The 72,089-nt window shown below is 39.8% G+C and overlaps 2 long non-coding RNA genes across 2 annotated transcripts; one reads left to right on the plus strand and one right to left on the minus strand.

The window, feature by feature from the left end:
* Positions 1 to 17,128: 17,128 nt before the first annotated feature.
* LOC110743552 lies at positions 17,129 to 54,698 on the minus strand. Its single transcript, XR_002522822.2, has 4 exons — positions 49,215 to 54,698; positions 38,094 to 38,280; positions 27,927 to 28,111; positions 17,129 to 27,535 (listed from the first exon to the last, which is right to left on the minus strand). It is a non-coding gene; the product is annotated as an uncharacterized LOC110743552 (long non-coding RNA).
* An 8,672-nt stretch (positions 54,699 to 63,370) lies between these two features.
* Positions 63,371 to 65,060, plus strand: LOC103885515. Its single transcript, XR_648634.4, has 2 exons — positions 63,371 to 63,812; positions 64,581 to 65,060. It is a non-coding gene; the product is annotated as an uncharacterized LOC103885515 (long non-coding RNA).
* The last annotated feature ends 7,029 nt before the right edge of the window (positions 65,061 to 72,089 follow it).

The raw sequence follows: 72,089 nt of genomic DNA on the forward strand, positions 1-72,089 counted from the left end.
TTTCTGTGTCTGGCTTATTTCACTTAACATAATGTCCTCTAGATTCATCCATATTGTTCCAAATGACAAGATTTTATTTTGTGGCTGAATATATATCATGTTTTATTTATCCATTCGTCCATTGTGGACAATTTGGTCCATTCCATATCTTGGCTATTGTAAATAGCACTGCAATAAGCATGGCAGTGCAGATATATCTTCTACATACTTCCATTTTCTCTGGATATATATTCAACAGTGGGATTGCTGGATAATAGGGTGGTTTCGTTTTTGTTTATTGATGAACCTCTGTATGGTTGTCCATAATGGCTGTACTAGTTTACAATCCAGCAACAGTGTGTAAGTGTTCCCTTTTCTTCACATCCTAGCCAACACTTGTTGTCTTTTGTCTTTCTAATAACAGCCACTCTAACTGGAGTAAGGTGGTATCTCACTGTGGTTTTGATTTTCATTTCCCTGATGATTAGTGATGTTGAATATTTTTTCATGTTTGCTGGCCATTTGTATGTCCTCTTTTGAGAAATGTCTGTTAAGGTCTTTTGCCCATTTTTTATGAAAGAGAATCATTTTTTTATTTTTTAGCTTTTATTTTAAGTTCAGGGGTATATTTGCAGGTTTGTTACATAGGTAAACTTGTGTCATGGGTATTTGTCGCACACATTATTTCGTCAACCACATATTAAGCCTAGTACCCTTTAGTTATTTTTCTTGATCCTCTGTTTCTTCCCACCCTCCACCATCCAACAGGCCCCAGTGTTTGTTGTTCCCCTCTATGTCTCCATGTGTTCTCATCATTTAGCGCCCACCCCCTTTTTTTTTTTTTTTTTTTATACTTTGAGTTCTAGGGTACATGTGCATAACATGCAGATTTGTTACATATGTATACTTGTGCCATGTTGGTGTGCTGCAACCATCAACTCGTCAGCACCCATCAACTCGTCATTTACATCAGGTATAACTCCCAATGCAATCCCTCCCCACTCCCCCCTCCCCATGATAGGCCCCGGTGTGTGATGTTCCCCTTCCCGAGTCCAAGTGATCTCATTGTTCAGTTCCCACCTATGAGAGAGAACATGTGGTGTTTGGATTTGTGTTCTTGTGTTAGTTTGCTAAGAATGATGGTTTCCAGCTGCATCCATGTCCCTACAAAGGACACAAACTCATCCTTTTTTATGGCTGCATAGTATTCCATGGTGTATATGTGCCACATTTTCTTAATCCAGTCTGTCACTGATGGACATTTGGGTTGATTCCAAGTCTTTGCTATTGTGAATAGTGCCGCAATAAACATACGTGTGCATGTGTCTTTATAGCAGCATGATTTATAATCCTTTGGGTATATACCCAGTAATGGGATGGCTGGGTCATATGGTACATCTAGTTCTAGATCTTTGAGGAATCGCCATACTGTTTTCCATAATGGTTGAACTAGTTTACAATCCCACCAACAGTGTAAAAGTGTTCCTATTTCTCCACATCCTCTCCAGCACCTGTTGTTTCCTGACTTTTTAATGATCGCCATTCTAACTGGTGTGAGATGGTATCTCATTGTGGTTTTGATTTGCATTTCTCTGATGGCCAGTGATGATGAGCATTTTTTCATGTGTCTGTTGGCTGTATGAATGTCTTCTTTTGAGAAATGTCTGTTCATATCCTTTGCCCACTTTTTGATGGGGTTGTTTGTTTTTTTCTTGTAAATTTGTTTTAGTTCTTTATAGGTTCTGGATATTAGCCCTTTGTCAGATGAGTAGATTGCAAAAATGTTCTCCCATTCTGTAGGTTGCCTGTTCACTCTGATGGTAGTTTCTTTTGCTGTACAGAAGCTCTTTAGTTTAATGAGATCCCATTTGTCAATTTTGGCTTTTGCTGCCGTTGCTCTTGGTGTTTTAGACATGAAGTCTTTGCCCATGCCTATGTCCTGAATGGTACTACCTAGGTTTTCCTCTAGGATTTTTATGGTATTAGGTCTAACATTTAAGTCTCTAATCCATCTTGAATTAATTTTCGTATAAGGAGTAAGGAAAGGATCCAGTTTCAGCTTTCTACTGATGGCTAGCCAATTTTCCCAGCACCATTTATTAAATAGGGAATCCTTTCCCCATTTCTTGTTTCTCTCAGGTTTGTCAAAGATCAGATGGCTGTAGATGTGTGGTATTATTTCTGAGGACTCTGTTCTGTTCCATTGGTCTATATCTCTGTTTTGGTACCAGTACCATGCTGTTTTGGTTACTGTAGCCTTGTAGTATAGTTTGAAGTCAGGTAGCATGATGCCTCCAGCTTTGTTCTTTTGACTTAGGATTGTCTTGGAGATGCGGGCTCTTTTTTGGTTCCATATGAACTTTAAAGCAGTTTTTTCCAATTCTGTGAAGAAACTCATTGGTAGCTTGATGGGGATGGCATTGAATCTATAAATAACCTTGGGCAGTATGGCCATTTTCACGATATTGATTCTTCCTATCCATGAGCATGGTATGTTCTTCCATTTGTTTGTGTCCTCTTTGATTTCACTGAGCAGTGGTTTGTAGTTCTCCTTGAAGAGGTCCTTTACATCCCTTGTCAGTTGGATTCCTAGGTATTTTATTCTCTTTCAAGCAATTGTGAATGGAAGTTCATTCATGATTTCGCTCTCTGTCTGTTACTGGTGTATAAGAATACTTGTGATTTTTGCACATTAATTTTGTATCCTGAGACTTTGCTGAAGTTTCTTATCAGCTTAAGGAGATTTTGGGCTGAGACAATGGGGTTTTCTAAATATACAATCATGTCATCTGCAAACAGGGACAATTTGACTTCTTCTTTTCCTAACTGAATACCCCTGATTTCTTTCTCTTGCCTAATTGCCCTAGCCAGAACTTCCAACACTATGTTGAATAGGAGTGGTGAGAGAGGGCATCCCTGTCTTGTGCCAGTTTTCAAAGGGAATTTTTCCAGTTTTTTGCCCATTCAGTATGATATTGGCTGTGGGTTTGTCATAAATAGCTCTTATTATTTTGAGGTACGTTCCATCAATACCGAATTTATTGAGCATTTTTAGCATGAAGGGCTGTTGAATTTTGTCAAAAGTCTTTTCTGCATCTATTGAGAAAATCATGTGGTTCTTGTCTTTGGTTCTGTTTATATGCTGGATTATGTTTATTGATTTGCGAATGTTGAACCAGCCTTGCATCCCTGGGATGAAGCCCACTTGATCATGGTGGATAAGCTTTTTGATGTGTTGCTGAATCCGGTTTGCCAGTATTTTATTGAGGATTTTTGCATCGATGTTCATCAGGGATATTGGTCTAAAATTCTCTTTTATTGTTGTGTCTCTGCCAGGCTTTGGTATCAGGATGATGTTGGCCTCCTAAAATGAGTTAGGGAGGATTCCCTCTTTTTCTATTGATTGGAATAGTTTCAGAAGGAATGGTACCAGCTCCTCCTTGTACCTCTGGTAGAATTCAGCTGTGAATCCATCTGGTCCTGGACTTTTTTTGGTTGGTAGGCTATTAATTTTTGCCTCAATTTCAGAGCCTGCTATTGGTCTATTCAGGGATTCAACTTCTTCCTGGTTTAGTCTTGGGAGAGTGTAAGTGTCCAGGAAATTATCCATTTCTTCTAGATTTTCCAGTTTATTTGCATAGAGGTGTTTGTAGTATTCTCTGATGGTAGTTTGTATTTCTGTGGGGTCGGTGGTGATATCCCCTTTATCATTTTTTATTGCATCTGTTTGATTCTTCTCTCTTTTCTTCTTTATTAGTCTTGCTAGTGGTCTGTCAATTTTGTTGATCTTTTCAAAAAATCAACTCCTGGATTCATTGATTTTTTGGAGGGTTTTTTGTGTCTATCTCCTTCAGTTCTGCTCTGATCTTAGTTATTTCTTGCCTGCTGCTAGCTTTCGAATGTGTTTGCTCTTGCTTCTCTAGTTCTTTTAATTGCGATGTTAGAGTGTCAATTTTAGATCTTTCCTGCTTTCTCTTGTGGGCATTTAGTGCTATAAATTTCCCTCTACACACTGCTTTAAATGTGTCCCAGAGATTCTGGTATGTTGTATCTTTGTTCTCATTGGTTTCAAAGAACATCTTTATTTCTGCCTTCATTTCGTGATGTACCCAGTAGTCATTCAGGAGCAGGTTGTTCAGTTTCCGTGTAGTTGAGTGGTTTTGATTGAGTTTCTTAGTCCTGAGTTCTAGTTTGATTGCACTGTGGTCTGAGAGACAGTTTGTTATAATTTCTGTTCTTGTACATTTGCTGAGGAGTGTTTTACTTCCAATTATGTGGTCAATTTTGGAGTAAGTGCGATGTGGTGCTGAGAAGAATGTATATTCTGTTGATTTGGGGTGGAGAGTTCTATAGATGTCTATTGGGTCTGCTTGCTGCAGAGATGAGTTCAATTCCTGGATATCCTTGTTAACTTTCTGTCTCGTTGATCTGTCTAATGTTGACAGTGGAGTGTTGAAGTCTCCCATTATTATTGTATGGGAGTCTAAGTCTCTTTGTAAGTCTCTAAGGACTTGCTTTATGAATCTGGGTGCTCCTGTATTGGGTGCATATATATTTAGGATAGTTAGCTCTTCCTGTTGAATTGATCCCTTTACCATTATGTAATGGCCTTCTTTGTCTCTCTTGATCTTTGATGGTTTAAAGTCTGTTTTATTAGAGACTAGTATTGCAACCCCTGCTTTTTTTTGTTCTCCATTTGCTTGGTAAATCTTCCTCCATCCCTTTATTTTGAGCCTATGTATGTCTCTGCCTGTGAGATGGGTCTCCTGAATACAGCAGACTGATGGGTCTTGACTCTTTATCCAGTTTGCCAGTCTGTGTCTTTTAATTGGAGCATTTAGTCCATTTACATTTAAGGTTAATATTGTTATGTGTGAACTTGATCCTTCCATTATGATATTAACTGGTTATTTTGCTCGTTAGTTGATGCAGTTTCTTCCTAGCCTCGATGGTCTTTACATTTTGGCATGTTTTTGCAATGGCTGGTACCGGTTGTTCCTTTCCATGTTGAGTGCTTCCTTCAGGGTCTCTTGTAAGGCAGGCCTAGTGGTGACAAAATCTCTAAGCATTTGCTTATCTGTAAAGGATTTTATTTCTCCTTCACTTATGAAACTTAGTTTGGCTGGATATGAAATTCTGGGTTTAAAATTCTTTTCTTTAAGAATGTTGAATATTGGCCCCCACTCTCTTCTGGCTTGGAGAGTTTCTGCCGAGAGATCTGCTGTGAGTCTGATGGGCTTCCCTTTGTGGGTAACCCGACCTTTCTCTCTGGCTGCCCTTAAGATTTTTTCCTTCATTTCAACTTTGGTGAATCTGGCAATTATGTGTCTTGGAGTTGCTCTTCTCGAGGAGTATCTTTGTGGCGTTCTCTGTATTTCCTGGATTTGAATGTTGGCCTGCCCTACTAGGTTGGGGAAGTTCTACTGGATGATATCCTGAAGAGTGTTTTCCAACTTGGTTCCATTTTCCCCCTCACTTTCAGGCACCCCAATCAGACGTAGATTTGGTCTTTTTACATAATCCCATACTTCTTGCAGGCTTTGTTCATTTCTTTTTATTCTTTGTTCTTTTGGTTTCTCTTCTCGCTTCATTTCATTCATTTGATCCTCAATCGCTGATACTCTTTCTTCCAGTTGATCGAGTCGGTTACTGAAGCTTGTGCATTTGTCACGTATTTCTCGTGTCATGGTCTTCATCTCTTTCATTTCGTTTATGACCTTCTCTGCATTAATTACTCTAGCCATCAATTCCTCCACTTTTTTTTCAAGATTTTTAGTTGCTTTGCGCTGGGTACGTAATTCCTCCTTTAGCTCTAAGAAATTTGATGGACTGAAGCCTTCTTCTCTCATCTCGTCAAAGTCATTTTCCGTCCAGCTTTGATCCGTTGCTGGCGATGAGCTGCGCTCCTTTGCCGGGGGAGATGTGCTCTTATTTTTTGAATTTCCAGCTTTTCTGCCCTGCTTTTTCCCCATCTTTGTGGTTTTATCTGCCTCTGGTCTTTGATGATGGTGACGTACTGATGGGGTTTTGGTGTAGGTGTCCTTCCTGTTTGATAGTTTTCCTTCTAACAATCAGGACCCTCAGCTGTAGGTCTGTTGGAGATTGCTTGAGGTCCACTCCAGACCCTGTTTGCCTGGGTATCAGCAGCAGAGGCTGCAGAAGATAGAATATTGCTGAACAGCGAGTGTACCTGTCTGATTCTTGCTTTGGAAGCTTCCTCTCAGGGGGGTACTCCACCCTGTGAGGTGTGGGGTGTCAGACTGCCCCTAGTGGGAGATGTCTCCCAGTTAGGCTACTCAGGGGTCAGGGACCCACTTGAGCAGGCAGTCTGTCCCTTCTCAGATCTCAACCTCTGTGTTGGGAGATCCACTGTTCTCTTCAAAGCTGTCAGACAGAGTCGTTTGCATCTGCAGAGGTTTCTGCTGCATTTGTTATTGTTTACTGTGCCCTGTCCCCAGAGGTGGAGTCTACAGAGACAGGCAGGTTTCCTTGAGCTGCTGTGAGCTCCACCCAGTTCGAGCTTCCCAGCAGCTTTGTTTACCTACTTAAGCCTCAGCAATGGCGGGCACCCCTCCCCCAGCCTCACTGCTGCCTTGCCAGTAGATCACAGACTGCTGTGCTAGCAATGAGGGAGGCTCCGTGGGCGTGGGACCCTCCCGGCCAGGTGTGGGATATAATCTCCTGGTGTGCCCGTTTGCTTAAAGCGCAGTATTGGGGTGGGAGTTACCCGATTTTCCAGGTGCTGTGTGTCTCAGTTCCCCTGGCTAGGAAAAGGGATTCCCTTCCCCCTTGCGCTTCCCAGGTGAGTTGATGCCTTGCCCCGCTTCAGCTCTCACTGGTCGGGCTGCAGCAGCTGAGCAGCACCAATTGTCCGGCACTCCCTAGTCAGATGAACCCAGTACCTCAGTTGAAAATGCAGAAATCACCGGTCTTCTGTGTCGCTCGCGCTGGGAGTTGGAGACTGGAGCTGTTCCTATTCAGCCATCTTGCTCCGCTCCCCCACTTTTTTTTTTTTTTTTTTTTTGAGACGGAGTCTTGCTCTGTTGCCCAGGCTGGAGTGCAGTGGTGCGATGTCGGCTCACTGCAAGCCCTGCTTCCCGGGTTCTCGCCATTCTCCTGCCTCAGCCTCCCCAGTAACTGGCACTACAGGTGCCTGCCACCACGCCCGGCTAATTTTTTGTGTAACTGAAGCATGTAGTATTTGGTTTTCTGTTACTGCATTAGTTTGCTAAGGATAATGGCCTCCAGCTACATCTATATTCCTGCAAAGGATATGATCTCATTCTTTTTCATGGCTGCATAGTGTCTCGTGATGTATATGTACCACATTTTCTTTATCCAGTCTATTGATGGGTATTTAGGTTGATTCCACGTGTTCACTATTGTGAATGGCACTACAACAAACTTATATGTGCATGTGTCTTTAAACTAGAATGATTTATATTCCTTTAGGTTTATGTCCAGTATTGGGATTGCTGGGTCAAATAGTATTTCTGTCTTTAGTCTTTGAGAAATCACCACACTGTCTTCCACAATGATTGAACTAATTTATGCTCCCACCAACAGTGTGTAAGTATTCCTTTTGCTCTGCAGCCTTGCCAGCATCTGCTATTTTTTGACTTTTTAATAACAGCCATTCTGACTAGTGTGAAACGGTATCTCATTGTGGTTTTGATTTGCATTTCTCTAACAATCAGTCATGTTGAGGTTTTTTTCATATGATTGTTGGCTGCATGTATGTCTTCTTTTGAAAAGTGTCTGTTCATGTCATTTGGTTGCTTTTTAACAACTAAATGGGGTTATTAATGGGGTTGTTGTTTTTTTTCTTGTAAATTTAGTTAAGTTCCTTATAGGTGCTGGCTATTTGTCAGATGCATAGTTTGCAAAAATTTTCTCCCATTCTGTAGGTTGTCTGCTCAATCTGTTGATAGTTTCCTTTGCTGTGCAGACTCTTTAGTTTAATTAGATCCCATTTGTCAATTTTTGTTTTTTTACAATTGCTTTTGACATCTTCATCATGAAATCTTAGCCTGTTCGTATGTCCTGAATGGTATCGCCTAGGTTGTCTTACAAGGTTTTTATAGTTTGGAGGTTTACATTTAAGTCTTTAATCCATCTTGAGTTAATTTTTGTATATGGTATAAGGAAGGGGTCCAGTTTCAATCTTCTGCATATAGCTAGTCAGCTATCCCAGCATCATATATTAAGTAGAGAATTATTTCCCCATTGCTTGTTTTTCTCAGCTTTGCAGAAGATCAGATAGTCGTAGGTTTGTGGCCTTATTTCTGGGTTCTCTATTCTGTTCCATTGGTCTATGTGTCTGTTTTTGTGCCAATACCATGCTGTTTCAGTTACTGTAGCTCTACAGTAAGTTTGAAGTTAGGTAGCATGATGCCTCCAGTTTCTTTCTTTTTGCTTAGGATTTCTTTGGCTATTTGGGCTCTTTGGGGTGCCATATGAATTTTAAAATGCTTTGTTTTTTAGTTCTGTGAAGAATCTCAGTGGAAGTTTAATAGGAATATCATTGAATCTATAAATTGCTTAAGGTAATGTGGCAATTTTAATTATATTGATTATTCCTATCCATAAGCATGAAATGTTTTTCCATTTGCTTGTGTCATCTATGGTTTCTTTGAGTAGTGTTTTGTAGTTCTCCCTATAGAGATCTTTCACCTATCGAGTTAGCTATATTCCTAGGCATTTTACTCTTTTTGTGGCAATTGTGAATAGGATTGCATTACTTATTTGGCTCTTGGCTTGACTATTATTGGTGTATAGGAATGCTAGTGATTTTTTAACACTCATTTTGTATCCTGAGACTTTGCTGAAGTTGTTTATCAGTTTAAGAAGCTTTCAGGCTGACACTGTGGGGGTTTCTAGATTTAGGATTATGTCATCTGCAAACAGGGTTAATTTAACTCCCTCTCTTCCTATTTGGATGTCCTTCATTTCTTTCTCTTGCCTGATTGTCTGGGCCAGGGCTTCCAATACTATGTTTAACAGAAGTGGTGAGAGAGGGCATCCTTGTCTTGTGCCAGTTTTAAAAAGGAATGCGTCCAGCTTTTGCCCATTCAGTATGATGTTGACTGTGGGTTTGTAATAGATGACTCATTATTTTGAGGTATGTTCCTTCAATATCTAGTTTATTGAGAGTTTTTAACGTGAAGGGGTGTTGAATTTTTCAAAAGCCTTTTCTGCATCTATTGTGATAATCGCGTGGTTTTTGTCATAAGTTCTGTTTATGTGATGACTCACATTTATTGATTTGCATATGTTGAATCAACCTTGTGTCCTGAGGATAAAACCCATTTGATCAGAGTGGGTAAGCTTTTTGATGTGCTGCTGGATTCGGTTTGCCAGTATTTTGTAGAGGAGTTTTGCAATGATGTTTATCAAGGTTATTGACTTGAAGTTTTCTTTTTTTGTTGTATCTCTGCCAGATTTTGGTATTAGGATGATGCTGACCTCATAGACTGAGTTAGAGAGGAGTCCCTCCTCCTCAAATCTTTGGAATAGTTTTAGCAGGAATGGTACCAGCTCTTCTATGTACATCTGGCAGAATATAGCTGTGAATCTGTCTGGTCCCAGACTTTTTTTAGTAGGTAAGCTATTTATCACCGACTTGATTTCAGAGCTTGTTATTGGTCTACTCAGTGATTCAATTTCTTCCTGGTTCAGTCTTACGAGGGTGTATGAGTTCGGGAATTTATCCATTTCTTCTAGATTTTCTAGTTGATGTGCATAGAGGTGTTCCTAATATTCTCTGATGGTTGTTTTTATTTCTGTGAGGTCAGTGGTAATATCCCCATTACAATTTCTTATTGTGTTTATTTGAATTTCCTTTTTTTTCTTTATTAGTCTAGCTAGCAGTCTACCTATTTCATTAATTTTTTCAAAAACCCAGCTCCCAAATTCATTGATTTCTTGAATGGTTTTTGTGTCTCAATGTCCTGTAGCTCAGCTCTGATTTTGGTGATTTCTTGTCTTCTGCTAGCCTTTGGGTTTGTTTGCTCTTTGTTCTCTGGTTCTTTAATTATGATGTTAGATTGTTAGCTTGAGATGTTTCTAACTTTTTGATTTGGGCATTTGGTGCTATAAATTTCCCTCTTAACACTGCCTTAGATGTGTCCCAGAGCTTCTGGTATACCGTATCTTTGCTCTCATTAGTTTCAGAGAACTTCTTGATTTTGCCTATATTAGTCAGGGTTCTTTAGGGTGACAAAACTAATAGGACAGATTTCTACATGAAGGGGAGTTTATTAAGGAGTATGAATTCACATGATTACAAGATGAAGTCCCACAATAGGCCATCTGCAATCTGAGGAGCAAGGAAGCCAGCCAGAGTTGCAAAACCTCAAAAGTAGGCAAGCCAACAGTGCAGCCTTCAGTCTGTGGCCAAAGGCCAGAAAGCCCATGGCAAATCACTGGTGTAAGTTGAAGAATCCAAAAGCTGAAGAACTTGGAGTCTGATGTTTGAGGGCAGGAAGCATCCAGTATGGGAGAAAGATGGAAGCTGAAGACTTAGCAAGTCGAGTCCTTCCATTTTCTTCTGCCTGCTTTATTCTAGCCATGCTGCCAGCTTATTAGATTGTGCCCACCCAGATTGAGGGTGGCTCTGCCTCCCCTAGTCCTCTGCCTCAAATGTTAATCTCCTTTGGCAATACCCTCACAGACAGACCCAGGAACAATACTTTGCATCTTTCAATCTAGTCAAGTTGACACTCAAGGTCAAATTTCTTAGTCTTGATTTCTAATTTGATAGTGCTGTGATCCAAGACACTGTTATGATTTCAGTTCTTTTGCATTTGCTGAGGAGTGTTTTACTTCTGATTACGTGATTGATTTTATAGAGTACATGCCATGTGGCAATGAGAAGAATGTATATTCTGTTGCTTTTGTCTCGATGATCTGTCTAATATTGTCAGTGGGGTGTTAAAGTCTCCCACTATTATTGTGTGGGAATCTAAGTCTCTTTGAAGGTCCAACTAAGATCCAGTGGCTTGAAATTGTCACTGCCAGCACAGCAGCAGTCTGAAAGCGACCTGGGACGCTGGAGTTTGGTAGAGGGGAGGAGCATCCGCCATTGCTGAGGCTTGAGTAGGTGGTTTTCCCCTCACAGTATAAACAAAGACACCAGGAAGTTTGAACTGGGCAGGGTCCACAGCAGCTCAGCAAGGCCACTATGGCCAGATTTCTCCTCCCTGGGCAGGGCATCTCTGAAAAAAGGCAGCAGCCCCAGTCATGGAATTATAGATAAATCCCCCATCTCCCTGGGATGAGCTCCTGGGGGAAGGGGTGGCTGTGGGTGCAGCTTCGGCAGATTTAAACATCCCTGCCTGATGGCTCCGAAGAGAGTAGCAGACCTCCCAGCGCAACATTCAAGCTCTGCTAAGGGTCCGACTGCCTCCTCAAGTGGGTCCCTGACCCCTCCCCCATGTATCCTGACTGGGAGACACCTCCCAGTAGGAGCCATCAGACACCTTGTACAGGAGAGCTCTGGCTGGCATCTGGCGGGTGCCCCTCTGGGACGAAGCTTCCAGAGGAAAGAACAGGCAGCAATCTTTGCTATTCTGCAGCCTCTGCTAGTGATACCCAGGCAAATAGGATCTGGAGTGGACCTCCAGCAAACTCCAGCAGACCTGCAGCAGAGGGGGAGGGGCCTGACTGTTAGAAGGAAAACTAACAGAAAGAAAGAGCACATCCACTCAGAGACCCCATCCGAAGGTCACCAACATCAAAGACCAAAGGTAGATAAATTCACAAAGATGGGAAGAAACCAGCTCAAAAAGGCTGAAAATACCAAAAGCTGGAATATCATTTTTTTATTTTTTTCTTCAACTTTTAGGTTCCAGGGTACATGTTCAGTATGTGCAGGTTTATTACATAGGTAAACATATGCCATGGTGGTTTGCTACACAGATCAACCCATCACGTAGGTAATAAGCCTGGTATCCATTAACTATTCTTCTTGATGCTTCCTTTCCCCATCCCACCCCGGACAGGCCCCAGTGTGTGTTGTTCCCCACTGTGTGTCCATGTGTTCTTATCATTCAGCTCCCACCTGTAAGTGAGAACCTGTGGTGTTTGGTTTTCTGTTCCTGCATTAATTTGCTGAGGATATGGCTTCCAGCTCCATCATGTCCTTGCAAAGGACACATTTTATTTATCCAGTCTATCATTGATGGGCGTTTGGGTTGATTACCTGTCTTTGCCATTGTGAATAGTGCAGCAATGAACATACACATGCATGTATTTTCATAATAGAATGATTTCTATTCCTTTGGGTATAGACCCAGTATTGGGATGCTGGGTCTAATGTTATTTCTGCTTCTAGAGGAATACCATTTTTGGTATTTTGAGGTACTTTGAGGAATCGCCACCCTGTCTTCCACAATGATTGAACTAATTTACACTCCCATCAACAGTATAAAAGCATTTCTATTTTTCTGCAGCCTTGCTAGCATCCATTGTTTCTCGACTTTTTAATAATCACCACTCTGACTGGTATGAGATGGTATCTCATTGTGGTTGTGATTTGCATTTCTCTAATGATCGGTGATGCTGAGCTTTTTTTCATATGTTTGTTGGCTGCATGAATGTCTTCTTTTGAGCAGTGTCTGTTCATGTTTGCCCACTTTTTAATGAGGTTTTTTGGTTTTTGCCTTGTAAATTTGTTTAAGTTTATTGTAGACTCTGGATATTAGACCTTTGTCAGATGGATAGATTGCAAAATTTTCCCCCGTTCTGAAGGTTGTCCATTCACTCTGTTGATAGTTTCTTTTGCTGTGCAGAAGCTCTTTAGCTTAATTAGATCCCATTTGTCAATTTTGGCTTTTGTTGCCATTGCTTTCAGCATTTTCATCATGAAATATTTGTCATTGCTTATGTTCTGAGTGATATTGCCTAGGTTTTCTTCTAGGGTTTTTATAGTTTTGGGTTTTACATTTAAGTCTTTAATCCTTCTTGACTTAATTTTTGTATAAGGAAGAGATTCATCTTCAGTTTTCTGCAGAGTTATTATTTTTTAAATCCTTGCCCAGACCTATGTTATAAAGCATTTATTCTGTTTTTTTCTAGCAGTTGTATAGTTCATAGTTTCATATTTCAAGTTTTGTGTTTAAATATTTAATACACTTTGAGTTGATTTTTGTATATGGTAAGAGCTAAGGGTCTAGTCTCATTCTTCTGCATATGGATATTCCTTTTACCCCTCAGCATTTATTGAAGAGACTTTCTCCTCCTCACTCCCACAATGTGTGTTTTTGACACCTTTGTCAAAACTCAGTTGGCTATAGATGTGTGAATTTATTTCTGGGCTCGCTATCCTTTTGCCTCAGCCTCGCTATCCGGGAGGCTGAGGCAGGAGAATCGCTTGAACCCAGAAAGCAGAGGTTGCAGTGAGCCGAGATCATGCCACTGCACTCCAGCCTGTGCAACAGAGCAAGAGTCTGTCTCAAAAAACAAACCAACCAAAAAAAACAGATTATATTGTTTGTGAACAAGGCTAATTTGACTTCTTCCTTTTCAATTTGGATGCTCTTTATTTCTTACTCTTGCTGAATAGCTCTGCTCAGGACTTCCAGTATTATATTAATTTTCTCCATTTAGTATAAAGTTAGCTGTGGGTTTGTCATAGATGGCTTTTTTTATTATTTATTTATTTATTTTTGAGATGGAGTCTCACTCTGCTGCCCAGTCTGGAGTGCAGTGGTGCAGTCTCGGCTCACTGCAAACTCCACCTCCTGGGTTCAGGTGATTCTGTTGCCTCAGCCTACCCAGTAGCTGGGATTACAGGCACATGCCACCATGCCCAGCTAATTTTTGTATTTTTAGTAGAGACAGGGTTTCATTATGTTGGCCAGGCTGGTCTCAAACTCCTGATCTTGTCAAGTGATCCTCCCACCTTGGCCTCCCAAAGTGCTGGGATTACAGGCATGAGCCACCATGCCCAACCTTATATGGCCTTTATTATTTTGAAGTATGTTCCTCTATACCCAGTTTGATGAGGATTTTTGTCACAAAAAGATGATGAGTTTTATCAAGTGCTTTTTGGTGTCTGTTGAAATGATCATATAGTTTTTGTTCTTGGTTCTGTGAATGTGATGTATTACGTTTTTTGGTTTGCATATGTTGAACCATCCTTGCATCCCTGGGATGAATCCTATTTGATCACGATGAATAAACTTCTTATTGAGTTGTTGAATTTTGTTTGCTAGTATTTTGTTGAGGATTTTTGCATCTATGTTTATCAGTGATAATGGCCTGTAGTTTTCTTTTTTGTTGTTGTATCCTTGTATGGTTTTGGTATCAGAGTAATGCTGGTTTTATACAATAAGTTTGGAAATATTCCCTCCTCTTCAATTTTTTTCAGAGTTTAAGTAGGATTGGTATTAGTTCTTCTTTAAATGTAAAATACAGCAGGAAGACATCAAGTTCCAAGCTTTTCTTTGCTAGAAGACTTTTTATGATGGCTTCAATCCCATTACTCATTTTTGGTTTGTTGAGACTTTCTATTTTTTCATGGTTCAATCTTGGTAGATTGTATGTATCCGGGAATTTATCCATTTTATTCTACATTTTCCCATTTGTGGGCTGATTGCTGTTCACAATAACATCTAATGATTCTTTGTATTTCTGTGGTGTCAGTTGTTGTGTCTCCTTTTTCATTTGTGATTTTATTTGAGTCTTCTTCCTTTCTTTTTTAGTCTAGCTAAAGGTTTGTTGATTTTGTTTATCTTTGCAAAAAACCGACTTTTCATTTAGTTGATTTGCATTTTTTTTAAGTCTTAATTTCATTTATTTCTGCTCTGATCTTTATTTTTTTTTCTTTTACTAATTTTGGATTTGGGTTGTTATTACTTTCCAGTTCCTCAAGGTGAATCATTAGGTTGTTTATTTAATGTTTTACTATTTTTTTAATATAGTAATTTATTGCTATAAAGTTCCCTTTTAGTACCGCTTTTGCTATATCTTATAGATTTTAGTATGTCATATTTTCATTTTCATTTGTTTTAATGAATTGTTTAATTACCTTTTTAATTTCTTCATTGACTCATTGGTCATCCAGGAACATGTTATTTAATTTCCATGTATTTGTGTATTTTCCAAGGTTTGTCTTCTCATTGATTTCTATTTTTATTCCGTTATAGTCAGGAAAGCTACTTGATATTATTTCTACATTTCTTAATTTGTTGAGACTTGTTTTGTGGCCTAAGATATGGTTTATTCTGGAGAATATTCCATGTGCTAATAAAAAGAATGTGTATTCTGTAGCAGTTGGGTGAAAAGTTCTGTAAATGTTAGGCCTATTAGGTCTGGTGTGTAGCTTAACTCTGATATTTCTTTGTTTGTCTTCTGTCTGATGATCTGCCCATTAATGAGAATAGTATGTTGGGGTTTCCAACTATTATTATATTGCAGTCCATCTCTCTCTTTAGATCTTTTAATGTTTGGTTTATATACTTGGAAGCTCCATTGTTGGGTACACAGATATTTGTAATTGTTATATTCTCTTGCTGAGCTATTCCTTTTATCATTACATAATGATATTTTTTGTCTGTTTTTACAGTTTTTGATTTGTAGTCTATTTTATCTGATATAAGTATAGCTGCTTCTAATTTTTTTTGGTTTCCATTTACATGAAATATCTTTTTCTACACCTTCACTTTTAGTCTTTGTATGTCTTTATAGGTGAAGTGGGTTTTTGTAGGCAGTACACGGCTGGATATGGTTTCCTTTCCCATTCAGCTACTTTATGCTTTTTAATGGGAGACTCGAGTCTGTTTCTGTTCAGTATCACTATTCATAAGTAAGGACTTACTACTGCCATTTTGTTGCTTGTTTTCTGGTTATTTTGTAATTTTGTTCCTTCCTTCCTTCCTTTCTTCCTTCCTTCATTCCTTCCTTCCTTCCTTCCGTCCTTCTTTCCTTCTTTCCTTTGTGGTTAAGCATTTTTCTCTGGTAGCATGTTTTAATTCATCACTTTATTTTTAGTAAATCTGTTACAGATTTTTACATTGTGGTTACCATAAGGTTTACAAAAAACATCTTATGACAAGCTACTTTTTAAAGTAACAACTTAGATTATGAAGAAAATAACAGAAACAAAGGAAAAATTTTTAAAACTCTACATTTAACTCTATCCCCCCTCCTATATTTTGACTTCACCTTGTCTCATTTTATACATTTTATATTACTATCTCTTATTGGGCTGCTAGTGCAACTATTGGTTTTGATAAATTTGTCTTTTGGGTTTCATACAAGAATTATGATTGCATTGCACACTACAATTACAGTATTAGAGTATTCTGGGTTTGTCCATGTACTTAATTTCACCAGTGGGTTTTATCCCTTCAAATGTTCTCTTTTTGTATGTTCGTGGTTTTTTTTTCTCTCTGATTTACTAACCCCCTTTGGTATTCCTTGTAAAATGGGTCTGATGGTCTTAAACTCTTTCATCTTTTGTTTGTCTAGGAACAACTTCATTTCTCCTTTATATTTGAAGGATAGCTTTGCTGGATACAATATCTTTAGAGGTCAGTATTTTTCTTTCAGCACTTTAAAGATGTCATCCCACTCCCTTCTGGCCTGTGTGGTTTCCACTGAGAAATCTGTTGTCATTCAAAGTGGAACTCCTTTATGTGTATTTGCTTTTCTCTTGCTGCTTTTAGAGATCCTCTCTTTGTTCTTCACATTTGAGAATTTGGTTACTATTTGCCCTGGGATAGTTGTACTTGGATTAAATCTGTTTGCTGTTCTCTGACTTTCCTGTACCTGAATATTTATCTCTTTCTCAAGTTTTGGAACGTTTTCTGTTAATTCTTTGATTAAGTTTTGTACTCCTTGCTCTTGCTTAGCTCCCTCTTGAGCACCGATAATTCTCAGACATAATCTTTTGAGGCAATTTCTATATTTTATTGGCAATCTTTATTCCTTTTATTCTTTTGTTCTCTTCTTACTGTGTATTTTCAAGTAGCTTGTCTTTGAGCTCGCTGATTCTTTCCTCTGATCTATTTTGATTTTATAAGCCTCTAATAAATATTTTAGTTCAACAAATGTATTTCTCAGTTCTATGATTTCTGTTTGGTATTTTTTTACTATTGCAATCTCTTTATTAAATTTATCTGATGAATTTCTGGATTTCTTTCTGTATTATCTTAGAGATCACTGAGTTTCCTTAAAACTGCTATTTTGAGTTATTGATCAAAGAGTTCACATATTACTATATCATTATAAGATTACCATCTCATTGGTTTCTTGTTTTGTCCATTTGAGGAGATCATGGTTCCCTGTTTGCCCTGGTTTCTTGTAGACATATGTCTATGTCTTTGCCTTGAAGGATTAACTGTTTATTCCAGCCTTCTTTTTATGGATTGTTTTGTTTTTTATTGGATATGTTTGCTTACAGATGCTTTGTAATTTAGCTATTGTCTTTCTTTTTTCCCCACAAGGTCACTGTCTCCTTTTTCATACCATATGGTGCCTTTAGCCTAGAATTGTCTCGGTTCTAGTGAACAATCAGAATGCTGCCCATCCAGAATGGGGGAGGTCCCAAAGGGGATATCCCTGTAGTGTGGGAAGCCTAGGTGTTTGTGCCTGGGGGACCTGTGGAATGAACATGTTATGTCATGGTGCTGGTGAACAGCCACTCTGATTTGGTTTTGATTGAGTTACAGAGCAGAGTTTCCAGCATTAGGAATGGCAGTTCTACCTCCTCCCTTCTTCTCTGGCTGTCTTCAGGGATATTTCTTGCTTCACGTACTGCCATTGCTCCCTGTGGGTAAAGACAGGAACATGTCTCCTGCCAGGGGAACCCAAGATGGTGAGGAAGTTGGTTATCCATCTCAATCTCACTTTTTCAAGTGTAGAAACTATGAGTCAAAGGGAAGTTTTTCAGGTACTAGATGCCAAGCAGATTGAGGGGAGGAGCATTGTAGATATGGAGTCCAATTCTCTTATTATCTGCTTGGAGTTTTTTTTCACTTTTCTATGGCCCTAAAAACTGTCTCATCCACATATTCAAATCCTAGGATATTGCTGGTAATAATCCCAGCACTGTATATTTATTTTATTATTTTCTAGTAGAGTTGGGAGTGGGGAGTGCAGCCAGCTTGCTTCTACACTGCCATTTTGGAATCAAAAGTCCCCTAGAAGGAACTCTTTAAAATCACTAGCACAGGGAAAAGCTAGCTCCAAAACCAGCAAATAACTTCAACACATTTCACAAAAGAAGATACACAAATAGCCAATAAGAAAATTAAAAGACGCTCAACATCATTTGCTATCAGAGAAACGTGAATCACACCCCTGATGGGATACCATGTCATACTTACTAGATATACTCAAAAGAAAATTCTGGTAATACCAACTGTTGAAAAGAGTGATGCAACTGGAACTCTCATATATTGCTGGTGGAACTGTTAAATGGTACAACTATTTTAGAAAACAGCTTAGAAGTTTTGTATATAGTACACCTACCGTACAGCTACTCTGTGGCCCAGAAATTCAATTCTATATAGGCAGTTTTTATAAGATCACCCTCAATAATTCTGATTTTCTGCTATTCACAGCCTTGCATAATCCCCTCCCCTTGAGTAACATGCTTCTAACAATAGAATACAGTAATATTGAGGGGACATTTCTTCCATAATTAGATTACAGAAGATGGTCACTTCTATCTTGCTAACAGTCTCCCTCTATTGCCTTCCCAGCTTGAATGCTTTGATAAATCAAGCTGACATCTTGGAGAGGCCCACAAAGCAAGAAACTGAGAATAGCATCCAGCCAACTGCCAACCAGGAACTGAGGCCTTCAGTTCAATTGACTGAAAGGAACTGAATTCTATCAACAACTATGTGAGCTTAGAGGAGATCCTTCCCCAATCAATCTTTCAGATGAGACCCCAGCCCAGGTGACATCTTAATTGCAGCTTTGTTACAGATTCTGAAGCACAGGATCCAGTTAAGTGGTACTCAGATTTCTAATCCACAGAAACTGTGTGATAATAAATGTGTGTTGTTGTAAGCCACTACATTTGTGGTAGTTTGTTCTGCAACAATAAATAGCTAATATAAACTCATAGGTATTTTCCAAAGATAAATAAAAACATAAGTCCATTCAAATGATTTGTACAAGGATTTTCATAGCACTATTATCCGTAATAGCCAAAAATTAGAATGTTGATCAAAAGGTGAATGGATAAACAAATTATAACATATTTATGCAATGGAATGCTACTCAGCTATGTTAATAACATGTTAATTACTTTAAGCGTTTTGATTGCTAATAGGATGCACAAAACTTAAACAGTTTATACTCAGGAAACAACTTTGATATGGGCAAAGGATACAATACAGCAATAACAGGAGATCCTAAATAAAGACTTCTTTATTATTCCAAAATGGTGTTGGGTTTCCCTGGACATGCATTATGCTCAGCTCTAAACCACCACTTGTATGCATACAAAGATCCTTGGAACCAGGAAGCCAAAGGTCCGCTTGAGGCAGGAGTCTCTTACAGCGAGTAGGATGCTTAGGTAGGCACATTACAACTACATCTCCAATCTCTAATGTCAATATTCCCCTGGTTTCACCCAAACCAGGTGAATCCACAAATCTAATTGTTATTAGTAAACAAGGCTGATAGGCTTATATATCCTGCCCCAAAATCACTTACATGCACATAGTAGTAAAATATCATTTAACCCCAATGATTACATTCTCTAGCTTTGCTCAAGTATTAATACACTCCAGGCAATTCTAGATATAGGTACACGGTCAATCTGACTGAGATTAATTAATACTACACATAAGTACGTAAGCAATTAAAAGAAACAAACTACTGATACACGTACAAGGATGGATCTGACAACCATTATGTGAGCAAAACAAAAGCCAGTCACAAGAGTGTATTCTGTGAGGTTCCATTCATAGGATATCCTAGAATAGGCAAACCAAGATGGTGATAGAAGTTAGAAAGTGGTTGTCTCTTTTGGAGGGAGAAAGGGGCAGGAGGGGGGAATTGAATGACAGAGCACACCAGGGAACATTCTGAGACAATAGAAAAGCTTTATAACTTTATGGTAGATACATTTATTTAGCAGGTAAATAAATTGAGCTCTCCCTTCTGTGGTCTTCTGCAGTGGCCACAGACACCATGTGTTCCAGATGGCACAAGTACACAACGGCAGAGTTTCCGCTGGTCTGGGGCCCTAAGCAACTGTGTGGAGAAGAGTTTGCAACTGACTTGTGCTGAACAGGTAGCATGTGTGATAAATCATATGTTAAAGCAATGGTATTTATTTATTGCTACTTCATCATAGCCTAGCTATCCTGACTAACATAGTCAGGATACAGATTTTTCTCTATATCTCACAAGCATCCCATATACTTTCCTGAAGCGATACTTTCTCCATGAATAGACAGTGAATGAAAACAATCAAATCCCTATTACTTTTCAGGAGAACACAAAATGATCAACTTGGGGAAAAAAAATGAAAGAATGTAATAAAAAAGCTTAAAAATTGTATCAAGGAACCTATTCCCATTAAGTCTTTCAAATAAAATGGAAGACTATAAAATATAAATGGATAAAAGACCAGGCTTTAGAACTACATTTGAGCTCAAGCAAAGGAGAGAGGCCTCACTTAGAAACCAACCTTGCTGGCACCTGGATCTTGGATTTCCAGTCTGTAAGAACTGTAAGAAAATTTATTTCTGTTGTTTAAGCCATCTAGTCTATGATATTCTGCTATGGCAGCCCAAGCTGACCAATACAGCCTCTGATATTATCATTATCATCTTCATTGAACATCCTCAATAAGTGGTTTTAGTTAGAGGGATGCTTTCATTCTTGCATATTTTGTTCAACAAATTCGTGTGCCTACTATATGCCTGACACTCTGCAGGGCACCAGCGCTTGCAGAATGAATAAGGCAAAGTCATTGTCCTCATGGAGGTTACATTCTAGTAGAAGAGATTAAAACCAGATAACCAACTGCTATATAGCATCCTGTACTGATAAATGCCGTGAAGAAAAATAAAAGCCTGAGGGATTAGGGTATAACCAGAGCTGCCAGTTTATACTGAATGATTCATTCAGGCATTATACTGAATGACTGGAGACCCATGAGCAGAGATTCAAATGAAGTACAGGAGACTGTCACAGAAATATCTGGGGGAAGAACTTCCAGGCAGAGGGAAGAGCAAGTGCAAAGGCTCAGAAATGGCAATGTATTTGTCAAATTCAAGAAACTGCAAAGAGGCCAATGTGGCTGAAGCACAGGAAGCAAAAGGGATTAAGAGTGGGAAATTAGGTGAAAATGGTAGCAAGAGTTCAGATAAGGTGGGGCCCTGTGGACCTCAGGGAAATCTCTGGTGTTTTATTCTGAGAGATGGAAAGCTATTCAGGGATTTTATGCAGAGGGTAACTTGACTTGACTCATATTTAAAAGAATCACTCTTGGCTGCTGGGCTGCTGAATGGATTGGGAGTGGGGACAGGGGAGACAGCAAAAGCAGGAAGGCTGGTTGGTTGGCAGTTTATTGCAATGTGCATGTGAGATAGATTTGTGGACTGGTCTAGGGAAGTCACGGTGAGATGGTGAGAAGACGTCAGATTCTAAATGTATTTCCAAGGAGAAGAATTGGCTGCTAAATCGAATGTGGAATAGAAGGTAAAGAAAAGAGAAGGGATGATCTCAAGGATGTGGATGTAGCAGTAAGGGCCCTTGCAAAGAGGCAAGATCATCTGGATTATAATTTTCCACCCTACTTCTAACTTGTGACCCCTCTGTGTGTTGTATGATAAACCTTTAAAGTGGGATTAACGATGTGAAGATCAAATCAAACTCAAAAGGCTTTGAAAAATCAGTAACACAAACCACCAAACAGTTATCCTTTATTCATCCCCAAACACATAACCTGGGTGAACTGCTGCTGCTGCCTCACTGCCTGCCTGGTCTTCACCCCCTCCCTGGCATGCAGTGATGCAATAAGTCATAAATAATACTGGCACAGAAACCACTACTATCTCTGGCAGTGGACAGCATGTGGCACTCTATGAGTGATGGTGGCCCAGCATTCAGGTTCAGGTGGCTCAGGAAAACAAGTTACTCACTTTCCTGTCACAGACACTCCTGAAATGACAAAGCGGGCAGGGTCAGGGGCTATCCAGGGACCTTGCCTCTGCCTCTAGCTGCCCTTTATAAAATGGCCATAGCACAATCTGCTGTATTCCTTCACTGTGATATGCTCCTGAACAATAGGACAAGAAATATTGGCACTTTCAAGAAAATTGAATTTCAATTTAAGTAAAGCAGAAGTGACCCCCTGCCCTTCCTGTCCCTGTCCCTGCATTATTTTTCTCCATACCCCATCACCACTTGACATACAATAAGTTTTACCCTCGTTAATTGTCCATCACTCCCTCCTGCAAAATATAAGTTCCTTTAGAGCAGACACCTCTCTGCCCACTCTGTCCACTGCTCCATCCAAAATGTTTGCTAACAGGCAGCCAAGGCACAATAAATCTTTGTTGGATTAATTAATGGATAGCTTTTTGAAAAGTTCTCAGCCATTTTTGGAGATCATGATAAAGATGTTCTTTTGCTTATAAAAATGTATAGACATTCAAAACATGTTGGTATACAAATTCAGGGAGTTTACAGAAATATTGACATCCATCCGTGAATCAGTCTCTTCCATTAAAAACCCATTAGTGTAATCAAGAAAGCCTGCATCAGCAGCCCCAGGTTTTAGATTCTAATCAAGCTCCACCAATGCCTTGCTTTGTGGCTTCGGACAAGTCGTTCCTACAATCTAGACCTCACTCTCAAGATCTGTAAAGTGGCTGGAACATACAAGGTGACCTAGCACATCCATTTCAGACCTAACATTGTTAATTCTCTAGTGCTGTAGAAGTAAAATACTCTAATCCAGATCCTTCACTGTGCAGACTGAAAAATTGAGACCCAGAGAAAATCAAGCACTAGCCATTGCCCCAGAATGACTCTGCTTTGATCTGGAATTTTCCCATTACCCAAAGTTGTGTGTCTTCCTGCTCTTTCATTGCTAAGATGTCATTTCCAGTTCAAGGCTTGATTGATTGGTTCAGTCAATGCTTTTTTATTGATTTGATCCAATTCCAGAGCCATGGAAAGTTGGCCACTTATGGCTGATGGGAAAAATAAAGGAAAGGTATAGCAGTCTTCTTACCAACTCAGCTATCCTTATCAGCCTTTTTTTTTTCACATTTTCTTATCAAAGAGGCTCATGCACATGGTATAAATTCAAGGTAATGATCAGGTGGGAAAGGTTGGACTTAACTGGAAGAAGACATTTTGGAATAGGGAAAATCCACATGTCAATGCCTGTCAGAGCTCTTGATTCAGAGTAGGTAGTCGGTCACTGGAGGGAAGGATAAAAAAAGTGTGGTAGACACTGGATGATTTAAAGTTGTTGTTTCCATGTCTAACTTTCAGATTCTATGAAGACCAGGGGATGAGGAGGATGCTTTCTGTAACTTCTTCCTTCCCCAAATTGTATATATGCCACTTCCTATAGTTAGAGAGTAGGACTCTGAACTAAAGCCAAGTGCAGATACAGCAGCTCATTACTGCATTAGTTTTCTGTGGCTGCTATAAAAATTACCAGAATTGGTAGCTTAAAAAATGTATTCTCTCACAGCTCTAGAGGCCAGAAGTTCAAAGTCAGTTTTACTGAGCTGTAATCCATGTTGGCAAGAGCACACTACTCTGGAGGCTCTAGGGCAGTGTCTGTTCCTGGTGTCTTCCAGCTTCTGGCGATTGCCACCATTTCTTGGCTTGTGATTGCATCACTCCTCACTCTGCCTCTGTGGCCACACTGCCTCCTTGTCTTCTGTGTGTTGGAATCTCCCTCTGCCTCTGTCTTATAAGGACACTTATGATTGGATTTAGGGCCACCCAAAAATCTCAGAATGATCTCACCTCAAGATCCTTAACTTAATCACATCTACAAAGATTTTTTTTCCTTCAAGTAAGGTAAATTTACTAGTTCCAGGAATTAAATGTAGACATATCTTTGGGAGGCCATTTTGCAGCCTAACACAGTTTCCTTCAGAGATACTCACCCAGGACAGCTGTTCTGGACAGTAACACCTGTGGGAGTTCAGTCAGGCTGGTGGGAAAAGTTTTAAGATGAAGTTATAGGATATTGACACAAATCTTCTTGGAAGGCTGGAAGGTTTTTGCAAAAGTCTCAGGATAGGGTTATGGCTGAAAGCAGCCTAATCCTTACCTTGAGTAAATAACTTAGAGGAGACACATAGGAATGTAGGGAAGTTTATCTAAATAACTTGTTTACTCATGTGGTCCTAAAACTAACCTTTGATCATTCGCGGGCAGCATGGCTCCCTCGGGGGAAGGCGACCTGGTTGGTTACCCTCTATGCTGAATCAAAGCCTTTGTCATTTAATGTGTGCTGAATAAAAGCCAGCAGGGCCAGTGAGTCAGGGCCATGGCTGCAACTCTTCACAGCACTCTCCTTGGAGTCTGTAAGTGGCCCAGGCCCTCAGCTGGACTGACAAGCATAATACCTGTATCAGTGTACGTTATTCATCCATCATTGGGTCAGGGGCTGTGGACAGACCCCTGCAAACACCCTTGTCTCCACTGTTACCTAGATATGAAACAGATCCTTCCTTTCTAATTATTCCCCTTGAATATAATTTGAGAAAGTTATTTCTATGCTTTTTACCACTGTTATTATTTTGAAAAGGAAGAATAAGAAAAGAGAATGAAGAAGAGTCTCCTTCCACCTGTTCATACAGGGATAAACTATTTCATGCTGACTGGGCTGGGTCATTAGAAATCAGGCCCATAGAAAGTCAGGAGGTCAGACAGGCTGGGTAAATTATAGTTAAAACAAAGTTTGTGAACATAGCATGGCAGGAGAACTATGAACCACTGTTTTCACAGTTCAAGGTAAGAGATTCAAGAAGGCATCAGGCAAAATCAAAACAGAAATATGGTAAAGGCATTAGGAGCCTACTTTTAGCAAATTTCAGTGGCTTTGTATGGTGTGCTCAGTTCTGCACAGTCAACTTCTCTTTACATAAAGGGACTCCAAATCTCAGGCCAGGATCCTTCCCTGGTGGAACACGTTGCCAACTAAGGGGGCCTTTCTGGGGCAGCTACCTTCCTTACCCAGCCCCAGCTCAAGCCCCTGACTGTAGCACCCTGATGGGAACACAGGAAGCTGCACAGCATTTACCTCTCAGGAAGCAGGTTAGGAGTAGAAGTATGAGAGAAGATGCCTTATAGTCTGCCTTGACAACACTGTTATGTCCCTGTAAGTGAGAATCGTATAAAGGAAATTGCAGATGAAATAAGAACACCTTCAAAGCTGAAAGTTGCCCCAGATTTGTGGCCTTGCATTAAGTGCATGGCAATTGCTGTACAAGTTCCCATAATTGGCTAAGAAATCACACAGCTGGGGCTTTCACTCAGCCCAGGGAGATGGAAATGACTTGTAGTCCTTGCAAACAGAGGTTTTTCATGTCTCTCCCCAGAGACCTGAATATTTGCTGCCACACAGAGCATATTACTGTACCAATTTGTTCTTTTTACATTCCTCAGGAGACAGAACACCACAGGAAAATATTCCTGTCTTATAGAGGCCATATGTGTCTTCCCATTGGCCTCCTCCAAAGACTTCTTGCCACTTTCTCTCTCCCAGCTGTCTTCTCTTCCAAATCTCACTGCCAACAGCCAGTAAGGCTCACATCATTTGTCCTGGAGTTATTGAAATAATCTTCTCATTGTTCTCCCTGCTCCAGTCCCCACAACCCTCATCTCATCGTGCATAGCCTACAGTTTATATGTCAGTTTTATCATGTCACAACCTTGTAAGGGACTCCTCCACTGCCAGCCTCCACGGTTCTGTGGGTAGTGTCCATCAGCTTTCAGGGCTGGCACATCATCACATTAAAAACATTTACACTAATGAAGATTGCAAACAATATATTAATTTTCCATATTAAACCAAATTAAAAGGTACACTTTATAATAAAGTCACTTTCATTGACTCATCGTAGACGTTCCCAAGTTAAGAGAAAAATGGGTGAGTTATTTTAGCCAGCAAAGTGGGAATTTGATATGACTCATGGCCTCCTACCTGTACTCTTCATTTTGCAACAATTATGAATTACTAAAATGTTATAAATTTGATTTTCAGTGACTTTCATTTTTTACAATTTTACTCACATAGTAAAGTCACTTTTTTTAGTTTTACTCACATAGTATATGGTTGAATCATAATACATTAAGTTTCTGTTTGTTACCTCATCTTGTAATAACAGCTGAAGAACTTTCACCTAATTTAAATAGCACATTTGAAATAGTAAGTATAGGTAAAGATAGGAATCCAAGTCAATTCAGATGAAAGTTAATTTGCCAATAGCAGGTTCACTGAATGATGAAGAGGCCACGTCACCCACATGAAGCTGCCTGTGATTGAGAAAATGTACTATAGCTTTGAACATGAGACTCAAAGCAAAAGTCACAGATCATAATGCAGGTGAAGACATGATTGAGCTGCTTCTCCAGTTGGCAACTCTACATAGCAGGCTCAACACAGGCTCCACAGATTTTTCAATGGCTAACAGATTTCCTGAACACACTGAGGAGGTCAGCTAATTTTTAATTAGGAAAACATCAGAGATAAATAAAAGAAGAGTGAGCAGTTTATTTCCATCATTTTACATGGAAATTTTACATCACTTTACATTTTACATTATTCATTTTACATGAATAAGAATATATGAGAAACATTCATGGCACCAACAAATCTGTGATTACAGCAAATGCAAAGCAATGATGCAGTGACATGCACATATTAATGAGATGTCAGAACTGGTCACTTCTTTTATTATTTAACAATATAATATAACAGGACTTATTTATGCATGTTCTTTCAGAGAATATTCTTGCTTTTGTAGAAGTAGAATAGACACCTAACAGAAAAACCTAAAACTCATTGTCAAAGATAAAATTTAATTGTGAAAAACTTATTTTTACTTTGTTTTCCTCATATATGTCAATGTTTTAATACTTTAAGTAGTTCATTTGCTCGTATGCATGCTTGTTAAGTTTTTTTGTGAATACCACAACAAAAAAGATTATGGCACTGATTGCTTTAATTTCCTGAAAACGTGAGTTTTGCCAGGTAGAAGATGAGTTAAGAGGTGGTATCAAAGTCTTCACATGCTTAGTACAATGTGTTGTGCTGATAAATACAAAAAGTCCTATGTATTTCATCAAACAAAGTGATAGAGAACTGTTGATTGATTTTCCACTATCATGTCTCAATCACTTTTTTAGGCTTACTGTGCATATTAACAAACAGGTACTACCATTTGCTCCATCCGAATTGCACACTGCCTGCACAACTCTTGCTCCACAACTCTCTGGCTTTGTGCCAGCTCTCCTGTACCTGGAAAGTCCTTCCTGCTCCTCTCTATACCTGGCTCAGATCCTTCTTCTTCCATGAAGCCTCCTCTGGAAACCAACAATTCTCCTGCTTCAATGGACATAAAGGGGAGGGAAGAGGAGAAAACATATTTAAAATGCTGAGCTACTCCCTCAAGATTCTGACTCAGTAGGTTTTGGAGTCTAAGAATCTTTATCCTAATATCCCTAATGAGCCTGAAGAACATCAGTTGGTCTACAAAACACTTAAGAGTCACTGCAAAGACTTGACTATAGGCATCTTGCTCTCTGACCAACTCTTATAAACAAGCTCTTAACCAAACCTCATTGGTCCAGTCATGTTTCCAACTGGACTGTCTTCCTCCCTTAAATCCACCAGCACATGGAAAGAGCATAGTAAACAAAGGATTGTATTGATGGATATTCAACACGACGTAATGCACCATATTTGACAGAGAACTTCAGGCTCAGACACTCCTCACCTCACACATGGCATGCCTCCTCCCTTCCTTGCGGTCTGGGCATAGTTCATTCCCCGTTGCAGATCATCATAGCAACTCTGCGGGTAATGTACAAAAGAGACAGACCACTCTGCTGGAGAAGGCCAAGGATAGATTTAATGATAATGACACTCTGGAGGCTGAAGGATAATGTCCAGTTGATTTCCCTAAAGGTGGAACAACAAAAAAAGTATTACATTTTCCGGAATGAGTGATGTAAATTAAATGTACCAAACACATCCCTGTTTAGAATGCTAATTAGGTTAGCATGGGGTGTGGAGGCATAGTCCATCTCTAGAGGATCAGAGAGTATTAGAGCTGGGAGGAAATGGAGCAATCTTTCCACATCCACACACAGCCCTCTTGCTGCAGAAAAAAAAATGTGTATGTGTGTCTCGCTATCCCAGGCTAGTTTCTCTCCCCAGGTGCACTGGACATACTTCATATATTCATGTGTATGTGTGTATGTTTGTAATTTATATACATATTCTTTATATGAAATTTACATGTATTATTTATACACACACATATATATATGTACCTTTTTTAATATAGGTAAGGTCTCACTATGTTGCCCAAGCTGGTCTTGAACTCCTGGGCTCAAGTGATCCTACCACCTTAGCCTCCCAAAGTGCTGGGGTTACAGGCATAAGCCACCATGCCCAGCTCCTGGACACACTTCTATCTTTGACTTCAGTGACCTTGCCCATCAATAATGCCCTTCCTCATGCTTTTTAAACATTGAGTGGATTTTCTCATAATAATACAAACATACACAGTCTCTTTTCTGCTAGACATGAGCCAGCAGCCTTCTCCCAGCTCCTATAAGGGTGGAGAGGGACAGCCTGGCCACAAAGGCACTATGGTGAAGTTGAGCTGAAAGATGAATCCTAGAGATAGCAAAAGTGTCCTGAATCAAGCTAAGCTGTACTTTCTAGTTTAAATCACTGCTGAAATATTAGAAAAACAGAAATTAGAAAAATTCAATATTTCATTGCTGAAATATTAGAAAAACAGGAAGACACAAAGATAAAACATCCAAAACTTCACCATCCAAAGAAAAAGTTAAAATATTTTTTTTTCAATATTTGTTCTATATGTGTGTATATTTATAGGTTTCACAAAACTAATATTCCATTTTTAAAAAGGCTTGTGGAACATGACACTTCCCAAATATGTCCTTCTCCAAATTGATTGTTAATGACAACATAATATTCCAGTAATGGATAACCATCATTTATTTAACTCAACCTATATTGTTGACCTTAACCTTCTTTCAGTTTTTCACTATTCTAAAATACTTCTTATTTGTTCATGGGCAACATCTCTGAATATTTCCTTAGGATAAATTCCTAATGGTGACATTGCTGGATTAAGAGACGTACCTTTTTTAAAGACTTTTGGCATACCTTATCTCTCTCCTAATTGCCTCTCAGTATCGGTAGAGTCAGTTCTTTTATAATGCTTGTTTTGAAAGTGCGTTGCAATATGATTGATTTGTTAGGGAGCAATTCCAACATATCACAAATTTCACATTTGCTTTTATGAAATAATGTCCTCTGCAAGAAACACTAGGTGAACTCAGAAAACTGCATCCTACTCAATGGAGGCATGTAAGAATACACAAAATGCACACATGAATTTACCCCAAACATCTACCACCTACCTCAGTTGACCATGTACATTGTGAGCCACATGTAAGCACATCTGGTGTCATAACTTTCTCTAGTTTCAGATAGCCCTCCCTCCACTTCACAGTAATTCACAAGCTGCAATCTTTCTGTTGCTCACTTTCATAAGCAAAACTTTAGGTCTGTTGCAAGGTAAAATGTTATATTTACTGCAGATTTTAAGAATTTTTTAGCCATCCAACATGTGTAAAACTATGCTATCATTTTTGCAAGGTTACTATTTTCTTTTTTAATGTATCACTGATTAATTTTCAAGTGTTGTACTCTGAACCTCATTCTCCCCTTAAACTCTGTGGTTTTTATTGTACAATTTTATGTGGCACGATGATTTTTAGGAACACATATGTCACATTCTAACAGAACTGACTGTACCTGAAACTTAGCACACCTGAAACAACCTTGATTTGCAATTATCCCAGAACCTCTTCTTTTTCCCATGTCATCTCAGAAAATGCTATTAACATCTACTTTGTTACCAAGTTAGAAACTCAGACATCACCCTCAATGATCAGCAGTAGAAACAACCAGTTCCCTTCACTGTGTGCCTATTGTGTGGTAGACAGAGTGCTGGTTGTTATTCTCCTTGATTTGTCATCAAAACGATTCTATGTCCAATGATTCCTTAGATTCATTTCATGTTTTCCATTCTCACGTTCCCCATTCTGGCAGGTTCTCATTAACTACTGCATGGCCTATTGGAAATCCATCAACAGACACCAAATTCTCTCTGTTCTAATGCTTCCATTATGCTACTTCATTTCCATGGAATGACCTTCCTCCTTTTTATGCATGATCAATTTCTGCTGAGTCTTGAAGTAGCCGCTCAAATAGAAGCACCTTTTCCAACTCTTCTTTGACTTTCTTAGGCAGCGCATTGCTGCTTATCTTTGTCCTCACAGCACCATTTTCCTCAAAATAATTTAAATAAAGTATATTTTAAATGGATGGGCAGCTTTTATTTATGTGGCTAATTCTTTAATTAACTCATCTTAACCATGTTAGTGGCACACATAAACCGCCAGCCCTCAATAAACTCTGGGATTTTGACAAAACTCTATATCTAAAGACATGGACTTCATCTCCTTCCTCTCCACCCACCCAATGTAATCATTGTCCTGAATTTCACGCTCATCCTTCCTTTGCTTCCCTTTGCTTTATCGCATCTGTATACACTTCTAAAAATTATTTATTTTTATTTTCCTGGTTTTCAACACCATAGAGAGTAGCATGCTGTATGTGACTATTTAGAACATTTTTTCACTTCATGTTGTATTGTAAAGTCCATCTACATTGTTTATGTCACTATGATGCATTTGTTTGATCTACTGTATATGTCCATCGTATTGAGCTTATTAATTGGATAGTTCAGATCTTCTACCCCCTTGTGGATATTTTTGTCTTCTTAACAATAATTAAGACAGACGAAGATTAAAAGCTCCCATGATAATGGTGTATTTATCAATTTCTCCTTGAAGTTTGACCAATTTTTGCATCGAATTCTTTTAAACAGTTGTGTTATATTTAAATTGTTGAATCTTTCGGCGAATTGATTCTTTTATCATTATGTAGTGATCTTCTCCATCCCTGATAAATCTTTCTGTTTTTATTCTGTATTTTTACATTATTTATAATACAATGTTATTACATAATAAAGTCTATTATTATTTATAATCTGATGTGAATATGACTATTCCAGCATTCTTTCATTAGTCTTTGTTTGATATGTTTTTTTTAAAATGTATTATTTTATTTTCAATTTGTGTGTGATATTATGCTTTAGGTGTGGTTCTTGTGAACCGCATGTAACTGGACTTTTTAAAACTAGTTTGTCTATCTTTATCTTTAAGCCGGAAGCTTAGACCGTTTACATTATTTGTGATTTTTTACTCCTCTTTTTATATATTTATATATTTTTATATATTTTGTGTTAATTCTATCTTATTACCAATTATAATTTCTTATTTCCAATTATAACATATAATATATAATAAGAAATTTAGCATATTCTAACAACATTTGATCTTGTCTCCACACACCTATCATATTTGTTTTACATATGCTTTAAGCTACTAAGATGCATTCTTATTCTGTCATTATTTCTTGCTTTTAAACAGTATTTTTAAATACTTGATTGTCTTCTTGCATTTGGGGCTCTGTTGAAAAATCTGTCTTATGTTTATTGTCTTGTATGTGATTTCTTCTCTGGAAACTTTTGTAATTTTTCTGTTTTTGATATTCTTAAACATCACTATAATATTCCTAGGTGTGGGGCTTTTCTTCTTTCTTCTTTGGCATTTCGTGAACCCTTTCAATATGAAATGAGCTTTCACCTTTTTGAATTGAAATGTTTAGGGCGATTACTGTAGAGTCACATAGCTGTACAGAATAATATAGCAAGATCCCTATATACTTTGCTCAGTTCCCCCAGTGGAAACAGTTTACATTTCTGCTTGGTGATTTTTGTGATTGCTTGTTCTTGTTTCATAATTTTAATATCTTCCCCAATCTATTTTTAGGTTAATGTGGCATTCTTGGTTATCTGGGTTGGAGGTGTTTTTTCCCCAATATTTCACTAATATTTTCCCTAATATTTCTGCTTATGATAAAAATTCGATGTTGTTTTTCTTTTGAAATACTCATGCTCTCAAACATACTGTTACGTTGGCCTGACCCCTGGGATGACCAGCTACTTTGCCAGGCTTCAAACACAGGAAAAACCCAAACCCCTATCTGTGTCAGCCCAAAGAAGCTCAGAGAAGGGAGAAAGCGGGGAGGTGCAAAGACCTTGGCAACCAGAACACCACTGTCAATCCTCCTTACTCCACAAAACAACTCTTTATGTTTAAGCTTTAACTTCTAATCCCCAGGGAATAACAGTTTTATGTGGGAACATTTCTTACATTATAATTCACCAGTGCTATGATTAGAGGAGGAGGAGGTAGGTAAGCAACTATCCTAATAGTGAGTTCTCGCTGATTTTTTTCAGTTTCTCATAAGCAAAGGGCTTCTGTTGTTGCCTCTTTCTCCTCAGGACACTTGTACTAGAGATCGGAGCCAGTGCAGATGTGGTAGCCATACTGCTAGCCTTAAAGTAATGGAGTGGGGGAAAGAGCAGAGCATTAACATTTGCAGAAGCTGAAATCCAGTGAGCCACTTTGTCTTTCAGTGAGTTTTAAACATTATGAGAATATAAGGGTGGGCATTTTTTATATGGCTATTCTATGAGCTGTAGATTTAGAAAGCTGAATACTCATCTTTCTACTCATTATAAATATATATATTAAAAAATATAAGACTTTACCCTGCAGACAAGTGAACCTAACTCCCTGGAACAAGCAACCCTCAGTCCCATGGGAATGCCAGAGAGAAGGCAAGGAAAGAACTTGGAATTCTAAAGCTTTCGGTAAGACCCCATTAGAAACAGAGAAGGCATAGTGAGAACCTTAGGGGAAAATATCATTGCCTACTTTCCCTGCTTCTTCCTTGCCAACTCTCATATCCACAAGTGATAGCACTGATTTAGCAAAGAGATTAGCGACACTAGTGCCAAATGCAATGAAGGGGCCAAAGACCATTTTCTAAATAGTCTTTTTTCTAAATGGTCATAAATGTGTCTAGCAGTTCCTCCTCCTGCCCATATCTAATTAGCACTATGGAAAATGGGCTCGTCTTTCTACAGACAATTCTACCTCCTAAATAATTCTTTTCTACACCTGTTCAAACCAAATTCTAACATCCTCCAAATACCCAGTAATAATAATTAATAAATATTTTAAATTTGATAATAAGAATTACAGAAAGTCTGTATTTAGTAAGGCACTGTGTTAAACATTTGCATGCATAAATTCTTCATGATAACCCTACTAGATAGTTGATACTATTTTCTCCATTTTTAAAAGAACAAGGCTTAGAAAAGTAAGTAACTTCAGCACTTTGGGAGGCTGAGGCGGGTGGATCACCTTAGGTCAGGAGTTCAAGACCAGCCTGGGCAACATGGTGAAACCCCATCTCTACTAAAAATACAAAAAGTAGCCAGACACGGTGGCATGTGCCTATAATCCCAGCTACTCAGGAGGCCAAAGCGCAAGAATTGCTTGAACCTGGGAGGCCGTGGTTGCAGTGAGCCGAGATCACGCCATTGTACTCCAGCCTGGGTGACAGAGCAAGACTCTGTCAAAAAGAAAAAAGAGAAAAAAGAAAGAAAGAAAGAAAGAAAGAAAGAAAGAAAGAAAGAAAGAAAGAAAGAAAGAAAGAAAGAAAGAAAGAAGGAAGAAAGAAGAAAGAAAGAAAGAAAGAAAGAAAGAAAGAAAGAAAGAAAGAAAGAAAGAAAGAAAAGAAAAGAAAGAAAGAAAGAAAGAAAGAGAAAGAAGGAAGGAAGGAAGGAAGGAAGGAAAGAAAAAGAAGGAAGGAAGGAGAGAAAGAGAAAGAAAGAAAAAGAAAGAAAGAGAGGAAAGAAAGAAAGAAAAAAGAAAGAAAGAAAGAAAAAAAGAAAGAAAAGAAAGAAAGAAAGAAAGAAAGAAAGAAAGAAAGAAAGAAAGAAAGAAAGAAAGAAAGAAAGAAAGAAAGAAAGAGGAAGGAAGGAAGGAGAAAGAAAGAGAGAAAGAAAGAAAGAAGAAAAAAAGAAAGAAAGAAACTTGCTGAAGTTCATATAGTTAAGAAGCAATAGAGTTTGGATTCTAATTCAGGCAGGCCAACTATAGAATCTGACTTCTGAGTGTTAAGATCTTCCTGCCATTCCTGAACACCAACAAAAGTGTCTCTGCCACATATTTTAGTGCTTGTTTGTGTTTAACATAGCACTTGGTCTATTTATTTCTATTACTGTTACACTATAATGGTCCCAGGCCTGTGATCTTTGTTTCTCTGGTGAGATTATTAGACTTGTAGAAGACATAGGCTGAACCGCCAATATTTGTTTCTCCTGGGGTGCTAGGCAAATAATAGCTGTTGAATAAATATTTATTAAAATCAAGTCAAATAAAGTAAAAATTAGAAAAATTACAGTGTGCAGAGGAAAAGATAAATTTACCTTTGAATTAGTAACATCGTAGCATGAGTTGAAAAAACATCCATCAGTTAACACTTGCCTCTGTGAAATACCATGTGTCTTTACATTGTCTTCTCATCCATGATACCCTTTGCAATGCAAAGCTTTATTAGAGAGTTCAAAGAATATTTGGTATTCACATTTTACAAACTAGAATGCCAAGATTCAGAGAAGTAGTTGGCCACATTCACGTGCATAATAATCAATTTCTAATGTAACGGTGGTAGATGGTGGACATTTGGAGTCTAAAGAGATTGGATTCAAATCCATATATGGAATACCCTAGAAAAAGAGACTTGAACTCTGAGGTCAGTTTCCACATCTGTAAAGTAGGGATAGCGTCTTTAATAGGGTTTTTATAAAGAAAGATATAATTCAGAAAGCAGTGAACACTTCCTAGCACCTAATAGGCCCTTAATACATAGTAACTATTATGAAAAGAATATAGTAATTATAGTGGATAAGAACATAGGCTTGGGAGTCACAGAGACCTAGGTTTAAATCCTAGCTCTGCCATTTACAAGCTATTTGACCCTGGGCGATTTACATAACTTCTCTGAACTTTAATTTCTTCACTTAAAATTGATATAAAACTTCCAAGCCCTGCTCTGATAAAGAAGTGTCAACAGGACTAACCCTCCTGCTAACTACAACTATAAAAGCTGCACAAAATCTGTAAAAACTGTTAGAACCCAATGTATAGCAATCAATGCAGGCAAAATATGAAAAGCTGTGATTCTGGAGAGATTCTGGAAAGGGGCTATCTTAGTCCATCTATGCTGCTATAAAAAAATACCACAAACAGAATAATTTATAAATAATAGAAATTAATTTCCCATGATTCTGGAGGCTGAGAAATCTGAGATCAAGGAACCAATGGGACTGATGTCTGATGAGGGCTGCTGTCTGCCTTGCTTTGTTTTGTTTTGTTTTGTTTTGAGACAGAGTCTTACTCCAACCCCCAGGCTGGAGTCCAGTGGCCCAATCTCAGCTCACTGCAACCTCCGCCTCCTGGGTTCAAGCAATTCTCCTGCCTCAGCCTCTTAAGTAGCTGGAATTATAGGTGTGAGCCACCACATCCAGTTAATTTTTGTATTTTTAGTAGAGACAGAGTTTCCCCATGTTAGCCAGGCTGGTCTCGAGCTCCCAACCTCAAGTGATCCGCCCACCTCGGTCTCCCAAAGTGCTGGGATTACAGGTGTGAGCCACCGCACCCAGCTCATTTTTGTATTTTTAGTAGAGATGAGCTTTCACCATGTTGGTCAGGCTGGTCTTGAGCTCCTGACCTCAAGTGATCCACCCACCTCGGTCTCCCAAAATGCTGGGATTACAGGCGTGAACCACCACGCCCAGTCTTGCTGTCTGCTTTCAAGATGGTGTCTTGTCGCTGCATCCTCCAAAGCAGAGGAATGCTGTGTCCTCACAGGGAGCAGAGGGCACAAAGGAGACAAACACTGTCCTCACATGGCAGAAGAGCAGAAGAGTGAAAAGGCCTAAATTCGTTCCCTCCAGCCCTTTTATACAGCAGTAATCTATTTATCAGGGCAGAGTCCTCATGGCCCAATCACCTCCTTCAGGCCTCAACTCTTAATACCACCACAATGGGGACTGTTTCGACATGAATTTTGGAGGGGACACATTCAAACCATAGCAGGGGCTATTCATCTTGGCTTTTTTCCCTGACAGTATTTTCCAGTTTATAGTGCAGGTGAATAGAGCCTGAGAAGAAAATGGCAAACTTACTGGGCTGAATAGGTAAAAGCCAGAACTCAGGACTGACAAAGCAGCTGGGATCTGAGGGTGAAATCCCAGAGACAATAGAGTCTGGGCACTGGGACCATATTCCTCTTAAATTATGGATCACATCGTAAACTGTATTATGCGATTGGGACTTCAAGACAAGCAGTAGAAAAAAGAAATCAAATCAACTGGAAGCCAAAAACTATGAGCAAATATTTCAGCCATCATATGGTACTGAAAAGATGAAGATTGGAGTTCAAGCCCCATCAAGATGGACAGGTCTTTGTAAAAAATCCTGAGGTACCTTAAGGGCTGTTAGGGAATAATAACAACCACTCTCTAAGAGTAAGGGCAACTCAAACAGGTCAATCATAGGAAAGACTATGACAAGATCAAGATGATTCACCCATACTCTATGTGCTTGCTAGGAGAAATTCAGACTCTTTGGAGAAAGATAACTTTATCTAGAACTTCTACAACTTTTATCCATTGTGGGGAAAAAAAAAATTAACAGGGATGATTTTAAAAGGAATAAATCTTTATTTGACAATTAAATATTTTAAAATTAAAAGAAATTAGAAATAGGACCAAATGACTCAAAATCAAGAGAAAAGGATTAGTAGAAACAGATCCACAGATGATTAGGTAGTAAAGGTATCAGACAGAAACTTTAAAGGAACTATGGTTAATATGTTCAAAATAGTAAATAAAAATACAGATATTTGGCAAAGACCTGGACTCTATTAAATAATGTCAAATAAAAATTTTAAAACTTAAAATAGTATAAATGATACTAAGAATTTGAAATATGTATTTAATAGAAGTTACAAAAGGAAGAACAGAGGATTAGTGAGTCATTTTGTGAGCTTAAAATATATATATATAACAAGAATAGCACAAAAAGTGAGAAGGGTAAATTGAGTTAAACTGTTGTAAGGTTCTTGTATCACTTGGAAAGTGGAAAAATACCATTCTAAAAGAATCTGTAATACATCCAGGATATGTAATGTAATTTCTAGGGAGACCACTAAAAACATAATAAAACAATATCTAATTAAAAAGTGAATAGAATAGAATAAATATAACAGAAATAATTATTTGACCAAAAATAAACATAAAAACAAATCAAATAGAAATTAAATAGCAAGATATAATTAAACACAACAATCTCAGTAATTAAATGTAAATTGAACAAATACCTCAATTATAAGACATTGATTGTCAGACTGTATGAAGAAGCAAAATATACTTATATACTGTTCACAAAACATACTCTCTGCATATAAGGGCATAAAAGGATTGTTGTAAAGTATGCATAAAATATACCTTCAAAAGCGATAAAGCAAAAGCTGACAAAACAGAAAGAAAAGAGAAAAATGCATCATCATAGCAGGAAACTTTAGCACATTTTTCTTGGTACCTGATAAAAAATTAGTTGACAAAAAAATTCAATAAAGATAAGTAAATAATATGACTGTCATAATTAACTTACATATCTGTTTATTTCCTTTAGTATGAAAAAAATTAACATGATTAGTATATGTAGAACACTATTTGCACTAGTTCAATAACTGCAAAATACACAAAATTTTCATTTACAATAATAGATCAAATAATCTATGGAAATGATGACTGAGACCCAGGATTGTCTGGGCAACCACATCCACTCACATGGTTTCAGCGGCTCTTCTGCTCAGATGCTCCCAGACTATCTGGTTTACGGCAATAGGCTCTTAGCTGACTTTTCTGCCACCTTTTCCCTTCAGTTCAGTCCATTTTTCCACATTGCTGATCTTTGCTTTATAGTGAAGAGCAGAATGTTTGCTTAGCTCTAAAGCTTCTTCCTCCCCCAGATTATCTGTTGGTTGCAAGGGAAAAAAATCCAGCTATACAGCAGAGAAGTCAGACAACACCTTGACCAGGCGATCAAAATTAAAATCACCAGATTGTGGCAGATGAATGTGTGTGCCTCTAGATGTGATGCCCTGAGACGGACACAAAATCACTTACAGAGTATTCCATCTGGGAATGCATAGCCTGGTTCTATGAGGCTCTATGTGAAGAAATATCAGACAAACCCAAAATAATGAGTATTCTGTTACAGAGGCAAAGGAATCCATTCTTCAAAGTCGTCAGTATTGTAAAATAAAGAAAGGCTTAGGAACTGTTCCAGGTTAAAGACTAAGTATATATAACAATTAAATAAAACATGTGACCAAAGACTGGATTCTACACTGAAGGCCAAAACCATTATATGGGGCATTATTACTGTATTGATTTATAGTTGTTGTCAGTTGACAAAATTGGAATAGAGACTATAGAGAGACAAACATCACATCGATGTTAAATGTCCTGAAGTTAATTACTGTTCTGTAGTTATACAAGAGAATATCTGTATTCTTAGGAAATACACAATGAAGTATAGAAATAAAAGCGCATGGTGTATTTAACTTATTATCAAATAGTTCAGGGGAAAATACAGAGCTATTTTTTACATATGTGTATTTTTACATACATATTATTTATATGGAGAAAGAAAAACAGACAATACAGTGAGAGGTGACAGAGCATGCAGAGAGAGAGAGAGGATGCTAAAGTGAATGAGAATATCCTAACAATCAGTCAGATAAAGGGTATAGCAGAAAGACTTTGTATTATTTTTGTACCTTTTCTATAAGTTTAGTTATTTTTAAATAAAATGCTTTCTAAAAATGAGAGGAGAATAGCTTAGTAGTTTTCTACAATGTATGTGCATCTTTAAACGAAGGTAAACATGAGAATGGCCTGAAGACTTGGTAAAATGCAGATCCCTAGGCCTGCCTTCCACCACCAGCCCCAGATGTTCTAAATCCATGGTGGATCTTTTTAATAAGCTCTTTAGGGAGTTCTGAAGTTTGAGACATATTCACCTAGTACATGTCCTGAGAGTGGAATGCTGGTAATTTTACGGAGTGCAAAATTTTATACTAAATAAAGTTATTTTCTTTGCAATTCTTTCTTTAATCTTTCTAATGATATCAAGAAAACAGTCCATATTTGGAGATGGTTCATTTTTAACACCTCTTAATACATGTACATCTTCCCCGTAACAAAGAGAGAACAGGTTACCAGTTCAGAACTTGTGCAACAATATTGAGTTAAAAATTTAATAAAATTATCACAAATATGTTATTTTTCTATGTGTGGTAACTGATAATAGTTTAATATTAACACTAGTGATACAAAGTTTCTCTTAAAGATTAGTTAACGTAATAGACTTGACTAAAAAACTATTATAATAATACAAGTGAAACAGATATGACAAAAATTCTAATTGCTATAAATCAAATGACTGAAGTTTAGAAAACACAACCCAGAAAGAAAGATTCTGGTTCAGATTGTCCCAAGTCTCCCTTCCAAGTTCACCTTTCACTACCCCACGGATCCTCATGCAGATTTCCAGCTCCCTGAGCAAGCCCTGCACTCTCACGGGTCTGGCCCTGTGCTGCTCTTTCTACTTCCTGAGTCTCCCTTATCTCCGCCTCATCCTGACCTCAGCCAGTTCTGTTCTGTGAACTGATTTTGTCAATGTAGAGAAGATATAAAGGTCTGGCTCTTTAAGAAAGCAGAGGGTGGGGTGGGGGGTTATGAAACATGTATTCCCTTGAAAAAAGAGCCCTGAGTCAGTGAGATAAGAATAGCTAGAAGAGCAGTTCTACATCTAGGAATGTACTTGGGGGTAATAATCAGAGAGGCACACAAATGATTGTGGGCATTGACATTTCTTACCATGTAATATATAATAGCAAAATACTAAAATTATCCAAGTCCAATAACAGAAGACTGGTTAAATAATATAATCCCTTATATAAAAGAACCATGGTTTATTTTACCAATAAAACCCATACATTTAAAGCATGTTTTATGATAAGGCGGAAATAGTCAAGGATGTAATAGACACTTTGATTTTCTCCCCACCATTCAGTTCATTCTTTCTGTTTTATATGGCCACAAAATATTTGGAGAGATTGAACTCATCTCCAAAAGGGCTCTAATTTCTCTAAGCCGGTGGTTCTCAAAGTGTGGCCTCTGGACCAGCAACATTAGCACCACCTGGAAGCTTGTTACAAATACAAATTCTTGGGCACCATCTTGATCTACTAAACCAAAACACTGGAGGTGGAGCCCAGAAATCCATGTTTCAACAAGGCTTCAAAAGGCTTCAAAAGGATGCTGATGTGTGGTCAAATTTAAGAACCATGGATCTAGGCCATCTTGGTAAACCAATCTCTTACAGCTTGATTCGGGAATGAGCACATTACTCAACAGGGGCCAAAGAGACATGAATGACAATTTGCTGGGAACTTCTGGGAAAGGTTTTTCCTTGCTTAAGGGAGTCAATAGGAAGAAACAGCCCTTCTTCTCCTGGCCTCCTTTGTGTACAGATGTGATGCCTGGGATTGCTGAAGCCATGTTGCCTTATAAATTAAAGCAGAAACTGATGGAGGAGAAGACAACAGAGCTGAGAGACACAAAATGGAGGCAGAGCCACTGGGTTAAGGGAATCCTAAATTCTATGCTACTTCTGGATTTTCAGTAATGTAAGCTAATCTCTTTCTTCATTTTAATCCCAGTTTGAGTTGATTATTTCATCACTTGTAGTTACAAATTCTCATCTGCTACACAGTGTAATACTAAGCTTTAAACACATATATAGGGAAAAAATACTGGAAGAAAAGATATTTAATATATAAATCCTTGCTTTATCTAGGTCAAAGGGTTATAAAGAGTTATTTTCCATGTATTTTTACAACTTTTTGATAATAATTACTTTTATAATCATAAAATATATTTAAAGATAATAGTCGGAGGAGGTTATTTTAAATGTGTTCCTTTTAAAAGAGAGTCAAGAACCACTAAAACAACAGAAGAGATCATGAAGACAAGTAGTATGGGACCTGGGCAGATGGCAAACCAAAGGAACCAAGAATACAGAGTACTCAGAATTAGTAGCAGTGAGGTGTTAAAGAGATAATTAACACTTATATTCCAAATAGCAGCTGAATATAAATGAGAACAGATGGGGCTCAATAGCTATGAAAAGACCCAGGGCAGCACAAAGATAAACAAGCAAATATTTAGAGAAAAGAGATTTATAATTAGGAGCACTGTGCTCAATTTGTGCCAGAGGTTTCATTTCCTTTAACCCTTGCTCCAACTCAGTTATTCCAGGATTTATGACAATTAGCTACCTATATTCCTAGTATCTATCGCTTATTATACCTATTAGCTACCTATATTCCTAGTATCTATCGCTTATTATACCTAACAAGTATTGCATGCTTACTATATACCAACCACTGAATATATATTATCTCACTTAATTCTCTTTGAGGTAGGTACTATTCAGGTTAGGTTGCTAAAGCTTAGAGTGGCTAGCGCCTTATCCAAATTTACATATGTGGAAAATGATGAAGCTGAAATTTAAACTGTTCTGACTCCAGAACCTGCCTGCCTGCCTCTATGCTACCATGGCAACCAACAAATGTTTGTGGAATAATAAATGTCATTGTATACATTACCTTGTTTTATGTGCTACTGTCAAAATAAACACTTCAAAGCCTTCTCACTCTTTGTTATCTGTGAAGCCTAAACACTCCTGGTCAGAGACAAATGCAATTATTGAATGGGCACCCCTGATGAAAGGCCATTTAGAGCCTCCCAAAGGACAGAAGAGAGAAAACCTGAAGCTTGGAGCTCTGGACAGACAGTAAGTTAGATAAATATATTTTCAGGGTTCAGAGTTAGTGAGCTCCAATGAGGGATCACCTATCATTTCATGGACATGATGAGAATTACCTAGAAAGGACTGAAAGAATCTCAGCCTGCAACTCAAGCCCTGTTTATTGATGGGTACTACTTAAGGAGTAAATTGAACCAGATCAAGAGAAGCTGAAAAAAAAAAGAATATCTGTCTAAACAGGAAAACAACTCAAAAAAACAGAGTGAAGATTAATGGGGTAGATAGATGCATCATTAACCTATTCTCTCCCTAGATGCAGTTGTCCCACTAGCAGCTCCTTTCCAAGAGGACAGATTCTGAATGAAGCCACTGCACTCCAGCATGGGTGACAGAGCACGACTCCACCTCAAAAAGAGAAAAAGAGAGCGAAGCATTATGGTAACCACAGGATGCTCAGGAGGAACTAGTGCGTCCTGGGCCCCTACTTCCTTATATCTAATGAGACTTGGCTGTCTTCTTCGAGTGTACCCCCAGCCTGGGGTACAGCACCAGGAAAGAAAGCCTAGCCAGAGAAGCTTTCACAGTCTCATTGTTACTACTCTGAAAAACAATATGGATGACACGGTACCACCAGTTTCCCTGGCTCCAGCAAAGTTGGTGCTTGAAGCCACATCCACTATAATTGTCACTGAAAGCTACTTGGAGACAGAGCCTGCTCTTGGCTGAGACATGCAGAGAAGGAACAGGGCAGAGAAGAACTTTGCTTGTAGGGAAATAAAAAGGTAGCATCAGGACCCTGAGAGCCAGCTGGCTTTTAAATAATTAAGCTCACTTGGGAAAACAAAAGTTATATCTTACTATACTTTCTACTATGACAGTTCTAACTGGGGTTTTCTGGCTTTCTGTTTGGCACTGGGTTTGACCATTTAGGAGGTTGATGATCAAGAGGATTCTAGAATTATGGTGGGGGAAATGAACAATCTAATCTACCATACTGGATTATAAATTCAAATGTATAGAGACTAGGTGTGTTTTATTCACCAGTGTATACTCACCAGAGTAGGGAATGAATGGACACATGCATACTAACTTTCTAGAAATGCCTTAGAATCTCAGGTTGGAAAGTGACCTGAAAATATCTACCTCAGCCTCCATAAAATTAGGGACCCCTTTTACAACATTCTTGGCAAGAGTGCATCCCATGTCAACCAGCTCACTAATCCTTTACCTCACTCTAGGAAACATATTTCATATTCAGATGGCTATGTTTTTTTATTCACCCTTACCCTGAACAAAAATCTTTCCTTCTTCCTGAAAATTGGAGCCCCTGGTCCTCATTCTGCTCTCTGGAAAGCCAAAAGTAAGTCAAGGCCAAAATATCAGACCATTTTAACAAGTCATCCCTTTGCATATCAATTGTCTTGACTCTACTCCAAGTTTAATATACCCTGTTCCTTTAACAATGTTTGATATTATTCCAAGTTCCCTGGCCATAGCATTTCCAATATTCCTTAGATCCAACATATGACCTAAAGAATATTAGTATCCAAGTGTTACCCAATCAGTTTAGAATGGAGCAGGACTATCCAATCCCTGGTCTGAAGAGTCTTGACATAATTCCAGCCCAAAATGAGATAAGCATTTAGTCAGCAGAAAAGACTACTTAAAAATTACCTATGAATAAGCCCCCTAATGCTGAAACATTTGTTCACTCATTCAGCAAGCATTTGCTGAGGACATAATACATGCCATGCGCTGTACCAGATGGTGAATATATAGAGATCATTCCCACCACTGTAAAACTTGATTATAGTATACAATGGAAGCTACTGAAGGCTTTCAAAAAAAAAAAAAAAGGAAAAATAAATAAAAATTATTTTATCATTACTCAATTCCTTTCCTATCAAATGATCAATATGCCTAGGATCTTCTTGGTACCCATCTTATTTTCATGACCTTTTAACACTCTGGCCCAAGACCCTCATTTAGTGTGGGGTAGTGAGTGGAAAGGGCATTTGCCTGGATATCAGAACTTGATTCTAGTCTTGGCTTTGCCAGTAATTTGCTTTGCAACTTTAGTTTTGTCTATTCCCTATTGACTAATCTGTTCATTAAAAAGGTAGTACTAGATCACTAAGACTTATTCTGAAATATTTTGTTTATCCCTACAGTAGCTATGTCTTTAAGCACCTTCAGGTGAAAAATGAAATCGCTTTCAGAAATAGGGTGCTCCCACTGTCATTGGTTTTCAAATGCAGCTAACTCCTCCTCTCTTTTCCTACATACAGATATTCCTTCGAGCCTCAAGGATACAGGACATGTTTTTTTACACCCACAATATACAATTTGTTACTAAGTCCTGATGTTTCTGCCTCCAAACACATAACTGAAATTCATCCTCGGCCCAGTGCAGTGGCTCACGCCTGTAATCCCAGCACTTTGGGATGCTGAAGTGGGTGGATAACGAGGTAATGAGTTCCAGACTGGCCTGATCAACATAGTGAAACCCTGTCTCTACTAAAAATACAAAAATTAGCTGATCTGGTGGTACGCACCTGTAATCCCAGCAACTTGGGAGGCTGAGGCAGGAGAATCACTTGAACCCAGGAGGTGGAGGTTGCAGTGAACCGAGATCTAGCCACTGCACTCCAGCGTGGGTGACAGAGCACAACTCCACCTCAAAAAAAAAAAGAAAAAGAAAAAGAAATTCATTATCTTGGCTCTTTAACCCAAGTACTGTGCTACCTCTTCAATGGTCTTCTCACTATTGCCTTTCCACCCTGCAATGCATTCTCTGCACATAGCCAGACTGCTCTTCTTAAAACTTAAATCATGCCCCTCAACCCCTGAGAATCCTCTAGTGACTTCCTACAGCAGCCAAAATAGAATCCAAACTCCTTTCCTTAGCTTACAAGTCCTTTCCGAACTAGCCCTGCCTCCTTCTTTGTTAGCATCTTGCACCTTTCCCTCCCTTGTTCCGTATGTACCACCCTCCCCGGGCTCTTCCCATCTATCCCACACACCTAGTTCTCTTATTCGAATCTCCTTGTACTTCCTGTTTCCTTTACTGAGAATGCTCTTTCCCCAGTCCTTGGCATGGCATCCTGCCTTCTCTTTTAGGCTTATGCTTCTAAACAATCACCTCAGAAGCTTCTCCTGACCACTCCATCTAAAGAAAAATCAATCAATCCCCATCTCTCTCTCTTCCTCCCTACCTTACATACATGCATGGATGCATACGCCATATACACATGCACCCACACAAACACATGATCATGATCATTTCTCTGTGTTTATTTGTATCAAAGTACTAGCCAACCTGTAATTATCTTGTTAGTTTATTTGTTTGGCATCTCTCTGCTCCACTAGAAAAAGTTCCATGAGAGCAAGAACCTGGTCTGTCACTCGATTCCCAGTGTTTTGAAGAATATCTGGCCAATAGCGGACACTTAAACGTTTGTTGAATGAGTAATGCATGAACCAATGAATGAGTGAAGGGATGAATGCCACTCTCATTTAATGCCTTTTAATACTTGGATGGGAGACAGGGAAGGGAAGGGTGGAAATGGAAAAGATAAAGGATATTGAAGAAAGAGTGATGACCGTGATGGTGAGAGTCTAGGAAAACATGACAGGGAGCAGTAATCAGCCCTCAAAGTTGTACTCAACATAAGAAAGGAAGTTATACACTTCTAACAACCAGGGATGTCCAACCAAGATATGGGCTGCCTTGTAAGTGAGTCAGTCCCGTAGGATGTGCAGAAGAAGCTGTATGGCCACCACCAGGGCTATTGCAGAAGGGATTTATGCATCTTGAGATTGGACTAGGTGTCTTTAAACAATGAGCTCATGGCTAGAGCAGTCCCAGGCCAGCGAGCATGGGAACACTAAACCCCTGCCGAGGAGCTTCCTCCTCCAGTAAATACACAATGTATGTTTCATTAGTTTCTCTGCTCCAGGAGAACTATCTCTTTGTGCCCTCAGCAATGAGATTCTGCTAATTGAAAACACTTCATTCTATCTGCTTGAGAGGATTGGACTAAACTAGGCTATTGAAATGTAGCACATCCCTAACTGGGGCAGGGGAGCCACAGTGGAGCAGAAGCCTAGACAGTCTAGGCAGAGGGTGACAAGAAATGCATTTCATTTCAGGCACTATTTCAGAGAGGCTAAAATTTCCAGTCTTTAGAGAATGCATTTCAGATAAACAGTCCTCCCAGTTAGGGAAAACATTTTTCCCCTTCGCCTTGGAATGATTCATTTAAACAATGATAAAAATAGGGCCTCTCCAGGCCCTGAACCTGCTTGTAGGGAGATCAGATTTTAACCCAACAATTTTGCTTCTGAAAGAGGCATTCATTGGTATGTGAACTATGGATGGTAAGGTTAAGACCTAGGCCAGGAAAAAGGAGCACATATCAGAATTCAAGGCAGCAGTAGTAACAGCAAAAAGCAATAACAACAAAACACGGTATGTCAATCTCTGTGATAACTTCTCTGCCACATTGTCTTCTTTCATACATTCCAAGAACAAGTGCCACTGTGGTCCCATTTTACAGACTAGAAAACTGAGCCCCTAGAGTTAAGAGACTTGGCCAGGGTCACAAAGCTAGAAAGTCATGGAGGAGGCTCAGCCTCTGGTCTGCCTCCAGAGCTAGGGCTCAAAATGAAATGTGTTCATAGATCACACAAAAACTTGTCAAAATGCAGATTCAAATGCTGCAGGTCTGGGCCAGGGCCTGAGATTCTGCAATTCTAACATGTTCTAAGGTAATGCTGATATGCTGGTCCACGAACCACACTTTGAGGAACAAGATTGTAGGGACAAAAGCAAAGATGGCACCTAAATGTACCCAGAAATGTTCTTAATTTACCACTAAGGCACATAAATCTTAAATAAAGGAAATAAAAGCTGGTTTGTTTTTTGGTTCAATTCTCTGACTTGAAGACATTAGATCTTAAAGGCTGTAACCTACTGCTCACCTTAGCCCAGAAAAGATTTGTCACACTGTTCTCCAACCCGGCCCCTTTTTCCTCTTAAAAAGGAACCAGCAGTTGGCAATACATAAGGAGACAAACACAATTAAACCCCAAAGAAAAAAATCCCACAGCCCTTCCATTTCAATTAGAATCAGCGGCTGTTGGAAATGGGCAAATTTAGAGCTGTAATACCAACGGAAACAGTGAATTCTCAATTGTGATCAAAGGCTTCATTTAGCAGGCTGAAAAGCAAGCATGAGCTTAATTGAACAAGAGAGAGATTGCCTCCAAAGCAGCCAGGCATAATCAAATAGCATTGAAAAATATAATGCATCAGATGGAGAGGAATTAGCCCTAGGTTCCAAATGCCCTCGCCTGACCTATAGATCCCAGCTTCAGGGGAGAGAGACCTCAGCGGTTACCTGGTCCAAATCCCCATCTTATTCACTTTAGGCCAGGAATTTCAAAATCTTTGGCTGTAGTGCACAGTTCAAAATACATTTTACACCCAACCCAGTGTACAGGCACCATCTATAGATGAATCTCTTTAAGTAAAAGCTTCACAGTATGATATGCATTTTTTTAATGTGTAAAGTACCTGCTCTTTTTTCCTGTTTTTCAGTGCTCAAGAGCTGTGGAATTGATTTCAAGACCCACTAATGGGCCATGACCCATAGTTTGAAAAACACTGTGTTAGATCATCCCACTTAAGTGCACAACCAGCCCCTTCATCTTACAAGTAAGAGAGATAGACATTAAACAAATGATCATACAGTTACATATCTAAAAGGACAAATTGAAGTGAAAGTAAAAAGGAAGAACAGGGATGTGATGGAGATAACAGGGGGAACTATTTTGGACCAGAAGGATGGCTGGAATGAGTCAGGAAAAGTCTCTCTTGAAAGATACTTTAAGCTGGGACTAAACAATGAATATAGAGTAGCCAGGCACAAAAAAGAAAGAGGGGTCTCTTTAAACATCTCTTGTTCTGGGAAATGTACGGTTATCTATGGCAACCTCACATGGTAATAGCAGCAGTAGCAGCAGCAGCATCTGCCCAACCCAGATTCATCAAGTTTTACTATTGTCAGAAGCTGAGCCAAGTGCTTCACAAGGCTACTGGAGCTTAAGGGAACCGAATGCCTGGTTTGAATCCCACCTCCACCCTTTACAAGGTATCTGATTTGGGGCCAGATAGTTCAGTTTTCTCATCTGTGGAGAAGGGATTATTCATCGTGCATGCCTCATCACATTGTTACTAGGATTAAATGAGTTAACACAAGTTAAGGGGCTTAGAACAATTCCTGGTGCATGGTAAGTACAAAATAAATTGCTAAATAAGGGGATGTGGACTTGAAATCTTCAACAACTTGCTTCAGGCAAGCATCACCTGTCTATTGGCACCAGAAAAGAAACCCATTTGCCATCCCTGAACTAGCCAGTTTCCAAGAGGTATTTTGGTTTATTTTGTTTTTTCCATAACAGTATTATAAACCTAGTGGGGCAGAGGGCTGAAGTCCTAAACTCGGCAGAGACCTACAGACAAAGGAGATAAGGAGAAAGGGAATGAGTCTGATTCCCTGCTCCTAATTGCCATCTCAGGGCCTGCATTCACCACTATTCTCTCTCCTGCCTGATGAATTTCCCAGTTCAGCACCAAGGATACAGTTGATTTCTCCAGAGAACTATATTAATGAAATTACAGTATGTTTACTTGATGCAGAAAACCTCTGGATAGATAGTAAATTAGTGGCCTCACAATGTTGAAAAATCTTCAAGCTTTCAAGAGGCCTAAACAGATCCAAAATGCCAGGTTCAAGTCACATCAATAATTAAAATTAAATTATCATGCTGAACTGAAAGTCATCTCCAATATAACATTTTTAAAAATGGTTCTCCAAAGAAGAACTCTATCTTGGCTTCAGGGAGGCATCTATCATACACCCATGGAATCAGAGACAAAAAAGCAAGCTGTGTCCATTGTGCACATGCTACAGCTAATTCACCAGGATGGGCAAGAACAGAGAGGTTCGGCGGGGCATACAAAAACACCCATTGCTGGGGAGAGGCAATAAAAATGAGGAGCGAACCTGATATTTGTAGGTTTACTGTTTACATCCATCTTCCCAATTTGTCCACTCATTGTCTCTGCAAAGTAGGAAAGGCTGAGCTTTTCGGTCCCATTATGCAGATGAGGAAACTGCGGCTTTTAGTGGTATAGTGGCTGGAGTCAAGACACATGGCCAGTAAGTGGTGCAGATGGGATGAATATTCATCCTGGAGTAAAGGAAAGATAGGGAGAATGGAAAGAAGTAGAAAAAAGGAAATTGGCATGCCTGTCTTAATAGCAGATGATATAAAATTTAAACACAAAAGACATGTTTGGGACAACTCAGCAAATTCACACAAAAAGAGTAGTTATTAAAATTATGCTTGTGCCTATGCACTCTTGGAAGATGCTTATGATGTTATTATACTGCTATTAACATAAAAATACTTACCGTTAGCCAAAACTTTACCATGGGCTAAAGACCTGTCTAAACACTTTATATGAATTAAGTATCCTCCATTTAATCCTTATAAAAACTTTACAAGGTAGAAGCTATCATTTTATAGTCGAGACACCCAAGTTCAGAGAAGTAGGTTATTTGTGAAACACACACAGCTAGTGAGTCTAGGTCTGATGGCCACACCCAAACCCCTAGTCACTTCAATATGCTGTCTTCCTAGAGACCGGGTGGAAAGAGGTGAGCATTAGTTGCACCAAGCTGTAGCGAATGGATGAATCCATATCAACCAAGTATTAAACTGAATGTACACAGTTCCGATGTGCCCCAGCAGGCCCCCTTTTTGAGCTAATGAACTTCTGTTATTTACTTGACAAATATTTATTAAGCACCGACTATGTGTCAAGCCCTGTGCTAACACTGGGAATATAGCAGTAAGTGCATCAATAAAACTCTCCGCCCTCATGAAATTTTCACAGGGTACAGGAGCAGATAAAAACAAAACAAGTGATATAAATATTATGTTAGCTGGTACCAAGTGCTGCAGAGAAAATTTAAGCAGGAATGGGAGATAGGAAGCAATTTTTAAAGAAGGATGCCCAGGAAAGGCCTCACTGAGAAAAGTGACCTTTGGGTAATGTCTTGAAACAGATGATGCAGTGAGCTGTGTTGATATCTAGGGAAAGAACATTCTAGATAAAAGGAGAGCAAGAGCAACGCCTCTGCAGTGGGAACAATACAGAAGAGCAGGTGGCTGGGATGGAGTTTTGAAGGAAATGAGGTCAGAGGACACGGGGCCAGGAAATGTGGGGCCCAAGGGGCCATTATTAGGACTTGGGCTGTGAGTGAGATGGGAGCCATTGGAGGTTTCACAGAGGAGTGACAAGATCTAAGATCCAACTCACCTTTATATGATAACTCCGGCTGCCATTTAGACAACAGACTCAATGGGCAAGGGTGGGAGCGGGGAGACCAGTAGGGAGGTGAGAGGTGATGGCAGCTCATTACTAATGATTATTATGATATGAGCATGATTCTTTACTTTTTACCAGTACCTTAATATAAATTATTTCACTTAATCTCCATTTAAATAAAGAAAAGGAGACTATGGCTTGTTGAAGTGACTTGCTATGTGGTTTGCTTAAAGTCCTTCAGCAAGTTAGTGGCAGAGCTGAATCTTAAATCTGAAATGTTTTTACTTCTCATGCAGTTCTCAAGTCCCATCTGATCTTCATCTCCCACGCAATTGCCTTGCCTCTGACTTCTGTGGGCTCAGATGATATCCAATTGACCATCATGGCCAGCCAAAGAGCCTGACTATAAATATCACTGATAAGTATCTGGTAACCAGCAGACAGGTGGCAGAACCCACACATCACAAGGAACAGAATCCAAAAAAGGAAAAGTCATCATCAAGCTCTGTCCTCACAAGGGCATGAGCCTCCTGAACAACGCATAACAGGAAAGGAGGGCAGGGGGCTCTTAGAATGTCAATTGATGTTTATTCAGCACTTCTGTATGCTCAGAACAATATTAGATGCCATTTCAGAGAAAGAAAGGAAGAAAATTCTCTGTTGTCAAGGAGATTATAATTCAGTGGGGAAAGAAGACACGCATTTGTGGGTAAGAAAGACAACGCAACTGAGCAGATGAAGTGTCACGCACAGACCGAGTGCTCAGGGTTTCAGAGCTCAAGGAGTTCTGTGAAGGTTGAGGAGATTAGACAAGTCTCCAGGGAAGGGGAGGAAAAAATCTTGAGAAAGAAAACTTCTGGATCCTTTCCGAAGGTAGTCACCAAATTCTATAATCTGAGTGCTTCTAACCATCCCAGGAAAGCCTTCAAACATCGCCTACAGTCTTGGTGTGCCACACAGCCTTAGTGGGTCTATGTTTACTTTCCACATTGCCTTGCCCCTTTGAGGGGTCCCAAACATACATGCCACCGGAAGAGGGATTTTAATCATGAAGGCCAAGAAGTTGAAGCCAAGCAGGGCTCCTTACAAGATGGCCAATAGGGAATTTAAAACGTCCAAGCTAGGATGGTCTCTAGTGGCTGTCTAGTCCAGGGATCAAAAAACTATGGCCCACGGGCTGGCCTCTTGTTTTATTAAAACACAGCCATGCTCTTTCATTGACATATTGTCTATGGCTGCTTTCACACTAGAATAGCAGAGATCAGTCATTGCAGCAGAGACTGCGTGGCCCTCAGAGCCTAAAATTATTTATTTTCTGGCCCTTTAGGAAACACCTGCTGACCCCTGTTCTAGTTCAACTCCTTTATTCTAGAGGCATGAAAACAGAAGCCCAGAGAGGTTAAGAAGATTGGCCAAGGTTATTGGGTGAGTTCAAGTGTTGTCCAGCCTAGAATAGGAAAAGTAAAGTGAGAATAGGTCATCCTTCATTCATTTGGTTATTCACTCAACAATTTTTTTATCATCACCGTGGGCCAGGCACTGGGTAAGAATACTGCAGTGCATAATACAGATAAAGCTCCTGCCCTCTGGGTTCCTGTTTGAGGGAGGAGGGGAAGGACATTTTAAAAAGTGAAGAAAGTAACTACAAAGTATGCAGACTGCTATAAAAGAAACTAACAGAGGGAGGGGACAGGATGTAAATTGCAGAAGAGAGGGAAATATTTTAGACAGGGAATCAGGAAAGACCTTTGTGAGGAGGTGATGTTAGAACTGGGCAGTGAGTGATAAAAGCCATGAAGAGTAGGTGGAAGGGCATTCATGCAGAGGGAATAGCAACTGCAAAGTCTCTGAGGCAGCAACAAGCTTGGCATGTACAGGGAACAGCAAGTAGGTGCATATGGCCAGAGAAGGGTGATAAAGGACAAGAGTGGTATGAAGTGAGGGCAGAGGTAAGCCAGTTCCTGTGGGTGGTGGCGACTATCTCCTGAGCATATTTTTACTGCAGTTACATCATCACCATCATTTTCATCATCCCCATAATGAGGTTCTAGGAAGCCCAGGAGGGGAACATGTGGTACCTGTATTTGCATGCTGTAGAAAGCAGTGCTGGGTATAGTTCCCTCCTAGCCAGGGGCTGCATAGCACTTTCAATGATTGTAAGGGCATATTTCACCTTCCTCAGACCACAAGACAGACAGCCCACTAGTTAGTCATTTGGAGTCTTCAACACCTGGATTTGAATCCCTACTCTTCCTGACCTTGCACAAGTAGCTTACGTGTTTCTGAGCCTTCAGTAAATGGAGGTAATTGTACCTACTTCCTTGGGTTGTGAGAAGAATTAGATAAGACAAAGTGGGTAGAGCTTAGCCTTTGCTCAGTGCTTGGTACATGCTTAACAATTTGATAAGTATTTATTATTATTAGTGGGATACACACTGGTAGAACTTGCTACTGCATCTCAATCTTTGTGTGCCAAAGACACAGAAATTTCTCACTGCTGTCAAGTTGTCAAATACATGGGTAGAAAAATCAAATTCCAGAGAAGCCAAATGACCAGCCCAAGGCAATTAAGGAGAAGGGTCGCATGATGACTCAGCCCTTCAGTGCCCACCCAGCTGCTCACTACATTTCACCAACACAGCAGCCTGAGTTGTACTTTGACCATTCACCTCCAAGCAAATACCACTATACTTTGAAAACAAGGGTGGGAAGGGACCAAAGAAGTCCTTTGAACAGCCCTGCAGCATTCAAGAGTCCTTATAACGTACCTGCTATATATCACGGGTACAAAGACGAATGGTCCATGCTCACTGTACCCTTGAGGAATTCACAGGCTTGTGGAGAAGACAGTTATAAAATTATAATCTTGAGGGTAATCTGCCTATCAAATGGAATAATTTACTCAGCTCAGGGAGTCAGGGACAGGAACCAGAGAGAAAGTGACACCTGAGCTGACTCTTGAAAGGTACTGAGTAAACCAGAAGGAGATTGGCTTGGCTGAGCAGAGAGTGATAAGACTGAAAAGCACAGCTTGTGGAGGGCCTAAACCCCTGAACCAAGGAGCTTGGTTTGATGGGCAAAAATGAGGCATTGAGCAGGGAATAACCTGCTCAGAGTGACATTTGACAAGGTCACTCTGGGTGCAGGCTACAAGGATGTGAGGGAGCAGGACCAGAAACAGACCAACCAGTTCTGAGCCTACATTGCAAGTCCAGGCAAGAAGCAATGAAGACCTGAGCTATAACCATAAGGGAGGGGAAGGAAAGAAGAGACCGATTCTGGAGCCTCTGGTGAGGAGAATCTGCACCATGTAGTGACAGCGGGATGCTAAGACAAAGAAGAGAGAGAAAAGGCAACTGCTGAGCTGGGTCTGCCTTTCACCAAGTGGAGAAATGGAGAGAAAGGGTAGGTAGGAGCAGGGAAGGAAGGCAGAGTTCATCACAGAAAAAGAAGCAATCAAGCATGGTGCTTTCCAATGGTGTTTTTTTTTTCTTTTTTCTTGGTGATAATACTTTCAAAATTCTGTGACAAAAACCAGATGAAATGAGAGATGCCCCAGGTGAAGGGGAGGAAGGAACAGAGGCCGTTCCTCTCTTCACAGACCCCAGAGAAATGAGAGCCATTCAACTCCTTGGATCTTTGATCTGATGAAGTGGAAACTGAGTTCTTAAGACCAGGAGAATGCAGTTTGAAAATTGCTGCTGTAAAGAAAAAAACAAATCATTCCATTAAAAAGTGGGCAACTGATATGAATAGATATTTCTCAAAACAAGATATACAAATGGCTGAAAAATGTATGAAAAGATACTCAAAATTACTAATCATTAGGGAAATGCAAATTAAAACCACAATGAGACACCACCTCACTCCAGCCAGAACGGCCATTATTAAAGAGGCAAAAAACAATAGATGTTGGCATAGACATGGATGTGGTGAATATGGAATGCTTATACACCGCTGGTGGGAATGTAAATTAGTACAACTGGAAAACAGTACAGAGATTTCTCAAAGAAATAAAAGCAGATCTAACATTCCATCCAGCAGTTCCACTACCGGGTATCTATCCAAAGGAAAAGAAGTCATCATATCAAAAAGACACCAGTACACATATGTTTATTGCAGCACAATTCACGGTTGCAAAGATATGGAACCAGCCTAAGTGCCCATCAACTGATGAGTGGATAAAGAAAACGTGGGCTGGGCATGGTGGCTCACGCCTGCAATCCCAGCACTTTGGGAGGTTGAGGCGGGCAGATTGCTTGATCCCAGGAGTTCAAGACCAGCCTGGGCAACATGGTGAAACCTTCATCTCTACCAAAAATACAAAAAAAAAAAAAAAAAATTAGCCGCATGTGGTGCCATGCACCTGTAGTCCCACCTACTTGGGAGGCTGAGGTGGGAGGATCCCTTGGGCCCAGGAGGCGGAGGTTGCAGTGAGCTGAGATTGCACCACTGCACTCCAGCCTGGAGCAAGGCCTTGTCTCAAAAAACAGAAAGAACTAAAAAAGAAAATGTGGTATATACACACCATGAAATACTATCCAGCCATACAGAAGAATGAAATAATGTCCTTTGCAGCAATCTGGAGCTAGTGGCTATTATTCTAAGTGAGTAACTCAGGAATGGAAAAACAAACACCGCATGTTCCTACTTATAAGTGAGAGCTAAGCTATGGGTACACAAAGGCAAACAGTGGTATAATGGACATCGGAGTCTCAGAAGCAGGGGTTTGGAAAGTGGGTGAGGGATAAAAACTGCATAGTGGGTACAAGGTACACTACTTCGGTGATGGGTGCACTAAAATCTTAGGCTTCACCACCATACAATTCATCCATGAAACCAAAAACCACTTGTACCCTTACAGCTTTTGAAATGTTTAAAAAGAAAAAGAAAGAAAAAGTAACCTTGTGGTGTGTGAGCCGACAGGAGGCCACAGAGGAAAGGGCCAGGAGCCAAGAGCAATTGCAACAAATCCAAACTAGAACGAGGGCTTTGGAACCATTTTCCACCCTCCACTACCCAATAGCATATAGTCCATCTTCTATCCCTCCTCACAAAATTATGAAAGTGATAAGACCCAAATCTACATTACAAAAGAGGCCGGAGCTTTGGCCCTGTCTGCCCCATCTCTGTAATGGTTCTGTTCCTGAACAGGACCTTGCTAGCCTTTCCCTTCTACTTCCCCAGGCCCACCTTGTTGACTGAAACCACCCCAGATCCCACAACAGTCTGGACCCCTCCACCGGCCCAGCCACCCCAGCACAGATAGCATGAGAGCTGCTGCTGTGTCTCTGCTACCACTATTCCAGGCTGCCTTTCTGTTTTCCCTGGGCCTGATTATTGTAAGCTGCCTCTGAGGCCCCACAGGGCTGGGCCCAGTGTTATCTCCTATGCACAGTCACCGCCTTGTTAAAAGGCAATCAGAGGAACTGACTTTAATAAATGTTAACACCCTCAATGTGAAGTCTGGCAATTAAAACCCCTCCCCAGGACCTCTGAAACAGGCCTGTGGAAAATCCCCCATCTTAATAAGCTCCTATCACCAGAGGACAGTGAGAGAAAGCAGGGATAAGAAGGAGGCATTAAAACTTTCAAAGGGGATGGAAGCACCAGGAAAGGCACCTTCCTCCATTTCCCATCCCTCCCTCTGGGGATCCCACTCCAGGCCAGTTTCATCCAACAGGTCTGAGAAGCAAAAACAGGCAGTCGGGAAGGCCTCAGGGATCATCTTATTCAGTGGTGTTTAGATTTTTGGTGCATTAGACTCACCTGGAGGGCTCCTTAAAACACAGATTGCCAGGGTTTAGTTTCTGATTCAGTGGATCTGGGGTGGGGCCTGAGAATTTGCATGTCTAGCAAGTACTCAAGTGCTGCTGCCACTAATGGTTCAGGGACCACAGTTTGAGAACCACTGATCTAGCCCAATACTGTCATATTACAGATGGGGAAACTGAGGCCCAGAGATATCAAGATATCTCCACTTAGCACACCCCATCTGAAAGGATCAAAGCAAATCTCTTGAGAGCAATTCCCAATTGTATGTTTTAAATTCTTTTTTTCTCCATAGAATTTAAAACATTGTGTTTATTAACAGTCATCACCATTGTCACCATTATCCTGAAATGAGACCTGTGATGTCAAAGCAAGAAATAGTTGGTAGTTGGCATGCCAAGTAACAGGACGGCCTGCCTCATCAATACACAGGAAGCTAAATTGGAAAAGAGTTTTCCTAAGTGAGTTCTTTGACAAGATTTCCTTTCTTTCTTCTTCCTTTAGATCACATTAGAGGCAGGTTAGATTAGATTTAGGTCCAAATTGGATTTCAGGGCCCTTAGACATCACTTAGTCCCCTGATCACCCAAACAAAAACACATGCCATCATATTATTCTTATCACTTATTAGTGTCTGAAATTCATACTTATTTGTTTTCTTGCTTCCCACAATCTCCTCCACTAAAACCCATGTTCATGAGAGGATGGATATTCTCAGTGCCTGGCACTTCCAGGCTTTTAATAATTATTTGTTGATTAACTAACTGAATGAGAACCATATTAGCTAGGAAAGGATTCATTAATCTGATGAATTTATTGACTTTTGGCAGGGATTTGAGTCCTGAGGCTATATAGTCTGAGAAAGATGTGATCAGGTAAAAGGCAGGAAGGTTACCCTGGCACCAAGATCCCAAGAGGCAGCAGAAAAAAAATGTTGCCACAATGGAAAAGAGATTCTAAGGGCCAATCCCAGCCACTGTCCCTTACCCCCGCAACACACACACAAGCTCTCACACATATTTTCACACATGCCCCACACTCTGCCTCCCAAGAAAAACAGCTTAGCAGCTGAGCTATCCAAATCACACCATAAAGATCCCAGACAGGGGGAAAGATCATCCATTATAATTACCGTGTAGGAGCTTTCATATGGCACCCTGCTAAGAGCAGGGAAGCAAGACAGATCAGAACAGACAGCTTATTAAATTATCCAGTGCATCAACTCAATGAACACTTCCAAATGGTTTTCTTTTCCTCTTTTTTTTTCTATCCACGAGTTTTTAATGTTTGCTCTCCTTTCTCCACTGTTTAGGATTCCTCTTAGGTGTTTGGATCACTACTTTCCTTCTGCTGGCTGCTGTCTCTTATCATCCACCTTCCTGAATCATTCACATAGTGTGGGAGATACAGCATGTCATGTTGCAGAGTGGACTCAGCTTTTGAAGTTAGAAGACCCACGTTTGGTCTTGGTTCTTCTGTGTGATCCTGGGCATGCTATGAACTTGCCTGAGCTGTGGGTTCCTTAAAGGTAAAATAAGGGTGATAGCACAACTCAGTTTGGGGCAGAGATTAGAGGGGATGATATATAGCAGCCCACTTTCCAAACTGCCAAAAGAGGAACAAGTGTGAGCTGCCAGGACTATGTCAGATGGATTTTGGCCTTTGTCTAAGGCACAAAGTCATTTGACAAGTGCTAGGAAGAGGTCCTCTGCCTCCGGATAGCTCTACAGAAATGCACTACACAAGAGCTTTCAAATTGATTAGCAAATATCCACCTTGAAAATGCAAATAGACAGGTGAAAAAACACATCTGTCTACCTTCCAGTCATCCTCACTTTACTGTGACTCTGATTAAAAGCATTCCTTTCCATGAAAGGGCTAAATGAGCCCTGCCTGGATGAAAGAATGAATCATCTGGTAGTTTGGGCAAGCAGGAAGGAAATGTTCGAGCCTGGGAATACTACAAAAGTGAGTTTGTTAGAATCTGGGTGGCTATAAAGAGAAGTGAAATTCTCTAAGCCCCAGTTTCCTCATCTGTAAAATGAAGGTAATAGTACCTACCTAGAGTCATTATTAGAATTAAATAAGATAAAGTATGAACCACTTAGCATGAGCACAGCACAAAAAAGAACTTAGTGAAACTTAACTACCACTACAGTTACTAAGAGTGTATCATTATTATAATAACATTTATTTTTATTACTACTACTACTAGCTGTCAATAAGCAGCATATGGCCCTCTGAACCTTGTTTGGAAAGATGCCTGTCTTTCAAAGCCTCTTTTGTGTCATTAATCTATTGCTGTTTAATAAAGCACCTCAAACTTGATGGCCTAAAATAACCATCATTTATTTTGCCCATGAATCTGTAATTTAGGCAGGACCTAGGGGAATGGCTTACTTCTGCTATATATGGCATCAGCTGCGGTAGCTCATCTGAAGACTAGAGGATCTAGTTTCAAGATCACTCACTTACACTGCTTTAAAAAAATGGTGCTACCTCTTGGCTGGGACCTCAGCCAAGGATATGGGTTTCAGTTCCTCTTAATGAGTTGGTTGGGCTTCTAAACAGCATGGTGACTGGGTTGCAAGAGGGAGCTTCTCAATAAGATAAAAGAACATGGCATTTTTATGATTTAGCCTCAGAAGTCACATTATGTTCCTTCCTCTGTACTCTGTCTGTTCAGGCAGTCATAAAGATGCACCCAAGTTCAAGGGGTGGGGACACAGACCCTACCTCTTCATATAGGAGTGTTAAGATTCTAGAAAAACATGTGGGATGGAAAATATTGTTGCAGCCTTCTTTAGAAAATCTGCCATACCTCTCAGGAAAGTCTTCCTGAATTCTTCACCCTCACCAGTTACATGACCTCCTTTGGTGTCCAACTTTCTTGTACCCCTCACATTACCCTGAAATGTTCAGCACGGTCTTTCTATTTTCCCAGTATCCAAAATAAATGGCATGGAGATGGTGGCAGAAAAACGAAATAGAGATGCTTTACAATTTGATCTTGCTATCACTGTTTGGACACAGACAGCTCTGAAATATACTTTTATTCATTTAGAACCTTTAAACCTCTCAATTTCCTCATCTATGAAACAAGGAATAATAATAACGACACCTCAATGAATTTTTTGAGAAAATTATATTAAGCACATCTAACTTCATGAAGCACTTAACTTACATTAGTAAACCTGGCTTTTAAGAGTTAGCACAAAAATGTTAGCTATTATGACACCACTAAGTTGGGATTTGCGACAATTCATACAGAAAATAGATTTTTCTTACCTTTAGAACTTCTTTGTTTTATAACTAGTGAAAATTAAAGGTGGAGAAAATGTCAGGGAATGAAGCAGGGAGGAAAGATATCTTAAATATTTATGGTATGGCTCTTTTAAACCTTTCACGTAGAGGAGGTGGGGCTTGTATGGCATCCTCTAAGCTGAGTCCATTTTGGAGAGGTAGTGGAAGGGTGGAAGAGCATGAATGAATTAAGAAAACTGGGCCAGTCTGAAGGGTCTGAAGGAGTCGCATCAAGCAGAGAGTGCCCTGCCATGCCCAGCCAGACCACACAAAGAAGAAGATGACATTTCAGATGCCCTACAGCTCAGCAAGTCTCTACTCCTCCATTAGCAGAGGTTCTTTGTCACAAAGAGAACCTCTTAAGCCACAAAGGGAACTTAATGGAAAGGTGCTGGAATGTTCAAGAAGAAAGGAGGTGGGCTGGCTCCAGGGGCCTGAGCAGCAGGGAAGGCTGTGTGGGCCTTCTTACCAGAACACCTCCAGGGACCACCATGATCAGAGTCTTTCCACTTGAAGTTTCCAATTCCCAATGTCTTACCCTGAGTTAATCAGCTATGGCAAGGGAAGCAGGATCCCACAGGATGGGAGTGGCTGCTGTTAGCTCACCCTACATAAAGAGACAACTATAGAGAAAGAAAACGAGGCAGAATTGACACAGAGAAGCAGCAGTGGGCAGGGAGCCCTGACACAGAAAAGGTCCTGGCCAGCCTCCTCCTCCCTCTCCATTGTCACAAAAACTGCTCTGCACTGGGTGGCGCGATGGAGTTCCAGAGAATGTAATAAGCAAAATGTGTTTATTATTCATCTATCATGTGCCAGACAGTGTGTTTAGTGCTACAGATACAGAAACGAACGGACACTCCATTTCACAGCACAGGATATACTTAGTGGTTAAGAGCCCCCAACTGGGAATGACAAAGATCAGTGTTCAAATTCCATTTCTACCCCTTATGCATTGTGTAAATTTGGCCCTGTTTCCTCAAGCTACAGTGAAGACTGGCTAATAATTGTGCCTACCTCACAGGTCATTATAGTTCATTACAAGGATTTAACAAGAGAAGGTAGACAGCCCTCACACGATGCCTTACACCTAGTGAGCACTGAATATACTTGACTGTAACAAAAAAAAAAAAAAAAAAAAGGACTTCCCTGCCAACTTTACCTGTCAGTGCTAGAAGAGACTGTATATTCTTATTCCAGGGTATAGGCAGATGTCCTGCCCATTGGGATCCAGCCCCACAAACATCAGAATCACCTAGGAAACCAGTTAACAGTGCAACCCCCAGCCTTGCTCCCAGATTGTCTGATTCAGGACATCAGGAGAAAGGTCTGGAATCTACATTTAAAGCTTCCCCTCACAATCTAAGTGATTTTAATACACAGTTATTATGAGTACCAGTGTTCTAGACTAGAAAATCCTGTTACTTAAAGGCAAGGAAACTGACAACGATGGAAAGAAAACAATTCGACTTAAGATCTCACAATAAGAATTACTGGGCAAATTAGTTTTCTATTGTTGTGTAACAAATCACCACAGACTTAGTGGCTTAAAACAATATGGTAAAACTATTTTTTCCTAGTTTCTGTAGGTCAGAAGTCTAGGCATAAGATGGCTGAGCCCTCTGCTCTTTGGTCCCAAAAGGCTGAAATTAAGGTGTTGGGCTGCCATCCTTTCTACAGCTCAAGGATCCCCTTTCAAGCTCTCATGGTTGTAGGCAGAATTCCATTTCTTGGGGTTATAGGACTAAGGGCTCTGTTTCATGCTGGCTATCAGCCAGGGGTCACTCTCAACTCCTAGAGGCACTCTCCAGCCTTACCATGTGGCCCCCTCCATCTCTAAAAGCCAGCAATGGAGAATCTTCTCACATTGAGTCCTCCTCATGTTTTGAATCTCCCACTTTTCCCGTCTTTAACCTCTAGACTCAGATGTAAAGGGCCGATATGTAGTTAGGTGAGGCCCACCCATTTGATTAACTCAAAGTCAACCAGTTAGTACCCTTTATAACAGCTACACAATCCCTTTTGCTGTACGCCATAACACAACCCTGGGAGTGACAGCCTGTGATAATCACAAGTTTTGTCTACATTCAAGGCAAGGAGATTTTACAAGGGTAAGGGTCATGGGAGGTCATTTTAGAATTCTGCCTACTACACAGGGAATATAATCTAAAACTTAGACAAAGCACAGCTTGTCAGTCATGCAGAAGTCACCACCCCTTACATTACAGCAATAGCTTCCTAACTCCTAAATGAACATTTGTACCTCCAAACCAAATAATACAAGAAAAGCTCATTGATGTAAGATGTAGCTTATAACTGTTATTTCAAAGCATTCTAAGCATGTAGGCTGTCGACAAATTGAACAGACACTTTCTTTGGTGTATCTAGGTGAAAAAATGACAGTTGAGCTTACTCACCAACCCTGGCCTGTGTCCAACAAACACAACTGAAATGGAACTTAAACTGACCATCCAAGCCAACCACTCACAAAATCAAGTGCTCAAACAGAAACAGATGGGAATGACAAAGGAACCTAACCTAGTACAAGTTGAGTTTATTTTGTCTGAAATGCTTAAGACCAGGAGCATTGCAAATTTTGGATTTTTTTTTTATTTTGGAACGTTCATATTATACTTACCAGTCTCCCTAATCTGAAAATGCTCCCATGAACATTTCCTTTGAGCATCATGTCAGAATTCCATAAGTTTTGAATTTTGGAGCATTTCAGATTTCAGATTTTTGAAGTAAGGATACTCCATCTGTACCTCCTATGTACTTAGCACAATCTTTGTACATTATCCTATTTAAGAGTTAAGACAGTCTCAAGAAATAGACATTATTATTCCTATTATAAATAAAGAATATGAGATCTTTGGGAAAAAAAATTACAGGTAGTAAGAGGTAGCATCGGGATTAAACCTAGGTCAGGTCAGTCTAACTTCAAACTACATATTCTATCCACAGATCCAATATTAATAAATGTTGGTTATTTTCTCTATTACCTCAATCATACAATATATCTTTAAGACAGACAAAAAATCTCCACCAGCAAAACAAGGCAGTGTCCCTCAAGCAGTCTTAAAAAATAAGAACTACATTTTGTTCCTGCCCCAAGTAAAACTAAATCTTTCCAACAGTGTCAGATGTATTACTAATTACACAATTACATTATGCAGTCATGCTTGTAATAAAATTCTTGGAGTGCTTTTAGCAAATTCAACTTTGGAGAAAATAATGACTTGCTTTAGAATTATTTACTAAATTAAGCAATTCTTTACTCAACATTGTTTTTAATAATTCAAGTACAGGATGTTTTATTATGAACATTTTCTAAAACAAGTTTAAAAATAATTTCATTTTTATGAGTATGAGCATGGTTGTTCCAGTAAGGTATTTTTTAAAAATATTTAATATTCCTGTTTTGCCAGACAGGGAAAGGTTTTTCACACTTTCCATGATTCTTTCAACTGGCATGCATCTCCCTCCTGCCCCCAGGGCTGACAGAGTTGGGGAAGAAAAGCCACAATGTCATTTATATCACTCAGCAGGTTACCACAGACGTTTGCAAATTCTTGGGAGGAAGGGGAAATAAAGATGCCATGACAGAAGTTTTTCTCCCATTTCCAAAGACAGTTATGCAATGTGATTTTGCCCCCCCAACCCCCACCCATCCATCAGGAAGTGACATCTACTTGATCTCCTAGAATGTTGGTGGGCCTGTGACTACAAGGACCAGTAGAATATGGCAGAAGGGGTGTCAGTTCTGGAATCAGCCCTCAACCAGTCAGGTGGCTTCTGCTTCCTTTTTTGGACCACTCAATTTTGCGATGCTCCCTCTGAGAACCCAGCCAACATGCTGTGACATGCACGACCACATGGAGAGACCCTGTGGAAGCACTCTTGTCAACTGCCAGCTTCAACTGTCAGTCATGGGAGGCAACCATCTTGGATGCCCAGCCCAGTGGAGCCTTCAGATGACTGCGTCCCGGCCACCATCTGACTGCAACCTCACCAGCAAGCCCGCATGAGATCCACCCAGCTGAGCCCAATCAACCCACAGAAACATGAAAGAAGATAAACTGTGGCTTTGAGTCACTGAAATTTGGGGACACTTATTATGCAGCAATAGATAACCAGATACTCCTCTTCTAATTAGTCATGTATGTGAACCAAGACCAGACTTGGCCACTAAGTGAGTAACTGTCTCCATGAAGGAACCATTAGAAATGTCCTGCTTTTCTTTGGGTACCCATTCTCCCATCTGGGAAAAAAGAGGTAGGGCTAGATCAGGAGTCACAGTCTAGAGTCCATGATGGGTAGTCAATGGTTAGAAACAACATTTCTAAAAACGTAATGAAAGCCACACATTTACATGTGATGAAGCCACATTGGCTAACTAAAAACCAAGTTTCCTTGTTTTGGGTTGAAATTACATCAACTCGGTGTATCAGTACTGTTCCTTCTGCTAGTCAGAAGCTGGTTAGCAGTCCCAGATGGCTTTGACAGCTAAAAATGAAATAAAAAATTGAATGCTGCTTAGTTCATGCAGTTTGTTCAGCATAGAAAAAAAAAATTTCAACATGAGCTTCTCAGCTGAGAAAGGAATCTTCAAGGAAGAAAAAGATGGTAATGCCAAGGAAACATGACCTACAATAATGCTAATGTCTCTCACATATTGATCACTTACTATGGACTAGGCCATATACTGTGCTGAGTGTGTCACAAGTAGTGGCTCATCTGATACTTCAAATAACCCATGATGTCAACACTATTTTTCATTTGACATAGAAAAACTAGGCACAGAGAGGCAAACTATCATGTGTAAAGCTATATAACTAGGAAACGACAGAGCCAGGATTAAAACCCATCAGATTTTAAAGTCTACATAGTACTAACTTTAAAAAATATATATATTTGTATCTAACTCAAATTAATTGCCCCCCAAAATTGTTCCTTCCAGCTTTCCTCCTCATAAACAATCTGTGTCAAGAAGACTGTTGGTGTTTGAATAGGAGTCCAGGCCTTGGTCATGGCATGAAGAAGTGGGACTCTGTATTTCACAGGACTGGCCAGCATCACACACTGCCTTATGGGGTACAAATTGGTAGCAACCCTTTAGAAACTTGTCTCAACATTTAATAATATTGAAGATGTGACTACAGCGTGTCCTAGCTCATTCTTAGGTGAAGAATGATATGCACCAGAAAACCTGATGCACGTGTAGCAAGTAGGTACTTACATGGAAGTTTATCACAGGATGTTGGTTATGGCAAAAACTCAGAAACAACCCAAACATCCATCAACAAGAAAATTAAAAGTAACTGCAAATTATCATCATTCAAGGAATTACCACATTTTAAAATGAATCAACTAGAAATGTATGTTTCAGCATGGATGCATGTCAAAAGCAATATTAAAAGAAAAAGGTAAATTGAAAAAAGATACAGTATGACTCCATTTCTATAAAGCTATACCATATGTAAATTTTATATTCGGTTTATACATGCATATATATGTAATAAATGTAAAAGCATTTGGGGAAGATCACAGTTAGCTCTGGGAATGGAAAAAGATGGAGAAAGGCCACAAAAGAGTCTTATTTTTATGTGTAATATTTTATTTCTCAAACTTGGTAGTAAATTTTAAGGGTGTACTATATTGTCAATTCATTTTGGATGCTTGAAAGATTTCATCATTTTCTTTAATTGTTCAGGAATGCAATTTTTATACCATATCCAAGCTTTTGGCCTTGGGAATCCTCTGCTCAGTCATTTCTTCTCTCCCTCTACCTATTCTCCACAGTCTCCCTCACTCCACATCCCTAATCTGGACCCCATGCTTTCTTTCAATCAAAAGATGTCATTTATTTAAAATTTAAAATCCAAACAGCCCTGAAATGGTTTGCATTTTAAAAGAAGATTTAAGTAGAAAGGGCTTTCAAGACCTGAATAAGTGACATTATAAGAGTGGAACAATTCTCATTGGGTCCTATGTGACATCTGCTCACATCCGTTCATTCTACAAATATTTATTGAGTACTTACTAAGTGCTAGGGACTCATAAGTTGCCACATTGCCCACCTCCAAGAGGAGGTAGCACCCCCTGCACTTGTATTCTGTGAGCCCTGGTCCCAGGTTCTATGGGATATAACAATGACAAAGAAAAACAGAGCCATGTGCTGTTCACATTAGCGACCACTCCAAATAGAATGAGAGAATACACAGTAATTGATGAGCTCTGTCATTCAGCTGCCTCATTTGATTAAATGGGGAAACAGGCTCAGAGAGGAGGGCCAGAATTACCCAGTCACAGAGCAGAGCAGAGATAAGGCCTAGGTTTCTGGACTCCAAGCCAGTGCCCATTTCTCTGTCCTATACTGCCTCTTTCTACACTCCATAAGGCTGTCCCTGAGTGGGGTAGACAGAAGGAGTAAACAGATAAGAAGAAAAAGAGAAATACCTATACTTCTCTCCCTGAAATGATGCCACTTCTCTCCTGACCTTTTCCTTTCACCATTTCCCCTGCCTTTCAATCAGAAGGTACTAAAAGGCTACAATTGATTGCAATGATTTCACACTCTTGTTGTGGATCTAGTGTTACCATTAATCCCCTCCTTGACAAAGCAAGCAGCAGTCCCCATTGCAGTAGGACTCAGCTAGGTGAATAGCCCTTCTGGTAGCTGACTGGGGAGATGGACAGAGTCACCCAGAATAGAGGAGAAAAATCCAGGCTGAGAACCAGCAGGCTTTATCCTCATTCCAGCTCTGCCACTCAGATGCTGGGTGAGCTTGGACAAGCCTTCCCCATCTCTGGGCCTCCACTTGATCACCAGGTTCTAAGATAACAGCATCATAGCTCTTATCAATGACAAATACCTTCAGTGGTTTGCAACCCTAAGTCATATACACAGAATATAACCTGATCCTCTCTAGATATTCTGCCTGAACACAGGTCCTACAAAGCAGCAGAATGGTCACAGCCTCTATGACTTGAGACGTCCTCCACCCATTTCCTATTCTACTGAGTCATGTACCTTGATGTTTCCCCTAAAAACCATATTCTCCACCACTTTCAGCCAATAGGCTTTGGGGAGAGTTCCACCCCTAATTTCAGGTACAGATCATTGAAGTGAGACCTAAACCAATCAGACTATCCTATCCCTCCTTGACATAGCGATTGGCTCAGGAATGGACACATGTCTCAGGCAGAGTTAATAAAAGAAATTGCCTTTTGCAGAGAATGTTAGAGAGGAGTTAGATGCTCTTCTCTGCTGGGTAGGAAGCTGAGAAGATGGTAGGTCTTAAGTTTCTGCTCTCATCTTGGAACCTAAAAGCAAGCTTAAACAAACAAACAAAAACAAAGTAGGACCAAGAGAAGGAAAGAAATAAAGTGGTTCCCACTGGCATCAAATCATTCCTGAAACCAGCCTATCCCTTGACTTTAAATGGTCTAAGCCATTAAACTTTCTTTTTACCTACTTGAGATAGGTTTTTCTGTCACTTACAATTGAAAGAACCCTGAATGACCCACTGTCCCACACAGGAAGGTCATTAGGCCTCTCTTTGAACATCTTTAGTGATAAAGACCATTCTCCCTCTTATTCTTTCCTCCAAGCTTATTTTGTCCTTGCCAACCCAACCCTGTCCAAGGCAGACATCAAGAGGCATCTGGGAGAAGAGAGAGGAAATGACAGATGTGGCTGGGCACCCAAGATGGCCCAATAGGAACAACTCCAGCCTCCAGCTCCCAGCATGAGTGACACAGAAAATGGGTGATTTCTGCATTTTCAACTGAGGTACTGGGTTCATCTCACTGGGGCATGTCAGACAGTTGATGCTGGTCCACAGGTGCAGCCCGACCAGCAAGAGCTGAAGCTGGGCAAAGCATCATCTCACCTGGGAAGCGCAAGGGGGAAGGGAATTCCTTTTCCTCACCAAGGGAAATTGAGACACACAACACCTGGAAAATCGGGTAACTCCCACCCTAATACTGTGCTTTACCAAGGGTCTTAGCAAACAGCACACCAGGAGATTATATCTCACACCTGGACCAGAGGGTCCCACCCCCACAGAGCCTCCCTCATTGCTAGCACAGCAGTCGGAGATCTAACTGCAAGGCAGCAGGGAGGCTGGGGGAGGGGCACCCGCCATTGCTGAGGCTTCAATAGATAAACAAAGCCTCAGGGAAGTTCGAATTGGGTGGAGCCCACTGCAGCTCAAGGAGCCCTGCCTGCCTCTGTAGACTCCACCTCTGGGGACAGGGCATAGCTAAACAAAAAGCAGCAGAAACCCCTGCAGATGTAAAAGTCCCTGTCTGACAGCTTTGAAGAGAGCAGTGGATCTCCCAGCACGGAGGTTGAGATCTGAGAATGGACAGACTGCCTGCTCAAGTGGGTTCCTGACCCCTGAGTAGACTAACTGGGAGACATCCCCCACTAGTTGCAGACCGACACATCATACCTCACATGGCTGGGTACACCCTGAGACGAAGCTTCCAGAGCTAGAATCAGACAGCAACACTCGCTGTGCAGCAATATTCTATCTTCTGCAGCCTCCATTGCTGATACCCAGGCAAACAGGGTCTGGAGTGGACCTCAAGCAAACTCCAACAGACCTGCAGCTGAGGGTCCTGACTGTTAGAAGGAAAACTAACAAACAGAAAGGACACCCACACCAAAACGCCATCAGTACGTCACCATCATCAAATACCAAAGGCAGATAAAACCACAAAGATAGGGGAAAAGCAGGGCAGAAAAGCTGGAAATTCAAAAAATCAGAGCGCATCTCCCCCTCCAAAGGAATGCAGCTCATCGCCAGCAACGGAACAAAGCTGGACAGAGAATGACTTTGATGAGTTGAGAGGAGGCTTCAGTCGATCAACCTTCTCAGAGCTAAAGGAGGAACTACATAACCAGTGCAAAGAAACTAAAAACCTTGAAAAAAGAATGGATGAATGGATAACTAGAATAATCAATGCAGAGAAGACCTTAAAAGAACTGATAGAAATGAAAACCATAACATGAGAACTATGTGACAAATGCACAAGCTTCAGTAACTAACTTGATCAACTGGAAGAAAGAGTATCAGTGATTGAAGATCAAATGAATGAAACGAAGTGAGAAGAGAAATGTAGAGAAAAAAGAGTAAAAAGAAATGAACAAAGCCTCCAAGAAATGTGGGATTATGTGCAAAGACCAAATCTATGTCTGATTGGTGTGCCTGAAAGTGACAGGGAAAATGGAAACAAGTTGGAAAACACTCTGCAGGATATCATCCAGGAGAACTTCCCCAACCTAGTAAGGCAGGCCAACATTCATATTCAGGAAATACAGAGAATGCCACAAAGATACTCCTCAAGAAGAGCAACTCCAAGCCGCATAATTATCAGATTCACCAAAGTTGAAATGAAGGAAAAAATGTTAAGGGCAGCCAGAAAGAATGGTCGGGTTACCCACATAGGGAAGCCCATCAGACTAACAGCAGATCTCTCAGCAGAAACTCTCCAAGCCAGAAGAGAGTGGGGGCCAAAATCAACATTCTTAAAGAAAAGAATTTTCAATCCAGAATTTCACATCCAGCCAAACTAAGTTTCATAAGTGAAGGAGAAATAAAATCTTTTACAAACAAGCAAATGCTTAGAGATTTTGTCACCACGAGGCCTGCCCTACAAGAGATCCTGAAGGAAGCACTAAACATGGAAAGGAACAACCAGTACCAACCATTGCAAAACCATGCCAAAATATAAAGACCATCAATGCTAGGAAGAAACTGCATCAACCAATGGGCCAAATAACCAGCTAATATCATAATGATGGGATCAAGTTCACACACAACAATATTAATCTTAAATGTAAATGGACTAAATGGTCCAATTAAAAGACACAGACTGGCAAATTGGATAAAGAGTCAAGACCCATTAGTTTGCTGTATTCAGGAGACCCATCTCACATGCAGAGACACACATAGGCTCAAAATAAAGGGATGGAGGAAGACCTACCAAGCAAATGGAAAACAAAAAAAAGCAGGGGTTGCAATCCTAGTCTCTGATAAAACAGACTTTAAACCATCAACAATCAAAAGAGACAAAGAAGGCCATTACATAATTGTAAAGGGATCAATTCACCAAGAAGAGCTAACTGTCCTAAATATATATGCATCCAATACAGGAGCACCCAGATTCATAAAGCAAGTCCTTAGAGACTTACAAAGAGACTTAGACTCCCATACAATAATAATGGGAGATTTTAACACCCCACTGTCAAAATCTCCCATTATTATTGTATGGGAGTCTAACACATTAGACAGATCAATCAGACAGAAAGCTAACAAGGATATCCAGGAATTGAACTCAACTCTGCACCAAGCAGACCTAATAGATATCTACAGAACTCTCCACCCCAAATCAACAGAATATACATTCTTCTCAGCACCACATCACACTTATTCCAAAATTGACCACATAGTTGGAAGTAAAGCACTCCTCAGCAAATGTAAAAGAACAGAAATTACAACAAACTGTCTCTCAGATCACAGTGCAATCAAACTAGAACTCAGGACTAAGAAACTCAATCAAAACCGCTCAACTACATGGAAACTGAATAATCTGCTCCTGAATGACTACTGGGTGCATAACGAAATGAAGGCAGAAATAAAGATGTTCTTTGAAACCAATGAGAACAAAGATACAACATACCAGAATCTCTGGGACACATTTAAAGCAGTGTGTAGAGGGAAATTTATAGCACTAAATGCCCACAAGAGAAAGCAGGAAAGATCTAAAATTGACACCCTAACATCACAATTAAAAGAACTAGAGAAGCAAGAGCAAACACATTCAAAAGCTAGCAGCAGGCAAGAAATAACTAAGAGCAGAGCAGAACTGAAGGACATAGAGACATAAAAAACCCTCCAAAAAATCAATGAATCCAGGAGATGGTTTCTTGAAAAGAGCAACAAAATTGATAGACCGCTAGCAAGACTAATAAAGAAGAAAAAAGAGAAGAATTAAATAGATGCAATAAAAAATGATAAAGGGGATATCACCACTGACCCCACAGAAATACAAACTACCATCAGAGAACACTATAAACACCTCTACGCAAATAAACTAGAAAATCTAGAAGAAATGGATAATTTCCTGGACACTTACACTCTCCCAAGACTAAACCAGGAAGAAGTTGAATCCCTGAATAGACCAATAGCAGGCTCTGAAATTGAGGCAATAATTAATAGCCTACCAACCAAAAAAGGTCCAGGACCAGACAGATTCACAGCCAAATTCTACCAAAGGTACAAGGAGGAGCTGGTACCATTCCTTCTGAAACTATTCCAATCAATAGAAAAAGAGGGAATCCTCCCTAACTCATTTTAGGAGGCCAACATCATCCTGATACCAAAGTCTGGCAGAGACACAACAAAAAAAGCGAATTTTAGACCAATATCCCTGATGAACATTGATGCAAAAATCCTCAATAAAATCCTGGCAAACCGAATCCAGTAGCACATCAAAAAGCTTATCCACCATGATCAAGTGGGCTTCATCCCTGGGATGCAAGGCTGGTTCAACATACGCAAATCAATAAACATAATCCAGCATATAAACAGAACTGAAGACAAACACTACATGATTATCTCAATAGATGCAGAAAAAGTCTTTGACAAAATTCAACAGCCCTTCATGCTAAAAACTCTCAATAAATTCGGTATTGATGGAACGTATCTCAAAATAATAAGAGCTATTTATGACAAACCCACAGCCAATATCATACTGAATGGGCAAAAACTAGAAGCATTCCCTTTGAAAACTGGCACAAGACAGGGATGCCCTCTCTCACCACTCCTATTCAACATAGTGTTGGAAGTTCTGGCTAGGGCAATCAGGCAAGAGAAAGAAATCAAGGGTATTCAGTTAGGGAAAGAAGAAGTCAAATTGTCCCTGTTTGCAGATGACATGATTGTATATTTAGAAAACCCCATTGTCTCAGCCCAAAATCTCCTTAAGCTGATAAGCAACTTCAGCAAAGTCTCAGGATACAAAACCAATGTGCAAAAATCACAAGTATTCTTATACACCAGTAACAGACAAACAGAGAGCCAAACCATGAATGAACTTCCATTCACAATTGCTTCAAAGAGAATAAAATACCTAGGAATTCAATTTACAAGGGATGTAAAGGACCTCTTCAAGGAGAACTAGAAACCCCTGTTCAGTGAAATAAAAGAGGACACAAACAAATGGAAGAACATACCATGCTCATGGATAGGAAGAATCAATATCGTGAAAATGGCCATACTGCCCAAGGTAATTTATAGATTCAATGCCATCCCCATTAAGCTACCAATGCCTTTCTTCACAGAATTGGAAAAAATTACTTTAAAGTTCATATGGAACCAAAAAAGAGCCCGTATTGCCAAGATAATCCTAAGCCAAAAGAACAAAGCTGGAGGCATCACGCTACCTGACTTCAAAC

The sequence above is a fragment of the Papio anubis genome, chromosome 5 (assembly GCF_008728515.1).
Source record: "Papio anubis isolate 15944 chromosome 5, Panubis1.0, whole genome shotgun sequence".
Classification (NCBI taxonomy): domain Eukaryota; kingdom Metazoa; phylum Chordata; class Mammalia; order Primates; family Cercopithecidae; genus Papio; species Papio anubis.